The 72,089-nt window shown below is 37.6% G+C and overlaps 5 protein-coding genes and 1 pseudogene across 9 annotated transcripts; 4 read left to right on the forward strand and 2 right to left on the reverse strand.

Annotated features, from left to right (window-relative positions):
• Positions 1–2,610: 2,610 nt before the first annotated feature.
• On the reverse strand, positions 2,611–12,738 carry LOC104241728 (sodium/calcium exchanger NCL1-like). The gene is made up of 9 exons (XM_070171686.1): positions 12,288–12,738; positions 5,640–5,840; positions 5,377–5,558; positions 5,101–5,243; positions 4,487–4,733; positions 4,147–4,298; positions 3,626–3,863; positions 3,197–3,520; positions 2,611–3,028 (listed from the first exon to the last, which is right to left on the reverse strand). The coding sequence occupies exons 1-9, from the start codon at positions 12,682–12,684 to the stop codon at positions 2,798–2,800; spliced, it is 2,115 nt and encodes a 704-aa protein (XP_070027787.1). The 5' UTR covers positions 12,685–12,738; the 3' UTR covers positions 2,611–2,797.
• A 9,832-nt stretch (positions 12,739–22,570) lies between these two features.
• On the forward strand, positions 22,571–28,459 carry LOC104245826 (mediator of RNA polymerase II transcription subunit 13-like; annotated as a pseudogene).
• A 2,630-nt stretch (positions 28,460–31,089) lies between these two features.
• Positions 31,090–33,396, forward strand: LOC104245824 (pentatricopeptide repeat-containing protein At2g35030, mitochondrial). The gene has a single exon (XM_009801513.2). It carries the CDS (start codon positions 31,295–31,297, stop codon positions 33,191–33,193), a length of 1,899 nt encoding a protein of 632 aa, XP_009799815.1. The 5' UTR covers positions 31,090–31,294; the 3' UTR covers positions 33,194–33,396.
• A 94-nt stretch (positions 33,397–33,490) lies between these two features.
• Positions 33,491–35,683, reverse strand: LOC138888961 (uncharacterized). The gene is made up of 2 exons (XM_070171541.1): positions 34,479–35,683; positions 33,491–34,410 (listed from the first exon to the last, which is right to left on the reverse strand). The coding sequence occupies exons 1-2, from the start codon at positions 35,091–35,093 to the stop codon at positions 34,276–34,278; spliced, it is 750 nt and encodes a 249-aa protein (XP_070027642.1). The 5' UTR covers positions 35,094–35,683; the 3' UTR covers positions 33,491–34,275.
• Positions 35,684–39,737: 4,054 nt separating this feature from the next.
• On the forward strand, positions 39,738–42,802 carry LOC104245822 (12-oxophytodienoate reductase-like protein). Its single transcript, XM_009801510.2, has 5 exons — positions 39,738–39,881; positions 40,192–40,332; positions 40,691–40,854; positions 41,797–41,907; positions 42,044–42,802. The coding sequence occupies exons 1-5, from the start codon at positions 39,811–39,813 to the stop codon at positions 42,613–42,615; spliced, it is 1,059 nt and encodes a 352-aa protein (XP_009799812.1). The 5' UTR covers positions 39,738–39,810; the 3' UTR covers positions 42,616–42,802.
• A 665-nt stretch (positions 42,803–43,467) lies between these two features.
• Positions 43,468–45,791, forward strand: LOC104245821 (uncharacterized protein At5g39865-like). Of its 5 annotated transcripts, XM_070171688.1 has the most exons (3): positions 43,468–44,893; positions 45,066–45,177; positions 45,431–45,791. In XM_070171688.1, exon 1 carries the CDS (start codon positions 43,764–43,766, stop codon positions 44,832–44,834), a length of 1,071 nt encoding a protein of 356 aa, XP_070027789.1. In that variant the 5' UTR covers positions 43,468–43,763; the 3' UTR covers positions 44,835–44,893; positions 45,066–45,177; positions 45,431–45,791. The 5 variants fall into 5 exon arrangements, with proteins under 5 accessions (XP_070027789.1, XP_009799809.1, XP_009799808.1 ...); XM_009801507.2 differs by having other exon boundaries at positions 45,066–45,791; XM_009801506.2 differs by having other exon boundaries at positions 43,469–45,177; positions 45,372–45,791.
• Positions 45,792–72,089: the final 26,298 nt, after the last annotated feature.

Consider the following 72,089-nt stretch of genomic DNA (forward strand, 5'->3'; position numbering starts at 1 on the left):
ATGGTGTCCTATGACAAAGAAAGTAATATTCAGTAGAGATGTTACCTTTGATGAATTTGCTATGGTAAATAAGGTAACAGAAGATACCAAACAAAATAAAGGTGCTTCTAAGCAGGTGGAGTTTGAGGGAAAATTTATTTTTCCTACACAAGAAGCAGAGGAGGAAACAAATGAAGATTACCCTCTGGAAGGAGAGCCAGTAGAGGAGATTCCAACTCAGGAACCTCAACAACAACTTGAATCAATAGCAACCAGCAGGCCAAAAAGAACAATAACAAAACCTGTTCGTCTCATAGAGACGGTTGCTTGTGCAACCTCAATTGTAGCTGATGATGTTCCTACTACTTATAAAGACGCTGTCCAAAGTTCAGAAGAAGATAAGTGGAGGATTGCCATGAATGATGAAATACAGTCCCTTCATCAGAATCATACATGGAGATTGGCCAATCTCCCGAAGGGAAAGAAAGCAATTGGGTGCAAATGGGTATTTGCAAAGAAGGAAGGATTTCCTAACCAAGTAGATGTTCGCTACAAAGCAAGATTGGTGGCCAAAGGATATGCTCAAAAGGAGGGAATTGATTACAATGAAGTGTTTTCTCCAGTTGTAAAACATTCCTCCATTAGAATTATGTTGGCTTTAGTAGCACAATTGGATTTGGAACTAGTTCAGATGGATGTAAAAACTGCGTTTTTACATGGAAACTTGGAGGAGGAAATCTACATGACTCAGCCAGAAGGATTCAAAGTTGCTGGAAAAGAAAATATGGTGTGCAAACTTGAAAAATCGTTGTACGGATTGAAACAATCTTCTAGACAATGGTACAAGCGATTTGACGAGTTTATGTTGCGGCAAGGGTACAAGAGAAGCAAATACGATCATTGTGTGTATTTGCACAAGCTTAAAGATGGTTCCTTTGTATATCTTCTCCTATATGTTGATGATATGTTGATAGCTTCCAAGAATTTGGAAGAAATTGATAAGTTGAAGATTCAACTGAAGAAGGAGTTCGAGATGAAGGATTTGGGTGAGGCAAAGAAAATTCTTGGCATGGAGATAATTAGAGATAGACGTTCAAAGAAACTCTGTTTATCTCAAAAGGAATATTTGAAGAGAGTACTTCAACGTTTTGGCATAGATGACAAGACTAAGCCAGTTAGTACTCCACTTGCTTCCCATTTTAAGCTAAGTACTACTATGTCGCCAATGGATGAAGCTGAACGAAAGTATATGTCAAAGGTACCATACGCAAATGCTGTTGGTAGCTTGATGTATGCAATGGTTTGCACAAGGCCTGACATTTCACAAGCTGTTGGAGTTATTAGCAGATATATGCACAATCCAGGGAAGGAGCATTGGCAAGCTGTGAAGTGGATTCTACGGTATATTCATAATACTGTAGATGTCGGGTTAGTTTTTGAGCAGGAAGACAATCAGTCTGTAGTTGGATATTGTGACTCAGATTTTGCGGGTGATCTGGACAAACGAAGATCAACTACTGGTTATGTGTTTACTTTTGCAAAGGCACCAGTTAGTTGGAAGTCTACTTTGCAGTCAACAGTTGCTTTGTCTACAACAGAGGCAGAGTACATGGCTATTACAGAGGCTGTGAAGGAGGCAATTTGGCTTCAAGGATTGCTAAAGGAGCTTGGTGTTGAACAAAAAGGTATCACAATTTTTTGTGATAGTCAAAGTGCTATTCAATTAGCGAAGAACCAAGTTTATCATGCAAGGACGAAGCATATTGATGTTCGGTATCATTTCGTACGAGAAATCATAGAAGAAAGAGGAGTCACAGTGAAGAAAATTCATACTACGGAGAATCCTGCTGATATGCTAACTAAGGTGGTGACTGCGATCAAGTTTCAACATTGTTTGGATTTGATCAACATTGTTGAACACTAAAGATTGAAGATGAAGACACAACCAAAATTTGTTATTGAGAGAAAATTGAAGATGTGGAATTTTGCCAAGGTGGAGATTTGTTAAGTTTGGCAGAAATCTTGTCCCACATCGGTGGCAAAAGAATGGTTGGGGGGATTTTCCCCCTATAAAAGAAGGCTTAATATTTAGGATTTAAACACACCTCTCATTTGCCTTCTCATCTGTTTAAGGCATTTGTATCTTCTCTCTTTAGTATTATTTCACTTGTATTTTTGGAGTGGAATAAAATATTGGTTGTGTCCGAGGAGTAGGCAAAATTAGCCGAACCTCGTAAATTCTGGTGTTCCCTTTATTGTTGCTTTGTTGTCTTATTTATTATTTGGTGGCTGTCATAAATTTTGGTATAGTAGTTGTGACTTATTCACACTCTATACATTTGGCTTCCGCAACAATAACTACTAGCACAGTATGTTCCTGAACTATACATTTGGCACTTCATTTTGCTATGAATGAGTTGATAAAATATCACAAATGCCTAGTCTACATTTAAGAATAATCAAAAGATAATGACGCCCTATTATTTTCTCTAGTTTGTTGCCCTATGGCCTGGTCTCCTTTGCTCACTAATTGCTATGCTTAGTTAGTTAGTGTGGGCAAAACCTGAAAGAACAAGAACTTAAAAATTTATAAGCACAAAAAAGTATAAAAGAATTTGAGACTAGTGGATCTAAATTACAGCATCAAGCAGTTATTATTGAAGAATGGAGAATGTAAAGCAGTACAAGTGAGATTTGATAGGTGGTGGGGATGATGCAAATAGGCCTTCTACAACTCAAGACCACCATACATATGTTGCTATCAACACTTTCATGAGTTGAATAACTTTGAGATTAGAGGATTTAATACAAGATGCAATTAATGGAAGAGATAAAGCAGTACAAGTGAGATAGGATAAAGTAGGAAAGCTATGATACAAGTCCAAAGTGGATAGGTTGTGCGGACGAATGCAAAAAGGCCGGTTACAGCACAAACCACCATAGATGTCAACACTTCAACTGAATACTCCCATGTTAAGTCCTTTGCATACAACACAAATAACACTGTTGACATCCCCATAATGTTGTTCAAGATTACTCGGACATATATCTGCTTGTAAAACAAATGAAATAATATTAGAGTTGTCAACACAAAATTACAAATAAAAAAGAAAGCAAGTACTCTGCCGGAGGTTTCATGAGAAAATAAAGAGAAAAAATTCTACTGAACATAGTAATTGTGTTGGAGAATTTGAGATAGAGGAGAAGAGATGTAGACCTCGGAAAATGTCAAAGAAGAAGTTGTGGAACTCTGCTGGCTTGTTGAAGATAATAAACTTATTGCTGTTATTGCAGTTCTTGCATTGATAGCCAGAGGTACTATGATAAATGATAGGAAGAAAGAAGGCATGCCAATTGCATTTGCCAGTCGTATAATATTATCCATGAGTGGATCAGCACACAATGTTAATATAGCAGTGCCCAAAATCACTTGCAGCACAGACTTGCAGAATGCTCCTTTCAACACCAAAGAGTAGTCGAAACGTTTATGTTTTTCTCTTTTAGCCTCATCCAAGAACTTGTCGACTTCTCCCCATATCATCTGCAAAAATAAATTCCAAAACAAACTCTAGCTGTCAAAATATCTTGTACATATATACATCAGACACAAGACATATAGGACTATTTAGTTAGTAATATATTTTACTTTATCCTGAAGTTCTTCGGTACTCCTCTTGGCATTACGAAGCCAATATTTCACACCATCGAGAAACTCATTTTCGTCGATCTTGTTATCTTTATTTTGATCAAAATCCTTGATGATTTCCTCGATAGAGCCTTGGTGATCTAGATGTGCTTCTCTGATTTTGACATTTTCCGTTAGTTTCTCCAGTTCTGATGGTGTTAAGTAACTGTTTTGATCATCATCTAACTTATGGAAGAGCCTGTAACACGATCAGATGATAAGGATTAATGAGACATTGATTCTTAGGAGCTTGTGAAATTTCTCCTCTGAAGATTTATTGAAAGTTTCTCTCTTGAATTTTATTAAGCGTGGAGGGCTTTAAATAGCCTACTCTGAAAACAGAAAATCTGTAGAATAAAATTCAAAAGCCTAAAATATCTAAACTAAACTTATCTAACTAAAGTTAAATTCAAACAAAGAGTTCTCCTACAACTAGACTACTTATTATTCTAGTAACATATGCAAAATCCAACAAACATTACCTTTTAATAGCTTCTATGTTGGGGCTACCGTCATCTTTTAAAAGGCCTTCGGATTCAATTGCCTGGTTCTGTATTTGTGTGAGAACTCTTGGCATGAGCTCCTGAATCTTAACTACTTCTTTTTGTTGTCCCTCAGTGTACGCCTTAACTACCTGCATATATATGGAGTTGCCAAAATTAATCATTTTACATAGTACTAGCTCAAATTATGATCATATTCCACCTTGTTCCTATCAACATCCTTTTATTTTGACTAACTAAAAGTAATTCTTTTTGTCACAGATAGAGTCACTAGTGTCTATATTAGTGAAAGAGAGCAAAAGAAGAAGATTTGTTTTGCCTCATCAAAATATTTCTTGATGGAGGTGGAATCGCCCTTGGATTCCCGTATCAACTTCTTGCATCCCTCAATGAACTCTTCCTCATTTATCCTTTCATCTCCATTTTTGTCGAATATCCTTGACAGTGTTGACAGGGCAAAGTTACTGTCCACTTTAACCTTTCCTGATTCAAGCTGGTTTACCAGTTCTTCTAGTTCAGTGAGTGTTATGGAGTTGCTCCTATCTTTGTCGGCTTTGGTAAATAATCTGCACGAGTGAAATTATCTTGACTTAAATAGATCAAAATGCTGCTACTTTAAATGAATTGTAGTATTAACTGTACGCCAACAACAACAATAACAACAACAACCCAGTAAAATCCCACGGGTAAGGGTAGTGTGTACGCAGACCTTACTCTTACCCCGCTGGAGTAGAGAGGTTGTTTCCGATAGACCCTCGGCTCAAGATAGTATTAACTGTAAGTCTTGGTAAATATATGAGGAAACAAGACTTTTCATAAGAGTTTAACTTCTACACAGTGATGTGTAAAAAGGAAGATGTTTACACTTCCAGGTGACTTAAAAGTATGGGTGGTAGATTTAACTCATTATTTAAGGGTGTCAAAAAATGTTACCCTTTGAGCACGTTAATGTCAGGACGTCCATCTTTAAAGAGATTTCCTCTTGCCTGCCTTTGGATATGCTCCACAAATACTTTCACCAGGTTTTCGTATCTTATATATTCTAAACACTTTTCTTGAATCAATGGATTCCACATCTATATATATCAGAACATAAACAAACATGTTATTATAACATGAAGTACATAAAAGAGTGACTTATATGACCTTAAGTAATAAATAAATAAAGTGGTATTGGATAATAAACCATAAAATTAGGTTGTTGATCACCTGATATGCGAAATATGACAGCAGCAATGTGACTGATACTATGAGAGCAACAAGAATGGTGATGCGCTTTCCCACTGATGAACTAATGATATCGATGAATAGCATTATTATGAATGGTGCAAGGGAGAGAAACATGACACCGGCTATATAACCAGTTAGATCATTTGTTATGATTCCAGTACCTGTAAAGAAAGATCTCATTCTTATGATGCTTAGTTGTATCTTTTTCCAAACTTCTTAGTATGAAAAGGAAATTAACATACTCTTTAAGTCTTTCATTTTCAAAGTAGAAGAAGATGAGTCTGCACTTTGTGTATTTGAATTTCCTGAGATGTTTTGTCTCCCAAGTATGACACATATGCCCCAGAGCACAGTAAGATTCAAGACACTGGAACCAACATTCGAACCGAGTGCAGAAGATACCGATAGTTGAGCTTGCTCTCTACTGATCACAAGTCCAGATACTGAAAAACCAAATGCTAGCTAGTTAGAATATAATTTCCAAAAAGGAAGAATTGGCTAAATCCCCTACTGAATTTAGAGATGTAGCCATGTTGTTTCAATGCTTAAAGGGATGAGAAGCAGGGGCAGAGCTGCAACCAGGTTGTTAGTTGAACACCCTGTTGCGGAAGCCAAATGTATATAGTGTGAATAAGTCACAACTACTATACCAAAAATTATGACAGCCACCAAATAATAAATAAGACAATAAAGCAACAATAAAGGGAACACTAGAATTTACGAGGTTCGGCTAATTTTGCCTACTCCTTGGACACAACCAATATTTTATTTTACTCCAAAAATACAAGTGAAATAATACTAAAGAGAGAAGATACAAATGCCTTAAACAGATGAGAAGGCAAATGAGAGGTGTGTATAAATCCTAAACATTAAGCCTTCTTTTATAGGGGGAAAATCCCCCAAAACTTAAGAGCCCACCGATGTGGGACAAAAATTTGCCAAATTCAACAAATCTCCACCTTGGCAAAATTCCACATCTTCAATTCTCTCTCAATAACAAATTTTGATTGTGTCTTCATCTTCAATCTTCAGTTTTCAACAATGTTGATCAAATCCAAACAATGTTGAAACTTGACCGCAATCACCACCTTTGTCAGCATATCAGCAGGATTCTCCGTAGTATGAATTTTCTTCACTGTGACTCCACTTTCTTCTATGATTTCTCGTACGAAATGATACCGAACATCAATGTGCTTCGTCCTTGCATGATACACTTGGTTCTTCGCTAATTGAATAGCACTTTGACTATCACAAAAAATTGTGATACCCTTTTGTTCAACACCAAGCTCTTTTAGCAATCCTTGAAGCCAAATTGCCTCTTTCACAGCCTCTGTAATAGCCATGTACTCTGTCTCTGTTGTAGACAAAGCAACTGTTGACTGCAAAGTAGACTTCCAACTAACTGGTGCCTTTGCAAAAGTAAACACATAACCAGTAGTTGATCTTCGTTTGTCTAGATCACCCGCAAAATCTGAGTCACAATATCCAACTACAGACTGATTGTCTTCCTGCTCAAAAACTAACCCGACATCTACAGTATTATGAATATACCGTAAAATCCACTTCACAGCTTGTCAATGCTCCTTCCCTGGATTGTGCATATATCTGCTAATAACTCCAACAACTTGTGAAATGTCAGGCCTTGTGCAAACCATTGCATACATCAAGCTACCAACAGCATTTGCGTATGGTACCTTTGACATATACTTTCGTTCAGCTTCATCCATTGGCGACATAGTAGTACTTAGCTTAAAATGGGAAGCAAGTGGAGTACTAACTGGCTTAGTCTTGTCATCTATGCCAAAACGTTGAAGTACTCTCTTCAAATATTCCTTTTGAGATAAACAGAGTTTCTTTGAACGTCTATCTCTAATTATCTCCATGCCAAGAATTTTCTTTGCCTCACCCAAATCCTTCATCTCGAACTCCTTCTTCAGTTGAATCTTCAACTTATCAATTTCTTCCGAATTCTTGGAAGCTATCAACATATCATCAACATATAGGAGAAGATATACAAAGGAACCATCTTTAAGCTTGTGCAAATACACACAATGATCGTATTTGCTTCTCTTGTACCCTTGCCGCAACATAAACTCGTCAAATCGCTTGTACCATTGTCTAGAAGATTGTTTCAATCCGTACAACGATTTTTCAAGTTTGCACACCATATTTTCTTTTCCAGCAACTTTGAATCCTTCTGGCTGAGTCATGTAGATTTCCTCCTCCAAGTTTCCATGTAAAAACGCAGTTTTTACATCCATCTGAATTGTGCTACCAAAGCCAACATAATTCTAATGAAGGAATGTTTTACAACTGGAGAAAACACTTCATTGTAATCAATTCCCTCCTTTTGAGCATATCCTTTGGCCACCAATCTTGCTTTGTAGCGAACATTTACTTGGTTAGGAAATCCTTCTTTCTTTGCAAATACCCATTTGCACCCAATTGCTTTCTTTCCCTTCGGGAGATTGGCCAATCTCCATGTATGATTCTGATGAAGGGACTGTATTTCATCATTCATGGCAATCCTCCACTTATCTTCTTCTGAACTTTGGACAGCATCTTTATAAGTGGTAGGAACATCATCAGCTACAATTGAGGTTGCACAAGCAACTGTCTCTATGAGACGAACAGGTTTCGTTATTGTTCTTTTTGGCCTGCTGGTTGCTATTGATTCAAGTTGTTGTTGAGGTTCCTGAGTTGGAATCTCCTCTACTGGCTCTCCTTCCAGAGGGTAATCTTCATTTGTTTCCTCCTCTGCTTCTTGTGTAGGAAAAATAAATTTTCCCTCAAACTCCACCTGCTTAGAAGCACCTTTATTTTGTTTGGTATCTTCTGTTACCTTATTTACCATAGCAGATTCATCAAAGGTAACATCCCTGCTGAATATTACTTTCTTTGTCATAGGACACCATAAGCGATATCCTTTGACTCCAGAAGTAATTCCCATAAAAATAGCCTTCTTTGCCCTTGGATCCAATTTTGACTCCGTCACATGATAATATGCAGTTGAGCCAAACACGTGCAAAGAGTTATAATCTACAGCAGGTTTTCCATACCATTTTTCAAATGGTGTCTTGCCATCAATAGCAGCAGATGGTAGACGATTAATGAGGTGGCATGCATATGTAATTGCCTCAGCCCAAAATTCTTTGCCCAAGCCAGCATTGGACAACATACACCGTACCTTCTCCAGCAAGGTCCGGTTCATACGTTCTGCCACTCCATTTTGTTGTGGTGTATGTCTAACAGTGAAGTGTCGGACGATGCCATCATTTTCACAGACCTTATTGAAATGATCATTTTTGTATTCACCTCCATTGTTTGTGCGAATACACTTGATCCTCTTGCCTGTTTGATTCTCCACCATCGTCTTCCATTTGAGAAAAATTCCCAACACTTCATCTTTGCTCTTCATTGTATACACCCATACTCTTCGGGAAAAATCATCAACAAAGGTTACAAAATAGTGCTTCCCACCCAATGAAGGTGTTTTGGAAGGACCCCAAACATCAGAGTGTACATAATCCAAAATGCCTTTAGTATTATGGATCGCTGTACCAAATTTAACCCTTGTCTGTTTCCCTTTAACACAATGCTCACAAAACTCCAAGTTGCAAGCCTTTACTCCTTTTAACAATCCTTGATCTGATAGAGTTTTCAAGGATTTTCCTCCAGCATGTCCCAAGCGCATGTGCCATAGCTTGGTTGCTTCTGCTTCTTTGTCATCACTGGATGTCACTGTCGCTGTCCCAATAACTGTACTGCCACGATAGCGGTACATATTATTATTCTTCCGATTAGCCTTCATTACCACTAGTGCACCGGAGCATACTCTCATCACTCCATTTTCTGCAATGATTTTGAACCCTTTTGATTCTAGGGCTCCCACAGAGATGAGATTCTTCTTCAAATCCGGTACATATCGAACATCTGTCAATGTTCTGATCATTCCATCATGGTTCCTTAATCGTATTGAACCAATGTCATATGAGGTAAGAGGGCTGTTATCCGCTGTGTGGATGACTCCATATTCTCCTTCTTGAAATTCCACAAACCAGTCCCTGTTGGGACACATATGATGGCTACAAGCCGAGTCCATCAACCATATGTCTGATGATGTTAATGACTCTGTTGTAACTAATGAGAAGTCTGAATCATCACAATCAGCTACATTTGAATCCATAATGGCCTTTCCATTATTATATTTGGCCTTATTCTTCAACTTCGGACAGTCTTTCTTCCAGTGCCCTTTTTCTCGACAAAAGGCACATTCATCTTTGCTGGGTCTGGATCTTGACTTGGATCTTCCCTTCTTTGTCCTCGTTTGATTTTGAGGACGACCCCTCACAAATAGTGCTTCTCCTTCTCCGCCCTTCTGTTTTTCTCGCTTTCTTTGTTCATAGCTGTACAAAGCCGAACAAACTTCTCTGAGAGAAACTTCGTCATTTCCATGGAGTAGAGTAGTTTCAAGGTGCTCGTACTCATCAGGAAGTGACGCCAACAACATCAAGGCCAAGTCACCATCATCATAAGTTGTATCCATATTTTGCAAATCTGTGACCAACTTATTGAAACTGGTGATATGTTCATTCATCGTGGTACCAGGAACATAGGTGAAGTGAAACAGTCTCTTCTTCATGTACAATTTATTTTGACTGTTTTTCTTCAAAAATTTATCCTCCAGTGCTTTCCATAATTTACTTGCAGAAGTTTCCTTTGTGTATGGATATTTCTGCTCTCTAGCAAGGTAGGATCGAATGGTACCGCAAGCAACACGGTTGATAATTCTCCAATCTTCTTCTCCAATAACATCTGGTTTCTTTTCTTCAATGGCCAGATCTAGCCCTTGTTGAAAAAGGACATCTAGAACCTCGCCTTGCCACATCCCAAAATGTCCGGACCCGTCAAAAATTTCTACCGCAAATTTCGCATTTGACACAATTCTTGTCATAAGCGAAGATGCCAATGATGACGTATTGTTGACACTTGATGTAGATTCTTCTTGTTTATTGTCTCCCATATTTGACACAAATATTATTTAATAGCTGACGACACAAATCAAGATTATTTCCTTTCTGATGTAGAAGATCAGACTAAGCTGCAACCACAGAGCATACTCAGACAGAACCTTGACTCAGTTACCAAGATAAATCTTTTCTGATGTGGAAGATCAGACTATGCTGCAACCACAGAGCATACTTAGACAGTACCTTGGCTCTGATACCAATTGTTGCGGAAGCCAAATGTATATAGTGTGAATAAGTCACAACTACTATACCAAAAATTATGACAGCCACCAAATAATAAATAAGACAATAAAACAACAATAAAGGGAACACCAGAATTTACGAGGTTCGGCTAATTTTGTCTACTCCTCGGACACAACCAATATTTTATTTCACTCCAAAAATACAAGTGAAATAATACTAAAGAGAGAAGATACAAATGCCTTAAACAGATGAGAAGGCAAATGAGAGGTGTGTATAAATCCTAAACATTAAGTCTTCTTTTATAAGGGGAAAATCCCCCCAAAACTTAAGAGCCCACCGATGTGGGACAAAAATTTGCCAAATTCAACACACCCGTGGTCCGAAAATTATACTATGTATATAAGGTCAAACATTACTTTTGCTACATATATTTTATAATTTTGAACATCATTAGTGATATTGCTTGCTCCGCCACTGATGAGAGAAGGACTAATTAACAATTGCTAGACGATGTGGATCAAACATGCTACTTATAAGGATAACAGTTCAAGTTCTCTGCACTGACAATGTGACTATTTTAGTTAACTTATAACAATAAGTCATCAGAGCCAGTGTTTTAAAAGGCGTTTTCGGGGCGAGGCGCACCAAAAATGCCCCGAGACAATGGTGTGGGGCGAAAGTTTCAAGAGGCGTACGCCCGGGCGTTCGGGCCACGTTTTTGTAGTGAGGCATAAGCCCAGAGACTTTTTAAAATTAAAATAAAAATTGTTAAATAAGTCCTTCATATAATACCCAAACTAGTGTTAGAACCCGCACGATGCGCGGATAATTTGACAGAATATTAATCTTATAAAACTATGATCTAATATATCATATTATTTTAATAAATATTAATTACTACATTAAGACACTTGTCTTAATGTAGTGCTTTTGCTTCTCCTATTCTATATAGATAGATTCTCAAAAATCAACTTGTAATTACTCGAAAACTTGAAAAAGGAACTTAAATATATTAAATTTAAAAGTCAAGACCTTTTTTTATTAATTGAAGCCCTAATTTATGATTTTTCTCAATTCTTTATCTTATCCGCTAGTATACTAATATCTCCCAGAATCAACGAATATTCAAACTTTTTTTTACAAATACAAAGAGAACTACATTCTATTTCATAGTAGCAAGTTCAAAATTCAAATTGCAAGTTAGTCATCCTTTTTGTTCTTTCATGTAAAAATTTTTATTCTTTTCCACTCAAGTTACTTGTGTTTGTAAGTAGCGTATAATAGATTGTTTTGACTAGTTTGTTGTGGGGATGAAGCATATATATAACACATTTATAGTTTTCTTTAATTTTTATGCAATTTTACCTATTTATAAATATTTATTGTAATTATATTATTTTATAAAATATTAAAAATTAAATACCCTCGGGGCTTACGCCCCATGCCTCGGGGCTTACGTCTTGTTGAGGCACATGTAAAAGGACTCGCCTTATGTCCACGCCTTTTAAAACATTGATCAGAGCAAACTTGATATGGTAACATGTGAAATAGGATAATAACCTGCTATAACAAGTTAAATTGTACTGATATAATATTTTATGATCCTATGAAATACTTATGGTACTTGAACATTTCCTTGGAAAGATAAAAAAAAAGTTATAAGGAATAGATAATTACCAAACGCCATAACAATTCTTGGCCAAGTTATAAGGGTTGGAAAGATACTTGCACCAAAAATTCCAGTGTCAAGAATACTAAAGAGCCTGTTGCTTCCTTGGGACAGTACTTTCTCACCAAGAATTAGCAAGTACTGAAATGTGAAAATCATGAATATGTACCCTCCAATATTTTCTGCACATGGAAAGAAACCATATATATGTTTACATTCATCCCCTGAAGTTATAATTGCCTTTGAGCTGCCTAGAATTAGATAATCTGATTGATTCTTGAATTGTTCAACTCCATTTGAGATCAATTGAGTACTTTCTGAACCTTCAAGTTTCAGAATACGCCCTTCAATAATGGGAAAAACAAAGATCAAGATTGTAATAAAGAAGAAAGAAAAGCTAGCCATTGTAGAGAAAATGAAGAAAATTTTGTGCAACTATGAACCTCAATGTTTATTACTTCTTAGCTGCTACTGGTTAATATTTATTGTACTCAACTGGAGAAGTGAAGTTGCAGAATAGCACATCATGCTCACATCAGAAGGTTGCATCATCGTAATATTTTATTTTGTCCACCAAAAACATAGTAGTTAATTAAGAGTTAAGACTCGAAAATTTAGAGTCTATATTGTTTAGGTTATAATTGAAGACTTACAGATTGTTTGGATGGTTGTTACATATCGTTTTATAATGTATCGTATCGTATCGTATCGTATTGTATTATATTGTACTGTATTGTTTGATGAATACTATGTTTGGATAGATTGTGTCGTTTTCTATCGTTTCATGATATCACGCACCAACAATATGAAGAATAAACTTGCAATGTTATAAATAAAAGTTATCATACAGGGTAAAATTACTATATAAAAAGGTAGGGTAAATAATAAAATAAAATTATTTAATAATACTGAAGGGCGAGATTGTGAGAAAAAGACAAGGTAACGATGCGACCACACCAAATCGGTCGTTACATAAAGTGACACATTTCATCGTTACGTAACGACGAATTTAACGACACGATAAATTTTTACTAACAATCAAAACAAATATTGTATTTAAAGTAACAATACGATATAATAATACAATAAGTAACAACCATCCAAACAAGCGGTTAGTGAAAACATAAATAAAAGTACAATTGAATAGGACATCATGCTCACATAAGGAGGTTGCATCATCATAATATTTTATTTTGTCCATAAAAAAATATTTAATTAAGACCCGAAAATTTAGGGTCTATATTATTTTAATGAATAATTGAAGACTTAGTGAGAACATAAATAAAGTAGCACAATTGAATATTCATATAGTAGTATGGTTGTCAAGTGGAGGTGCTAGAATTAATATTAATTTCCTTCCAGTTGGTGGTGCAAAATGTGGTTAATAATGGACAAAGAGTGGTGACGCGCGCATGAGATTAATGGTTTAGCTATAATAGTATAATTTAATTAATGATCTCTCACATGTTTTAATTCGAAGACAATTAGGTTATAGGATTTCTTTGATTCCTAGTACACAACTTGGTCCAACGTTGTTCTTTCTTAATTTCCACCATTTAATTATTGCCTTGGAAACAGCCTCTCTACCCTTCGGGTATGGGTAAGGTCTGCATACATATTACCCTCCCCAGACCCCACTTGTGGGATTATACTGGATCGTTGTTGTTGTTGTAATTATTGTCATGGAAATAAGATTTCAAAATACATTAATTCATCAAAATCAGAAAATTAAATGTGTCCACGAAATCATCTTTCACTCGGTGGTTAGATCAATTGCCTCCAAGAATATTTAAATAGTAACAAAGTTTAGCAGTAACTAGTTGATTTAATTTATTTGGTCTTCTGGTAACCACTCTAAATATTTTATAGAAATAATCAAACACCATAATCTTTAGCTGGCTTCATCAAACCCACTTGTCTGGGTATCACAGAAAAAAAAAAGTAAACGAAAGAACCCTTTTGATTGGTGCTTACGCAAAACTAATATGTGTAAGTATTTAGAGTTTTATCAATTAATTAAAGTTAATTAATGTATATTATAACAATATTAAATGACTTAATCATGATAAATTAATATGATTTAGAGTAAAAATCGGGTGCAGAATAAAAAAATATAAGGTACATTACGGGGTCATTTGATATGAGGTATAAGAAGGTATGATGTTGGTATAAAAATTTAATACCACCTTAATACTTTGTTTGATTAGCTAATCAGGTATAAGTTATTCTAGGATTAAAATTAACACAAGGATAACTTATACCTTGTAGAGGGTGGGGTAATTAGCACTGGAATAACTTATACCTTCTTTTTAAAAATTATGCAATTGTCATTTTCAATACAACATACCAAAAAATGGATGAAAATAATCCTAGCATAACTAATCCCAGCATAACTTATCCCGGCATAAGCTGTATGCAAATTTAATGTGTAAGTTGCATTGTTTATCACATTGCTTGACGTTTACTTCTTATTTGTTTATTCATATTATGGTTACTAATTTATTTTAGTGACAACGATGAAAATGACAAAAACTAGGAGGACGACCAACTTGTGAATTAATGGGACTTTTTTGGCAATTTTGGATTTTTTAATTATTTTTAGTATCTTTCTAGTTTCTAGTGCAATTTTTATACTATATTTTTTGAAATTTGATAGCACTTTCCTCATGTTTAAGGTTAAATATTTGTCGAGCATAAATTGTTGATGAAGACTAAAAGTATTAGATTTTGACAAACTTAAAGGATCAAAACTGTCTAGTACATGCTTAAAGGACTATTGTTAACCTATCTTCAAACATAAGGGGCCATTATTGTCAACTTATAGAAAACTTAAAAAACCAAGACTATTTAGTAGTTAGTACATGCTTAAAGGGCGACTATGAACCGATCTTCAAACATAATGGACCATTTTGTCATTTTCTCGAAACTACATACCTGTATGTATTTGGATTCTCTCTTTTTGACTGCTAGTTCCCCCTCTTTAATTTCCCGATCAAAAACCTCTCCCCGTCCGACAGATTCCGCCATAATCGGCGGCATTGCAGTGCTGTCTTTGTCCCAAGCTTCATTGAAAAATCTCCAACAGTGAAAGGCATGGCATTATGGCTTTCTATCAATTTCAACTTCTGTTGGATTTTACGAAACTGAGTATAGGTAATGGTAAGACGACCCAATTTTGATCTATTAATTCTTTTTCAGAGAGAATTTTCCCTGCCAAGTATTTGTTTGCATAAGATTTGTCATATTCTACGTTGACGTCAAACACAAAAGTCCTTTAAGTTGAAAACCATGATGACTGAAGGTAAGTATATTTAAAATTACCGAAGGTACTATGCTTTACATCAAATGGTGTTGTGATAGGAACTCAACTGAATTCCAGCTAAGAAACGAAGGAGAAGCTCACCTAAAGGGCAAATATGGAGAATTGCCCTTGAACAGTGTGCTCGATTAGAACTCAACAATGGAGTTCTGAGTAATTGAAGAGAGAGAGAGAGAGATGAGAAGAATATAGAATTCTTATTCAAACATTACATGAGAAATTACAGAATTGGGGAAAATTCAATCTATATAGGAGGGCGGGAAAGTTAGTTGTAACTAACTTTAGGAACTCCCCTTCCTTCAGCTGCCTAGCGCGTGCAACTCACGTGAGTTTCTAACAACTTTTTAACAAACTCCTAACTGATTTAGCTAATGGGGTATTTAGCTAATAGGATCGTATCAACTACCCCCCTCTACAGACAATCCTTGTCCTCAAGGATCAAATAAAGGAAACCTCTGCTTCATGACATAGTAGTCTTCCCAGGTGCTATCTTCAGGAGTAGCATTAAACCATTTGACTAAAATCTCAGAAACAGCACGCCCATGTTTTTGAATCATGCGCCTATCCAGTTTAGCTTCAGGTTCCAATAGAACATGACCTTCATCGGAGAGCACCACTGGTAAGGTAACTGTGGCTGAGTGAGATCCAATCTTCCTTTTCAGTTGGGAGATGTGGAAAGTGGGATGAATCTTTGTACCAGCAGGCAGGTCCAAGGTGTAAGCAACTGCTCCCACCTTAGCAATGATTTTGAAAGGACCAAAAAACTTGGGTGAGAGTTTCTGATAACCATGTGACTTGAGAGAGAGCTGTCTATAAGGTTGTAACTTGACATAAACCCAATCTCCTACTGCATATGCCCTATCAGTTTTTCCTTTGTCAGCTTGGGCCCTCATCCTATTCTGGGATTTCTCCAAATGAGACCTCAACAGTCTGAGGGTGGCCTCCCTAGCCTGTAGACTTCTATCAACCAAGTCCAATTGGGAGTCAAAACTCATATAAGGAAGCAAGGGAGGAGGCTTCTGGCCATAAACTGCCTCATAAGGGGTCATGTTGGTGCTGGAATGATAGGATGTGTTGTACCACCATTCAGCTAGTGGCAACCACTGTGGCCATGTTCTTGGTTTCTCAAATGTCATGCATCGAAGGTAGGCTTCTACACATCTGTTAACCACCTCTGTCTGGCCATCTGTTTGAGGATGGTAGGCTGTGGAAGTTAGGAGAGAAACCTGCTGTAACTTGAACAACTCCTTCCAAAATTTACTTGTAAACACAATATCCCTATCTGACACTATAGACTTAGGCATTCCATGAAGTTTTAACACCTGATCCATGAACACCTGAGCCACTTCCAATGCAGTGTAAGGATGCTTGAGGGCTATGAAATGGGCAGCCTTGCTCAGTCGATCCACCACTACAAAAATCACTTCTTTCCCAGCAACCTTAGGAAGGCCTTCAATAAAGTCCATGGAGATGTCTTGCCAAACCTTCTCTGGTATAGGTAAGGGCTGGCGTTATCCTGGATAAGCCACAGTCTCATTTTTGCACTTTTGACACACATCACAGCTCCTTATATAGTTGTAAACATCCTGCTTCATTTTCTTCCAATAGAAATCTTGTTTAAGCCTTTTCAATGTGGCTGTAATGCCAGAATGACCTCCTATAGGACTGTCATGGTAATAGGATAAGAGTTTAGTTCTGAGTGCTTGATCAGTACCAATCACCAATTTATTCTTCCTGCTTAGAATCCCATTGTGAAACCTATAGTAAGGTTTAGTGGTTTTGCCTTCCTGTATGGATTTGATAAGCTGTTGAAGTGTAAGATCCTGAGTCCGTGAAGCTTTGACTGATTCCAAAATATCTGAGCTAACATTGGAAATGCTATATAGTTGAATGCCTTCTTCCCTCCTAGATAAAGCATCAGCAACCACATTCTCTTTTCCCTTCTTGTAGTCAATAGAATAGTCATAACCAAGCAACTTGACTAGCCATTTCTGCTGGCTTGGAGTAGTGATCCTCTGCTCCAACAGGTACTTAAGGCTGTGATGATCAGTTCTGATGGTGAATGGTCTTCCCAGCAAATAGGGTCTCCACTTTTGTACAGCAGATATCAAGGCTAGTAATTCTCTTTCATATACTGATAGTGCCCTGTTCTTGGCTGATAAACCCTTGCTAAAGAAAGCAATAGGTTTATTGTTTTGGGCCAGAACAGCTCCAATCCCCTTACCAGAAGCATCAGTCTCAACTGTGAATGTTTTTGAAAAATCTGGGAGAGCTAGAACAGGTGCTGAAGTGATAGCTCTCTTCAATTCTTCAAAAGTAGTATTGGCTGCAACATTCCATTGAAAGTTACCCTTTTTGAGCAAGTCAGTTAAAGGCCTTGCAATAATACCATACCCCTTGATAAACCTCCTGTAATAACCAGTCAATCCCAAGAATCCCCTTAGACCCTTGATGGAAGAAGGTAGTGGCCAATCCAGCACTCCTTGTACCTTCTGATTGTCCATAGACACACCATGCCCAGAGATAATGTGGCCTAAGTAGTGAATTTGAGTTACTCCAAAAGCACATTTACTCTGTTTGATGAACAAGGTATGGGATCTCAGCACCTTGAAAGCTTCCTCCAGATGTACTAAGTGGTCAGTCCAACTTTGGCTGTATATGAGGATATCATCAAAGAAAACTAGGATAAACTTTCTGAGGAATTTGTGAAAAATCTGATTCATCAAGCTTTGAAAGGTAGAAGGGGCATTGGTTAAACCAAAAGGCATAACTAGGAATTCATAGTGGCCATGGTGAGTCCTAAAGGCAGTCTTAGGTATGTCTGGTTCAAACATCCTAATCTGGTGGTAGCCAGCCCTTAGATCTAGCTTAGAGAAGTACTTAGCACCATGTAATTCATCCAGCAGCTCTTCAATTACAGGTATTGGGAATTTGTCCTTGACTGTGTAGCTGTTTAACTCCCTATAATCCACACATAAATGCCAGGATCCATCCTTCTTCTTAACCATCACAATAGGGGATGAATAAGGACTAGTACTGTTCCTTATGATCCCAGAATCTAACATCTCGTTCACCATTTTTTCAATTTCATTTTTTTGCACATTAGGATATTTATAAGGTCTGATATTGATAGGAGAAGTACCTTCTTTTAGGATGATCTTATGGTCATGCAGTCTAGGAGGAGGAAGTTGTTTTGGTTCCTCAAAGAGATCACTGTACTGCTGCAATATAGCTTGTAACTCTCCATTCCTACTAGGCTCCTGGGGCAAGCTTTCCACTGCCAACAGGCTAATTTCCACATCTTGCTGCTGGTGCTCCATGAACAAACCTACAGATATCATGCATAACTCTGCAGGTTTGGCCAATAACTTGTCTATGCTGCCTTGCTGAATCAACTTGGTAGCTGGGGGTTGTATTCCCCTTAATGACACCTTGTGCCCCATAATGTTGAACTCCATTCTAAGTTTTTTGAAGTTCCACATGATATCCCCCAATGTAATTAACCACTGAATACCCAAAACCATGCTGCACCCTCCAATTGGTAATACCAACATATCTGAATCAAAGGACACACCCTGCATCTTCCACATCAGCTTCTTACATATGTTGTTGCTTTTCACCTTCTTCCCATTAGCTACAGACACATCAAAAGGACCTATAGCTGTCAATACACAACCCAATTTCTTGGCAGTATTAAGGTCCAAAAAATTGTGAGTGCTGCCAGTGTCAATTAGGACCTGCACAACCTTGCCCTTGACACCCTAATAGTCCTAAAATCATGCAGGCCATTCATAGTATGAACTGACACATGAGGCAAAATGGACCCCTCATCATCAGTTTCCCACTCTTGACTAATCATACTCAATAATTCTGCTGAATCCAGCATCACATCTTGCTCTATCTCCACTCCTTCTAAGTCCTCTTCCACTTCCATAGAAAACAGTTGTCTCCTATTTTTACACACATGACCAAAACTGTATTTCTCATCACAGTTATAACAAAGGCCTTTACTTCTTCTTTCCTCCATTTCAGCAGGGGTTAGTCTTTTGGCATTTCTATAGGTAGGTTTAGAAGGTAAGGTTTTGGAGTTGGAAGGTTTATTTGAGGGTTGACTAAATCTGGGAGTTATCTGAATATTGGTTTGCGAAGGTTGGGGATTAACAGACGAAAATCTGGGTGTATTCTTGGTTGAAAATGAAGGATTTGAGAGAATCATGAAGACTTGTTTCTGGACTATCAATGTCTGCTCCTGAATCCTAGCTAAACTAATGGCTTTAGCTAGAGATCTAGGTGCTAACATCTTACCAGGTAAGCCAATTTCTGGTTTCAAACCCCTAATGAAACAGCTAACAACATATTCTTCTGATAATTCCACCCTAGTTAACAGTTCGTCAAACAAATCAACATAGTCTTGGACTGAACTTACCTGTCTTAGATCTTTAAGATGTCCCATGGGATCATCAAATAGCTCAGAACCAAATCGAGCATACAAGCGAGCTACATACTCACCCCACCTTGGCCAATCCCTAGTCACCTTGTGCTTCATATAGGATTGATGCCATTGTAGAGCCCTTCCTTCCAGCTTGCACGAAACTGCTCTCACTTTAGAATCTTCAGGTATCTCTTCATATGCGAAAATCTGTTCGCATTTGTATAACCAATCTTTCAACCCTACACCATCAAAAACAGGAAATTCTGTATGATAATCACGATTGGGAGGTTGATGGCCTCCAGGACGAGGGCCTACCACCTCTGGCCTTTCATTCTCTACAGGGAACTCATGATTTTGGACTCCAGTCGTAGCCAAATTTCCCACCAGCAACTTCCTAATTTCATCCATAGCCTGAGCCACCCTATTGTCGACTGATTTCTGCAATTCCGCCACTGACGATGTAACTGACTCTATCGATCCCTTGAGACTATTGACTTCTTTCCTTAATTCGTGCATTCGAGTGTTGTGATCGCCCATTTTCACAGCTCCAAGGAACGAATGCTCTGATACCAATGATAGGAACTCAACTGAATTCGGGCTAAGAAACGAAGGAGAAGCTCACCTAAAGGGCAAATATGGAGAATTGCCCTTGAACAGTGTGCTCGATTAGAACTCAACAATGGAGTTCTGAGTAATTGAAGAGAGAGAGATTTGAAGAATATAGAATTCTTATTCAAACATTACATGAGAGATTACAGAATTGGGGAAAATTCAATCTATATAGGAGGGCAGGAAAGTTAGTTGTAACTAACTTTAGGAACTTCCCTTCCTTCAGCTGCCTAGCGCGTGCAACTCACGTGAGTTTCTAACAACTTTTTAACAAACTCCTAACTGATTTAGCTAATGGGGTATTTAGCTAATAGGATCGTATCATGTTGTTAAGAGTCTGTCAAGAGGTTTGTTTGTCAATAGACAATGTAGAGAACTTTTAGTGTTAGAGAACCTAAAATTATTGAATATTGAATGATATGAGTCCAAATAGATCAGTGGATAGTCAGTAATGTATGTGGTGTGTGTGTATATGTATTGCTTGCCAAAAAGTCACTTCAATTCACAAGTTTGTTATTGATTAACATTTAACACATGGCACAACTATGCCTCAATCCAGAATAAGTTGGGGTCGGCTATATAAATCCTTACCAACGTTGTATCTTCTATAGTGTTCTTTGACCGATTATTTGCCACCTGCTCTCCTGTGTGCATCTACTGCTGTTCTTATTAGTTAGTAATTGACAAAAGCTGAAAGAATAAGAACTTAAAATTTTATAAATACTATAAAGGTACAAAAGAATTTGAGATTAGTGGATCTGAATTACAGCATCAAGCAGTAATTATTGGAAGAATGGAGAATAAATTGGATAGGTGGCCGGGACGATGCAAATTGTGCTTCTACAACAGAAACCACCATTCATATGTAGATATCAACACTTCATCTGAGTAAATTTGAGAAGAGAGCATTTTAATTACAACATCAATTAGATTATTATTTATTGGAAAATATAAAGCAGTACAAGTGAGATAGGATAAAACAAGAAAGCTAGGAGACATGCCCAAAGTGGATAAGTGGTGCGGATGAATGCAAAATGGCCAGTTACAGCACAGACTACCGTAGCTATCAACAATTAAGCTGAATACTTCCATGCTAAGTCCTTTGCATACAATACAGTTAACACGGTTGACATGCCCATTATGTTTTTCAAGATCACTCCCACATAGATCTGCTTTTGAAGCAATTTAAAGAATAGAGTCGTCAAGACAAAATTATCAATAAAAAAGGTAAGTATTCTGCAGGAGTATTCATGAGAAAATAAAGATAAGAAAGAATCTACAGAACGTAGTATTTCTGTAGGCATATTTGAGATAGAGGAAAAGAGATGTAGATCTGGGAAAATGTCAAAGAAGCAGCTGTGGAACTCTGCTGGCTTGTTGAAGATAATAATGTTATTGCTGTTATTGCATTGATAGCCAGAGGTACTATGACAAATGACAGAAAGAAAGAAGGCACCCGATTGCACTAGCCAGTCGTATAATATTAATGGATCTGCACACAATGTTAATATAGCAATACCCAAAATCATTTGCAGCACAGATTTGCAGAATGCCCATTTTAACACCAAAGATTTGCAGAATGCCCATTTGATCTTGAGACCTGAGACTACCTGGAGCCAAATAAGAATTTGCCTCAAATATGAGAGCTGAGAAGCATATGTATCACATAAAACCAGAGTGTCATCTGCAAATAAAAGATGAGTGACCCGTAGGTCACAATGCTCGCTGAACGAGCCGGTGAAGCCCCTTAAGAGACCCCCTGAAGCCTTAAAATGCGATGGTGTTGGTTGAATTACTAAGTTGCATTTTGTCACCAGTTACTAGATCTAGGACTTCTTTTCATATGGATTACTTTAAGAGTTCAACCTGATGATAACTGAATTAGATGAAACCTTGCTGGAGCTGCATTTGATTCTTGTATTTACCTTATAATGGAGAGGACTCACATGGACATTGTAACATTGTATTTATGACCACCAAATTATTTGGAGTTCCTTTTATGTTTCTGGTCTTAATTTTGCTATGACAGGGTAGGAACTTAAGTCATTTACGTTGCAGATACCAAGACGATTGGCTTATGATGGACCTAGTTCTCTTCAGCTCTGGGAAAAGGCACCTTTTGAGCCTTATGCAATACCCAAACATGTAAGTTTATGATAGATAACACAAGTATTAAGTTCTTAATATCTTTAAGCAGTTCTTTTGCATTTCTCCTTAACTACTATTTTTCCACCATTTTTTCCAAAAATTTTCAGATGTCATATTACGTTGTCTGTCCAGACATCAATGCTCTAACAACAGCTGCAACTGATTTTTTCCAACAGCTTGGAACTGGTTAGTGTACTTAAATGTCTTGCTGATCTGAAGATAACATATTGTGTTCCATCTGTGCTACAGAAAATAATACACTGGTTGCTTTGGTTGTAGGAAGGTTAAGATTCAGGTATCTGAAAAGTGTAAATACACATTGATTTCACAAGGTGGCTGGTTCATATTTAATAATCTGCATTTCATAACTCAACCTGCATGTCTCTTCCATTTTGGAGATGTGGATAAGTGACTAATTTGAAATCATTTTTTTTAATTGCACAAAAAGATGAGATCAAGGTTTGAAATCATTTTTTTGGTGAAAATCTGAATACATAGATGATCCTGAGGAAATTCTAGATGTTTTAGGTTCCTTGTAAGAACAAGGTTTTTTGTTTTTTACTATTTTGGGGCTTTGATGTAATATACACACACACACACAAAACACACACACACACACACACACACACACACACAGAGAGAGAAATATGTTACCATTCTCAAATAAAGAAGATGAAATCAAAGTTGGAAAGATTATATTGAAGTAACTAGAAAAAGGAGATCAAATTATTGCGTTCTTCTCATATAAATCCAGCTTCAAAATTGTCCTTGACCTGGATATTTGTAATGTAAATATGGCCACCTCTATGTTTGACGAATGAAATTTTGTCCTTGACTTGGATATTGACTACGCTTCTCTCTTTCAGTTTATGAGATGTGCAAACTGGGAACTCATTCACCTCAATGTATGGGAAATGAGATGGAGATAGATTCTGGGAAGAATGTATCTTCTGTTTTTGTTCTGATTGATTGCCCTCAGTCAATGAAGATAGACAGCAGTAGTGCATCTATGCTGGGATCAATCAGTGATTATTTCCTATCCCTTTCCAATGGCTGGGATTTAGAAAGCTATTTGAAATCTCTCTCAAAAGTTCTCAGGAATTTAAAGCTTGGTTCATGCATGACCATGAATCCAGAAGAAGGAAGTACTGGTCCATGTACAGTAAGTTGTGACTCTCTTTGTTTGTCTTTTTTATTCCTCATCTACTTTTTTCTCTCTATCTCGCTTTTGTTCTCTCTTTCTCTCTTTTCCTCTCTCTTTTCTCTATTGCACTATAAAGTCGAAGATGCATCATTAAAGTGAACTTCGTTGAGTCCATTATGGATTAGCGGAAATAAAGTATCCTTTTGATAGAGTTTAGATGTTAGGACAGTCCCACCCCTTTCTCTTGATATGGGTATGCAAAGCAAAAGGGCAAGAGTAGATTGAGAGAAAAGAGTGATTACGTGGTCGTTAATTGTCACATGTGCTTCATAAGTATTTTGCCTTCTGGATAAGCTAATGCAAAAGGAAAAACTGGAAAGTACTTGTCAATCTAGAACTTTTCTTACTGCCTCTGGTACCTCCACTACGTAGCTATTTATTTTACTATGATCGGTCGTGACAAGAATGTTTATGTTGCTAAAGCTTGGGGTTTGGTAGCTGTCAAGTTGATAGTGAAGGAATGCCTTGCACAATGACCTGGTCTGTTATAATATTGTTACCCCAAGAGTAGTTCTCACTTACCTAAGGTTAGTGAAATGCCCAGTAGTTGGATGGGCAAATATAGCAAGGGAGACTTGTAAATGTTTCGTCTTATGTAGGTGTCAAAATTTACTAGTAAAATGCATCTGCTAAAGGGGATTAGTCAGCTTCAAAGGTGATAAATCTCTAAGGTAGAGCAGCAGACGAAGTGATTGGATTCTAGGCGTAACAGTAGCTCAAAATTCTCTTAATGTGAGAGAAGGATATACTGTGACCAGTTGAAACATTTGAGAAGCTTAATTATTAAGGGCTAAATTTTTGAAAACTGAGATGAAGTAACCTTGGCTAAGGGCTAAATGCTCTTATATTTCTGGTTGCATTTCTGATTCATAATTACTGATTGTTTTCTTTTTTCTTAGTTTCGGATACCCACTTGTTCCATTATTTTGGTCTTTGACTTCCATCTATCCAAAATGCTTCTTTTCAGAAAAGTTGAAATACTCTACCGACACTTTTGAGGAGTCAATGCAATGTAGCTTTGAATGAGAATCTGACATGCTGTTCTGTTGGGTCCAAATGGGGAAGAAATAGATATTTGAGAATTCATATAGCAGACTTAACTAGTTTGGGATTGAGGGTATTTCTTTGTGTTATTTTCTGTTCTACCATTTCCATAGTTATAAAACCCTGGAGTATCGGACTTAAGCGAATGAAAAGATGATACTAGGAAATATCTCATTTAAGCGATAAATTATATGGACAAAGTATTTCACCAGAAACTGATATCTGATTGTATATTTGAATGTTAAATCAGGTGATATACGTGGTTTGCCCTTTCGCTGAGCCTCTTGCGGTCCTACAGACGGTGATTGAATCTTCTATTGCTGCTGGATCAGTAATTCTTTCTTCAGACAAAGAGAGGCGATCTACACTGCAGAATCAAGTCGGGAAGGCCTTAAGTTACTCAGCAGCAGTGGATGAGTCACTCCCAAATGTTTTAACACTTTCAGGGTTTTGTATTCCTAAGTTGGTACTGCAGATTGTCACTGTTGATGCAATTTTTAGGATTACAAATCCTGCTGTCAGTGGGCTTGTCATCCTAAAGGAAATTGCTTTCACAGTTTATTACAAAGCCCGCAGGATATCTCGAGGGTCCTCCAGAGACATGGTTCAGTCATCATCCATGTCTGGTAGATCTCATCCGGTCCTGATGCAAATGACTTCCCCAGTTCCAGGGATGTGGAAGGACTGTGTTGGTCCTCGAAGCATAGGAACTTCCCTTCAGAGAGAGGCTGAACTTGATGCTAGCCTAAGGTCTGGTAGTTGGGACAACTGGCAAATATCAAGAGGGGGAGGTCTCGGATGTGATCCAAACAGAATGGAGGATTTTTCTTTTCAAGATGAAGTTCGTTATTTGTTTGAGCCCCTTTACATTCTCGCTGAACCAGGTTCATTGGATCGTGGACTTTCATTTCCTATGTCTTGTAATCCAATGGCTGAATCTTCAAAGCTTTTGTTAGATGATTGTACAGGTGAAAATTTTATGCAGAGTTCAGCTTCTTCAGGTGGCGGAGACACTGGAACAAACAATCAGTCTGAAACATCTGAACCAGATGGCTTTGGATCTGCACATCAAAAGTCACTTCCAAGCCTGCATTGTTGTTATGGATGGACTGATGATTGGCGCTGGCTGGTGTGTATATGGACAGATTCCAGGGGAGAGTTGCTTGATAATTATATATATCCATTTGGAGGAATAAGTAGTAGGCAGGATACGAAAGGCCTGCAATCTTTGTTTGTGCAAATTCTGTGACAAGGATGCCAGATACTTCAGGCATGTCCTCCTGAGGCTGCCATTGCCAAGCCTAGGGATTTTGTCATTGCACGTATTGGAAGCTTCTTTGAGCTTGAATGCCAGGGTAAACATTCGCTATCAATATTTTGTGCTTATTGTTTACTTTTATTGCATTACGATCCACAACGGTCTTGAATTTTGATGACATTGACTTGCTGGCTCCACCTTTAATTCCAACAGATTTTCAGCTGATCTCATTGTTATTCTTGGTGTGGGATAAGATTATATGACACTTTGAACGTCTTGAAAGAGTGCAGCTTTTGTTGGTTTTATTTTGAGGGACTAGAATGAAGTTTCTGCTTGGGTTACCATTCATCTGTAATGTTGCTGAAGTTGCTAATCTTATTGATGCAATTTTCTGGACGCAGAATGGCAGAAAGCCCTGTATGCAGTTGGGGGATCTGAGGTGAAGAAATGGTCTCTGCAGCTAAGACGATCTGTGCCTGATGGAATGTCGGCAAGTAGTAATGGGACATCCTTGCAGCAACAGGAAATAGGTCTGATTCAGGAAAAAGCACTTCCTTCCTCCCCTAGTCCATTGTACAGTCCTCACTCAAAGGCTTCCTCTTTCATGAAAGGTGGCTTGGAGCAACCATCCACAAGGAAGCAGTTAATTGGTGGACAGGGTATGGTGGACAACTCGAGGGGTTTACTTCAATGGGTGCAAAGCATTAGTTTTGTCTCTGTTTCAATTGATCATTCCTTACAGCTTATGTTGCAAGCAGATTTAATGAGTCACGGTAGGTGTCGTCTTTTCCCTTCTTTTTGTTTCTTTGATTCCCTTTTTATCTGATTGATTTGACTCTCCTTGCCTTTCTTCTGGAATCTCTTATACTATCTACCAATGAACTGTAAAGGAGATGTTATTTCTGAAAACTTAACCAATCAGAGATAAAATGAACTAGGGGCCACTTGTAAGCATAATGTTCTTTGCAGATAACACTCCAAGGGAATTGCTTCTCTAGTTGGAGGTGTGAAATTATTCTTTGAGAAACTCTAGGGAGGAATAGCCTAATGCTGAGGAATTGTGGTTGAGATACGAGTACCAAGGGAGTAAAGTGGGATTCAGCACGCGCTGGGCTTATGTGTTGCAGTTTTTTTTGTGTGTGTTGGGTTGGGGAGGGGGGGGGTGGGTTGGTGTTTACCATATGGACGAATATTCTTTGAGAAATATTCTCTGGATTTATCATCAGTTCACATTTTTATGCCTAGTTATTTCTGTTTCATACTTGTGTATGGTTGTATATGAACAAGAAAATTTTGCAGGGACGAGTCAAAGTAGTGGCATTCTGAGTCAGCCAGGTTATCTTGAAGGTTATACTCCAGTGAAGTCCCTTGGTTCTACATCCACCTCCTATATTCTAATCCCATCACCCAGTATGCGGTTCCTACCTCCTGTCAGTCTTCAGCTTCGCACTTGCCTAACTGCTGAATCACCACCACTCGCCCATCTTCTCCACAGCAAGGGCTGTGCTATCCCTCTTTCAACAGGTTTTGTGGTTTCAAAAGCAGTACCTACAATGAGGAGAGATGCGAGGAGCATCTCAAAAGAAGAATGGCCCTCAGTTCTATCTGTCAACCTCGTTGATTACTATGGTGGCAGCAACATCATCCAAGAAAAGTTTTTGAAGGGTGTTGGTAAGGTTGGGGGAATGGGAACAGGCTCGGAAACATGAGACGTTGAAATAGAGACTGACTTGATTCTTGAGAACATAGCTGCAGAACTCCATGCTTTATCGTGGATGACTGTAAGTCCGGCATACTTGGAGAGAAGATCTGCTTTGCCTTTTCATTGTGACACGGTATTAAGGCTTCGAAGGCTGCTTCATTTTGCTGATAAGGAAGATTCTCGGCAACCTGAGAAATCACAAGTTTAGGGTATGTAAAAATTGCACTATGCGCACAAAACTTGTTGAAGCCGTCCATCATGTACGCAGCTTATATGTTTATTTCACTTTAGAAATGACTGCAAACGCGAAGTGCATATAGTACTAGCTTACTTGTTAGAAGACAATTCTTTTCGAAGAGTGTAACCTTAGGAGAAGTTAGTAGTTGTAGGATAGTAGATTGTTAATTTTTGTACATAATGTTGTGTATACTTTCACAGCGATTCGAAGAGAGTTGAGTACACAATTCTTTTGCCTTCAAAATTCGTTTCAAGGTCGAGTTCTCATTATCTTTACAACATTCTAAGGCACTTTATGACGGGATACTTTACTTGACTGCAATCTTGTGAGTGTAGTTTATTGATTTTTTTCCTATTTGATAGCGCTTTTCTGAATGAGAAATCGGATCTTAAACCAAGTATTGGTGCTTCATTCAAAATTCAGATGTTGTATTTGAATTTTTATGAAGGAATTGTTATGAGGGAATTACTTACATTATGAAGGAATTGTTATGAGGGAATTACTTACATTAAGGATATTTTTGTTTTTTAGTACTTTATTCTATGTATTGCTAATATGTATTTCTATTTCACATTCTATGTTGTATAAACTAATATATAGATTCGCTCATAAGTTAACGAGGGTATCATTTATACCGTCAACCATATGCTACATAGGATTATGCGCGATATTATCTTATGCAGGAGTTTATGTTGATATTATTTTTCCAATCATTCCGATCAATGGATCTTTAAAAACCGACTAAATCGATCGAATCGTACCGAACTAATTATTAGATTTATTTTAATAAAATCGTTTGCTTTTATATAAACTTGTAATCGTACCGAATAATAGGCTAGGTATCTAATTTTACAAAAATAAATCGAAAAAATATCGTACCGTACAGAATAAATTTATATATAAAAATATATTTTATATACTAAGTTTAAAACTAACAAAACATTAAGTTTTTTTCTTGGGTCTTGGGATTATGGAAATGACGACAAGTGACCAAATAATTAATATCCAAAGAGTGTTTTGGTACGAAGGAAAACATTTCCTTATGAACTCATTTTCCTTATCAAGAGAAAGGAAAACATTTTCCAAAACTTTTTCTCAACCTTCCGCACTCTCACCACCCCACCCTACCCCCTCTCCAAAAATATTTTTTTTTTCTTTCCAAATTTCAGTTTTTCCGTTACCACCCACCCTACTACCCCTCCAACCCCCACCCCTCCTTCGCACCCCGAAATTTTTTTTTGCCTTAATTTTTTTTTTTTTTTGCAATTTCAAATTTCTGTTTTTTCATTTTTCTGCACCACCCACCACCCAATACAACCCCCTCCTCCCCCCCCCCCCTCACCCACACAAAAAAATTATTTTTTAATTTTTTTTGTAATTTAAATTTCTGTTTTTTTATTTTCCCCCCCCCCATCCCCCTCCCCCCCCCCACTCGAAAAAAAATTTAAAATATTTTTCAGTTTTAATTTTTTTATTTATCAGTTTAAAGGCTCAAAAATTTACAAGTTCCAAAATTATGATTTCGGAGGTTTATGTGTTTGGAAGTTTACGGGTTTAGAAATTATAAAGTTTACGGGTTTGAAATTCCGCGGTTTTGAAAGTTTAGCGGTTCGAAAGTGTATGAAATTTATGGGTTCGGAAGGTTGTTGGTTTGAAAGTTTATGACTTCATGTTTATTATATCTAAATTATTTATGAATACTCTTGAGAAATCATTTTCTTTAATTTGCGTACCAAACACCGAAAATGAATAAGATTACTACTTGTTTTCCAAGAAAATATTTTCTTGGAAAACATTTTCTACGGGAAACATTTTCCGTTATACCAAACACACCCAAAGTCTCAACTTCCAAACCTATTCTACTACTCATATCGAAACTAAATTAGTTCTAACATCTTGAGTAGCAAGCCACTAAGTATTCCAACGATCTTCAGTAGCAAGTCATAAGGTAGTAGATATCTTTCCTCTCGTATGATTTCGATTTGTTATACTAATCTTTTAATAAGTTCTATTCTTGAGTCCCAAATAGATTAATATCTTTTCACTCGTATGATTTATATTTCTCTTGTCTTTACTTAATCTGTTTTACGCAACTATAGTGAGGTCGAGGGTCAATGGGAAACAACCTCTCTGCCCTTGCAGGATTGGGGTAAGGCTGCGTACATCTTACCCTTTCCAGACCCCACTTATGAGAAATTACTGGACTTGTTGTTGTTGTACTATAAAATAGTGAGATGAGTCTCTATTCTGGACATCTGTCACGTTCTTTTGATCATCACTTTTAAAATAGTCAAAATGCCTAAAGAATTTTGCCAAAGTTTTATGCAAGTACACATTATCGCGTTCTAACTTCGACTAGTGACTCTTGCATGATATTTTAAAAAAAATGCCGAAAAATTAACCAAACTATACCGATACCAAAGAGAAATCGAGATGATTGAGACGGTTGCGAAAAATATAATTTTGTTTATACAAAATGGAATAACTAAAAATTTGGTATGATACAAATTTTATAAAATAATTGGCCGAACCAAACCATTGACACCGCTAATTCCAGCTAAACGACCTCGAGTGTAGTGCTGGAAATGAAATATATGTTTTGTTTACTTTTAAGAAAATGTTGAGTATATGTTTGAGGTATTTTAGTTATTTTAATTCGTATATTACTAATTCTCATATTTATTTTCTCACATTTTATCCCACAAAATTATAAACATTCTCCATAACTAATGCATATAGCCCTTTTTGTCCAAATGAAGTGACACCTTTATTTTTTTAATCAGTCCCGAAAAGAATATAACCTTCTATATTTAGTAACCATTAACTTTAAAATATGATGATTTATAGCTAGAGAATTGTTATTGTTTGTTTTAGACCAAGAATTTTAAAAGTAATTTTTTCAGGCACAAAAAAAGACAGCCAAACAGTATATTGTACACTAAATACTACACTCCGAATCCTGGATTTCATGCAAGTGTTATAATATGAGCTCACTTATAAGCTAGATTATGTTTTGCATTAGCCAATTGATCTTATAATCTCCAATATCCCAAGGTTGGAGATGCTGAAACAGTTTGTAGCTCCAGTAAAGCTCAAACATTGTTTTAATTTCTGCAAGTCAGCTATTAAGCTTCAAACTGAACTTCATTTTCAACTAAAGAATTATTCTTTACTTCCCAGAGTAGATTACACATGTAACCAAGATGTTGTTAGGTCAAATAGGATTATTTCCAAGCTAAGCAAAGAAGGTCAGATTGAGGAAGCAAGGAAGCTGTTTGATAAAATGCCTGAACCAGATGTGGTATCATGGACAGCGATGATTTCGGGTTATATAATATGTGGGAAGATTGATAAAGCGAGGGAGTTGTTTGATAGGACTGATGCAAAGAGAGATGTTGTTACTTGGACAGCTATGCTGGCTGCGTATGCGAGGACGAATAGGATTCTTGAGGCTGAGTTGCTTTTCAACGAAATGCCCGAGAAGAATGTTGTTTCTTGGAATAGTATGATTGATGGGTATGTGAGAAATGGTGGGATTGATAAGGGGTTGGAATTGTTTAGGAAAATGAAGGAGAGGAATGTGGTTTCCTGGAACATGGTTATAGCAGGATTGGCTCGGAATGGGCGAATGCATGAGGCAAGGTTGCTTTTTGATCAGATGCCTGAGAAGAATGTGGTGTCTTGGACTACAATGATATCAGGGTTGTCAAGAAATGGGAAAGTCGATGAGGCTAGAGTACTTTTTGATTGGATGCCTGAGCGGAATGTGGTTTCTTGGAATGCAATGATTACTGGGTATATGCAGAACTCGAGACTTAATGAAGCGCTTGAATTGTTTGAGATGATGCCAGAAAAGACTGTGTCTTCCTGGAATACAATTATCATGGGCTTCATTCAAAACGGGGAACTAAGCGGAGCTAGAATATTGTTTGATAAAATGAGGCAAAGAGATGTGGTTTCTTGGACAACGATGATTAACGGGCATGTGCTAGAGGGGAAAAGTGAAGAAGCGCTAAGAAATTTCTGTGACATGCAAATGGATGGTGGAGTGAAACCAAATGAAGGGACTTTTGTGAGTGTTTTGGGTGCTTGCAGTGACTTAGCTGGTCTTAGTGAAGGAATGCAAATTCACCAAGTAATTAGCAAAACTATTTATCAGGAGAACGAAATGGTCATATCAGCACTTATAAACATGTATTCAAAATGTGGAGATGTAGCAACTGCAAGGAAAATATTTGATGATGACTTGAGAGGCCAGAGAGATCTTATATCTTGGAACGTCATGATTGCAGCTTATTCTCACCATGGATGTGGAAGAGAGGCAATCAATTTGTTCAATGAAATGCTGCAAATGGAATTCAAACCAAATGATGTGACCTACGTGGGATTGCTTGCTGCCTGCAGCCACACAGGTTTGGTGGAGGAAGGGTTAAAATACTTTGATGAGCTCTCTAGGGACGATTCCATAAAGTTGAGAGAAGACCATTATACATGCCTTGTAGATCTCTGCGGTCGAGCAGGAAGACTTAAAGAGGCCTTGGAAGTTATTGAACGGCTTCCAAGTACAGAATCAGCGTTCATTTGGGGAGTACTTCTTGCGGGGTGTAATGTTCATGGAGATTCAGAAACAGGAAAATTGGCCGCAATGAAAGTATTAGGGATTGACACAAAAAGTTCTGGAACCTATTTGTCGTTATTGAAATTGTCCGCTTCGAATGGAAAGTGGAAAGAAGCTGCAAAGCTGAGGACACAAATGAAGGACAGAGGATTGAAGAAGCAACCAGGTTGTAGCTGGATAGAAGTTGGGAACAGAGTTCATGTATTTTTAGTAGGCGATGAATCTCATTATGAAACCGAGGTTATTCACTCATTACTTAGAAACCTTCATTTGAAAATGAAAAGGACAGGTTGTGCACCAACAGATAATTTTGCAATGGAAGAAGATTATCTTATTATCTAATTGATTCGTCAAATCAATTGATTCGTCATGGTAGAGAAGGAAAACAGTGCACGGACAAGAAAGGAATAGCCGGAATAGAATGAAGGAATGATTCAATCTTCGGTCATTTCAGAACCGACGCCTCCTTTTTTGCCTTTTATCTATACTTCCCATCCCAACAAATTAAGGAACAAGCAACTGCTTTCACGCGAAAAAGTCTTTTTGCTGGGTGTCAAGTTGGTTGCTTTTAGATTTGATTACCTAATGACATTCACATTTCACCACTTTTTTTTTTTTTTTGGCAATCCGCTAGGCAAACGCCTAGGGTTAGTTTTTCATTAATAAAAGAAAAAAAAAAGAAAAAAATACAACAATTCGGAAAAGTACAAATAAGGGGGACAATAGCACCGGTATTGTTAACCATATGCCTTGGCTATATAATCACTCCTTTGCGCCTCACATTGCCTTATGATGGCAGCCTCATGTAGAGGATTCATGGTGTAGCTGCCGGCAAAGTCTCACGAGGGCATATAATCTCATAGTCGTGTGAATATTTTTCCAAAGGCATAGGACCAAGGCAACTCAAACCGGGCTAAACCTTACCTTACTAATCCTATTGAGGCTTTAAATAGCCTCACCTACTAACATGCATGTAAAAAATAAGAACTGGAAAGTACCAAATATTCAATGATCATCACAGAGTTTATAACATACTCTGTGATGATATTACAAATGAGAATACTAATATAATGGTAGAATAAAATGATGAAGGAATTAAAATGTTGTCCCTTCTTGTCCGAACTTGTAATTTCTTCAATTTGTAACTCTTTTTCATCACAATCCCAATTGTTCAAGATGTATTCAAAATTCATGATTTCTTTTTTGAACGATTGGACTTTGTAGATATAGTTGGGGCGACCTTCTTTTGTTTGGCAACTCTCATTGGAGGTCGCCTAACATTTAAAAAATCACTAACCTTGTCGTCCCAACTAAATTTCCTTGTATGAGTCCTCTTACCTTTGTCGCTATGCATTGGTGATAGATCCCCTTTTCTTGCTGCCTCTGCTCTACAGTGTTGTAACATTGCTTCTTCCTCTCCGTCTTCATACAAGTCTCTCTCCAGGTGCACAGGTTGTTGAACATTTTGGTCGATAACAATTGTCTCCAATGCAGATTGACCTTGTGTATTTGTCGCCATTGCCTTGCTTTGATGTTGTTCTATTTTTTGCAATTTGTTCCTGCTCATACTCAACACTCCGATGCTAGAAGCAGTAGGATTTACAGGATTTAATGGATTAGAACTCACCATTGCATCCAAGAGTCTTCTTTCCTCCTCTGAAATATCTGGGATGGTTGTAACAATTTGATTCTGTCCAGAATTTGTTGTTGTGACTTCTCGATCACGTAGATGAGTAGCAGCAGTATGAGTAACATTTGAAGTGTTGGGAATAACTTGTTGCTGCTGCACAGTAGTTGTAGGTGTTCCAGCTACTGCATTTTGAATAGCTGGAGATGACGGACTTCTGGGAATGAAAGCAGGAGCATTGGAGTTCAAATTGCTCATTGGACTGGCTGCTGGCATTCTTTCAGATTTTACCATCGCTAAGGAATCAATCTCCTCACCTGCACTATCATGATTAGCCTCACGCTCAGCTTCTTCTGATGAATAACCAGCAAAACCATCTCCCCAATCCTCTTCATCATCATCATCATCCCGTTGATCTAGCCAAAGTTTGGACTTGATAGCCATCAACCTCAAATTTCCTTGTGTAACTTCATTGTTATTCCCTGTTGATAACATAAGTAGCCCAGTTTCACCTTCAACCCCTCCACAAGATTCCATTGACTGCGAAGGAACCTCAAAAATAGATTTGTTTAAGGTGACCAAAGGTTGTCTGACCATGGGATTGTTCATCATCATTTCTTTTTTAACATTTTTAATGATTTGTTCAACCTGTGGATTGGAGAAGTGCAATGTAGGTGCATTGGAGCTGTGTACCTCTGCATTTTGCGCATCAACAGGAACATTGTCCTTCGAAGTAATGAGTCGTTCACCTGTGTTTTTGAACTTTTGCTGTTGTGTGTTACAGCCTCGAGCTTGTGGCTACCCCAATTTTGGAGTTGTGTTGATCATCATAGCTGCATGGGCATTCTCTACCATTTTATCTAGCTCTGTATTGGAAATGTGCATTGTTGTTGTAGGATCATCAGGTACTTGACTTTGCTCATCTAAGTGATATTTATCTATTGCAGTCCCAAGTCTAGCAGCTAAGTCCTTTGCATTTTTCTGCTGAATTACATTGCATGTAACTCTTGTTTTTCCACCAAATGATTGTGTCTCATCACCCTCATTGACCAATGCATCAAAAGAGTTCGCGACTCCAATGACTGTTGATGGTATAATCTGATTTTGAAGAGCTGGAGTTTGCTTCTTGCTAGGTGATTTACTCACCACTGTCCAATTGTTTTGATTTGATGAAAATTGTTGTTGAGTATTAGGTGCATCAGTCGTGCTTGATGAAAGAAATACCTGCCTTGCATTTGCATTCAGTGTTTGGTGCCCAGTTTTACCATGAAGTTGCTCTGAGTCAGACCTTATAGAATCCCCAGCTATGACAGGAACCTCAACCCCTGCTACTGCTGCATTATTCTAAACAAGATCAGCTGTAGCTTTGTTTGGAGATGGATGTGATCGATGCACCACAGACCAATCTCCAGCTTTTGCATTTTGCACACCCTGAGCATCAGATTTTTGTGCAGCAACTACCTCCAACTGCCCAGCACTTTTAAACTTGGGATCAATTACTGCTGGATCAACAGTATGTTTCAGAACAACAGTAGGTTTCAAAGCTCCACGATCAGTTGTCTCTCCTCCTTTATTAGCTTCATTTTTTTAAATTTCTGCTTGTGTTACTTGTTGATCCTTTTCCTGCCGTTGGCCCTTACAAGATTGCCCAACCTCTTTAACACCAGATCCTCTAACACCAGCAACATTTATACTAGGTGTTTGGACAGCTGCTTCAAGAGCAGCAACTTTAGTATTAGGGACCCTTGTAGAAATTGCAGCAGTAGGTTTTGTTAATTCCGGTAGAAATTGCCCAGGTGCAACACGATTATTCTTGGGATCTTTAACAGCATGTGCATCTACTTGCAACTCCTCAGAAATCCTGTATAAGGCTGCTTCAACTGGAGCTATTACACCACCATTAAATACTACTCCTTCATCAACATTTCCAGCACTAACAACCTGACCAGTCTCCTTCATCAGCATTGTTTCCCTAACCAAATTCACTGCATTGGAAACTCTAGCTAGAGATCGATCAACTGGAATATCGGCATGAAGTGATGCATTAGTTTTTTGCTGCGACTTAGCAATTAAATAATCCCTGGCATCCCCTTGTAATTTTCCCACCTTACTCATCTCCTCAGCCAAAGCCAAAACTTCAGCAGGCATTATACGATCAATATCAACAGTTTCTTCATGACATTGCACGTTCCTTGTTGTATTTTTATTTAATCTGTGACATGTTTTTTCATCATGTCCTTGATGTTTGCAACAGTTACAATACAATGGTAAGTTATCATAAACAAAATCTTGAAAGAATTCAACAATCTTGCCCGTTTGTTTATCCACAAATTGCAAAAACAACTTATCATGTAATTTGTCCATTAAATCAAGAATCACTTTAACTCTTGCAGCACTAGGACGCGACTTAGTCTGGGTAGCTTTGTCTATGGCTATAGGCTTTCCAACAACTGAAGCTATTGACAATAAAGCCTTCATTGCAAAAAGTTCCGTTGGCAGATTAGGCAATGAAATCCAGACCACTGCTTTCGTCGTTTCTTCATTTACCTTAAAATCAAGGGACCATGGAAATATTCGGATTTGATGCTCCTTACCATTGTATTTGAAGTAGTTAACTGACCTCACAAGTGAATTAACGAAGTCTTCATGTTGATCCACCATGATAAGCAATTGTCGAGGTGCGAGTTGACCAATCAAAGATGGTTCTTTGATTCCGAACAGTTTCGGCAGTACATTTCTTAATGCTATTAGTTGGTGTAAACCTTCTTCTTTTGCGAATTCCATCCTTTCCTCCATTGAAAACTTGATTGTTGGGACGCCATGAATAATTTCAATTGGTTTCAACAATTTTTGATTCAAAGTAGCAGCTGCCTTTTGTTGGGACAATTGAGCAGCTGCTGGAGGTGTTGTAGCAATTTTTGATTCAACAATTATGTTGTATGTTATTAGTTTGGTCACTCTTTACAGCTGCTGGAGGTGGTTCGCCCACAGCTAAATGTGTGGGAGATAGATGCACGTTCATAGCTGCTTAACTGCCCATTGTTGTCGGTAAAGAAAAAACGAGAACTGAAGCTTTTGCGCTACAGTACCTACTACGTTTATCTTCAAATCTGTAGTAGATGGCTATGGATTTGAGGATGAAAACGATTGGGGATTGTGCGCAATGAGAAGACGCTTCTTTTGAGACCAATTTGGTGAATTTTCACTACCGGAATATGGAGTTATTGCCGGTCAACTGTTGCGTCGCTACTATTCATCGCAGCTAGAGAGAGAAAGAAGAGAGAAGGAGGAGCGTTCAAAGTTTAGATGATTTATTATGGTATATGTGCATTTTTCACCACTTGTTGCCAATATAATACTACATTTTCCTCTCGAGACGACAAAGAATGATAATGAAGATACCTTTTCTTGCTGAAGATTTTGTCAGTATACTGCAACTGATTTTAGCAACTTTGCTCTTCATATTATAAGTCAATTATATACTGTCGAATCTTTCTATTGTTTAATCAGTCGCCCCTCATGCATGTAAATTAAAGTATAATATATATAAAGTATAACTTGAATGTGGATTTTTCCCCCACATATATAATAAAACAATGAAAGGAAAAGATCTATATATGTGTCTTTGATTTTTAGTGGGCCAAACAAAAAAAAAAGAAGCAGCAATATGTCAGTATTCAGGAGAAATTCAAAAATAGTCAGATTTACAACTGATCATTCAAAAATAGTTCAGTTTCAAAAGTAATCAAAATTTAGCCACTTTTCATGTAAAGATAAAAAAGAGCGAAAATATTGTTCAAAACCCGAAAAATACGCCAGTATATTATACTGGAGTTCAAGTATAAGTATGCTTGAACTCCAACATATTATATTGGAGTTCCAGGATAAGTATGTTGGAACTCCAGCATAATATGATGGAGTTCCAACATAAGTACACTAGAACTCTAGCATAATATACTGGAGTTTCAGCAAGTATAATTGTCCAGTATAATATACTGGAGTTTGGAGCACAAGTGCTCCAGTCTCCAGTATATTAATAATGGAGTCAGCAAAGTATACCGGTCCAGCATAATATGCTGGAGTTCATACACAGGTGCACCGAAATCCAGTATATTATGCTGGACCGGTCTCTGTTGCAGCAAAATAGTGGCTATTTTTCATTGACTTTGTAAACACTGACTATTTTTGAATGACCAGTCCGAAAACTAGCTATACCGTGCTATTTTTACATGAAAAACGGAATACATACTATAATATATCATGTTGTTTATATAAATTGAAAAGACGAATAACTCGAATAAAAATTCAAAATAGTCAAATCGATCAAGTGTGTACCATATTTGGAACGTGTAAATAGCAAATCTCTATGTCGGTGGGGCACCCTCTCTGTTATAATACAGCTCCAGATAAGTACAGTCTAAATTGAAGTTTCAACTTGTGTTAAAATATTTAATCTGATATTATCTGCATGCTACATAATTATTGTACGAGCTTGGACTTTGGGGCTCATGCTTTTGTCCTTCGTTTCGAGAACGCAAATAAGTTCGGTGCACTAAGCTTTCGCTGTGCGCGGGTCCGGATAAGGGTGGACCACAAGAGTCTATTGTATATAGTTTTACCCTACATTTCTGCAAGAGGCTGTTTCCATGGCTTGAACCGGTGACCTCCTGGTCACATGACAACAACTTTATCAGTTACTCCAAGACTCCCTTTTACAAACTTCACTTATTATTACGCAAAAAGAAAAGAAAATTGTTGTGGCTTAGTTGGATAGGACACTTTATTTGACGCAATTCTTGAAATGGTAAAATACACTTAAAAATCAAGCATTTTTTATATTCTCTGAATCAGGTCAACTATTCAGAAGTGTTTCCAAGTTGTCATACAAATACTTTTTCCCCCCAAGTTGCAGAGGTCATAACTTAACTTACTTGACGTCAAAAATTTCATTTAAGGTGTTCAAACTTAAAATAAGTAAAAAAAATCTCCGATAAAGGGTGTTTAATATATCTTATATATCATTAAAATTTAATATTTTACCTATATATATAATATAATTTTCAGACAAAGGGTGGTCAGTTGACCAAACTTAGGGCTATGTACCTTCGCCTAGTCATGACTATATATATATATATATATATATATATATATATATATATATATATATATATATATATATATATATATATATATATATTGTTAGTAGCCCTTCAAAGTTGCATAATTATTAGAGAGAATACACATTTAAATATTGACCAAACTTGTCTATAAATTTGGATATTTTTGCTACTTTAATTTTCTGAAGCAAATAAGAAAGAAGATCATTTGAGAAATGGCAGCAAAGTCCACCTCAGTTCCTCTCCTTACTCCTTACAAAATGGGAAGTTTTGAGCTCTCTCATAGGTACTGTGTATATAGAATATTTCACTTTACATACATTAATTGCTTCTTAGTTTATCTTTTTTTTTTTTCTTTTGCATGATATATAGAACCATTGAGGTTACGGGCGAAACTATGTATGACTAAGGATGGTTAACTGAACACTCTTTGCCGAAAAATTATACTATGTAAAGGATAAAATATTACTTGTTATTGATTAAAATATAAATTTTGAACACCCTTGCATAGCTCACTGGCAAATGGTGTTCAAAACCCCATTTCCTGGCTTTGCCGCTGATTGAGACATATTATTGTATTATGTTATGATATGCAGAGTTGTGATGCCACCAATGACAAGGAACAGATCATACAATAATACTCCACAACCACATGCAATTGAATACTATTCTCAAAGAGCCACTAATGGCGGTTTTCTCATTTCTGAATCAACTAGTGCTTCTGACATCTCCAAAGGGTAAGGAGTTAATTTTCCTCTGCATTTATTTTTCTGCAATATAAGTAAAGCATATTGAAGGGTAACCTTGGAGCAATAGTAATGACCTATAGATTACGGGTTCGAGTCGTGGAAGAAGCCACTAATGGTTGCATTAGAGCAGGCAGTCTACATCACACCCCTAGGGGGTGTCCCTTCCCCGGATCCTGCCTAAATGCGGGATGCTTTGTGCACCGCGCTGCCTTTTTTTTTTTATATTAGTAAAGCATATTATATTGAAATAACATGGATTCAAACGGAACGAAATGCATATTAATGATTCATAAAGCCGACCTGTACTATCTTGAAATTGAGACTTTTGTTATTGTTGTATTTGAAGGTCCCCAAATATGCCTGGAATTTGGACAGAAGATCAAACAGAGGCATGGAAACCCATTGTTGAATCTGTTCATGGCAAAGGTGGTATCTTTTTTTGTCAGCTTTGGCATCCAGGGCGGCTAACTGACTCAAGCCTCAACAATTTCCTTATAGCTTGGAATGCAGGTAATAAATTCGTTAAACTTTGATTATATATACTGCTAGATACTGATAATGTTTTCTGAGACTAATCATTAATTCATTATGGTCTCTTCATATGATCTTAGACAATCCTCGTCTCTTAAGTTAAGTTTAGTTAGGTACAAAATCATTTCTTTAAACATAGTATATATCAGAGCCACACACATTCTTGATATTGAGCTACCTGATCTTGGACTTTTATATTATGTTATCAGTGCTTTAGATGTCCAATCCTAATTGTGCGCTTTACAACCGGAATAAGGAAACTTAGAATTCATCCTACCCGTCGATGAAAAAATGGGATTTGAGAGGAGCTGAAAGCCACTTGACTCTAAGGAGAGGCCACCAGCTTGCCGATCAAAAAGCTTTGTATGGAATGTCCTATTCCTGCTTGAGCTTTCCGATCAACCAATCCCCTATTTCAGGGACATTTGTGTTAGGTAGGCCCAGGGATCACTGATTTGTCGAATGAGCCCATCTCTCTAGCCTATCATGTGTTGGTCGATTCGGCTGGCGGCGGGCGGCTCCCGTGCCTCTCTATGGGGCCCCCTTTTTTTAGATTAGTTTGCTGCTAGGAGTCCCTAGAGTCGAACTAATAATAAATAGAAGTCCCAATAGAAGTTTACTGACCTGGCTCTTCAATTGACGATCTACTGCTTCCTCTTAATAGCAGATGCCCATGCTTTGATTCGAAAGCCCTAACCAATGATGAATCCCCATGTATTCACCATCTGATTTGATATGGGATGTAGTCGCTTTATATAGTGTTAGACAATTAGCTTCAGTTGAGCTTGTTTTTTTGATTGAATTACAACCATGATCCACTCTCTTTAACATATATAATTAGTGGAATATAAAACAATAAATTTTCTTTTACATATATGGTTTTTTTCCTTATAATTACTAATGGTTCTTTACTATGTGTAGTACCTGACGACAGCGAGTACTTCAGACCAACACCAAAGCAACTAAACGCAATTGAACTCCCCTTCATTGTCAATGATTTCAGAATTGCAGCTCGCAATGCCATTAAAGCTGGTGAGTTATCCATTCATTAACAACTTCAGGACATTTGACATTTTAGAGCAAAGATAGACCAAAAGTTAGTTATTGTCCACAATTTTTACTTGATGAATGGTGACTTATTAACATGTTAGTATTCCTCATATTGAAGGATTTGATGGAGTCGAGATCAACTCAGCAAACAGCTACATAATCGATCAATTCTTGAATGATCAATTCAACGACAGAACAGATGAATATGGTGGAAGCATTGAGAACCGTTGTAGACTTGCTCTTGAAATTATAGGAGCAGTTGTGGATGAAATTGGAGCAGATAGAGTTGGTGTAAAACTCTCTCTTTTCTCTGAAGTGTACGGAAAAAAGGACTCGAACCCAGAAGCTCTGGCGACTTATTTGGCTAGTGAACTCACTAAGCTTGGAGTTTTATATCTTCATGTGTTCGAGCCGAGGGAAGAACATCATGATTGCCTCAAATCATTTAGAATGGCTTTTGAGGGGACAGTTATTGCTTCTGGTGGCTACAATAAAACTAAGGGAGATGAAACTATAGCTGAAAGTTATGCAGATTTGGTCTCATTTGGACGTTTGTTTTTGGCGAATCCTGATTTACCGAAGCGTTTTGAAGTGAATGCACCATTGAACAAGCATGATAGGAGCAGTTTCTATAGGAATGATCCAGTTGTAGGTTACACTGATTACCCATCTCTTGAAGTTGTATATTAGGTTATTAACTTTGTGAAAAAAGATGGAGTTTGTGAGAATATAGGTCAATCACTAATGCTTGTGTCAGGGTAGGCGGTTTATACCACATTCCCTGAGTGTGATTCTTTGTGGAATAGTCTGTGTACTTTCTATTTTGGTAAAAGAAGTGATGAGGATTGTACTAGCTACTTGGACGTAGTAAGTATGTGAAACTACAATTATATATATATATATATATATATATATATATATATATATATATATATTATGTATGATAATCGAAGTAATGTATGGTGATCATGTTCTCATGAATTTATACAATAGAGTCCGATCACAACGACCGAATTGATTATGATATATATATGGTGCTTTCCTCCTCCTTGATCACTTTTTTTTTTTCTAATCACGAACTTTAAGTCTTAATTTCTTGAATTCTTTTATTGCTTTGGGCATGGCTTATATATATATATATATATATATATATATATATATATATATATATTAGTGCATCCATTTCATACTGTCAGTCGTGATTACTAAAATAGTTGTTTCAAATTATTTGTTACTATTTTAAAAGTTCAAGATAAAAGTCGATTATTTTTTTCCTTTTTTACCCTTAGTAATATTATCTTTAAAGACTACAAACACATCAATTATGGATAACTTTGTTCAAATACCAATGAAGAAAGATTAAATATTAAGACATCAATTAAGGACGCGTACAAGAGAATCATGACAGATAATTTGAGACGGGTGAGTATACATGTGTCTCATACACCAGCTATCCCCTCACATATCTGTCTGTTCTTGATAATTATCGAGCATTAAATGTACACGAAAGGAAGATACAAGTGGAACACATTTACTCAAAATTTAAAGAAACATTAATGGTATGTTGATGAACCGTGCCAACTTGAACTTTGCTAGATGTTGTAACCAGAGTCATTATCAAAAACTACTAGTAGTATATGGACAAATGAGTTTTACCAAATTACGTCAAAATTTGCAGCCATTTGAGAAGCTTTTGTAATTTGTAAAGCTCAAACTAATAATAAGCAGACTAATCACTGCCTAAAATCCCAACCCACCACCCTTTACAAAATTCTCTTGTTTTCTTGTTCAATCTGCACAAAATTTCATCAATTTTGTGTTATTCTGTGTTTCCATTCATGGGTTGTTCTGCTTCTCGTTCCTATAACTTTGTCACCAAAGATCCACAAAACCCATCAAACTCATTTTCTTCTACACATTCCACGTATTCCTACTCTGATTCTTCTTCAACTCCAGTTTCAAGAACCCTGTCCTTACCTACTCCTCTAGTTCACCACCCACCCCTTTGTAAAGGGGACACAAACCACTTAGTCTCACTTACTTCCTCTACCTATGGGTTGCTTGATCCTCAAGTTCCAGACAATCCCACCACCTGTTTGATGAAATGCCACAATGAGGGTGATCCGCAAGACCTCTTATCTCCTGACTCAGTAATCAACACTTGGGAGCTCATGGAAGGCCTTGATGACTTAGATTTTCGTATGGTTCAGTCCCATGTCGAAGAGTCTCCCTCTCCTAGAAAGTTCAAGTGTAATAGTAATGCTCATGATGTGAAGCCATTGTGGAAGCATTTGTCTGAGGAATCATTGTTGGCTAAAATGGATCCTAATGTAGCTTTAAGTTATCGAAAAGCATTGTCTTCGAAACAATTTGAGCATCAAGAATCCAACATAGTTAGGTCTGTGGATAGGTCTCTGAGCTCATTGTTGCTTAGTAGTGATTTCTACTTAAAGGGTACTGAGGACAGGATTGTTCTGTATTATACTAGTTTGAGGGGAATTAGGAAGACTTATGAAGATTGCTGCTCTGTGCGTATGATCTTTAAAGGGTATCGAGTATGTGTAGATGAAAGGGATATCTCTATGGATTCGTCGTATAGGAAAGAGTTACGAGATGTTTTGGAAGGTAAAGCAGTGAGCTTGCCACGGGTGTTTATTAGAGGGAAGTACATTGGTGGTGTAGATGAGATTAAACGACTTCATGAGACTGGAGAATTGGCTAAGCTTTCGGAAGGGTTTCCGGTTAAGGACGATGGATTCACTTGTGAAAGTTGTGGTGAGGCGAGGTTTGTACTATGTCCTGGTTGCAATGGAAGCCGGAAATTGTATGAACTGGAGGAAGGGAAGTCAAGGAAGTGCCCGCGCTGCAATGAAAATGGATTAATTCGTTGCCCCAGCTGTTGTCCTTGAAGCTTCACTCTTTTGTCTGCTGTTTCTGAATTTTGTTATTACTAATGTATTGTATATGAGTATGTGTAGGTCCAATCATAGACTTGTTTGTTTCAAATTTCTATATTATGTATCTCTGGAGCTATCATGTTCATTCTCTCTTGGAACATGGTGCTTGTTTGCTTGCCCTATTTCAAACAAGTCTACTCTGCAAGTGTTCTACTTTATTGATCCTTTTTTTTTTGTTATCAGAAAAGTAAGCTACAAACTGGAATATTTCTCAGAGTTTGTTTGCTTCGATCAACATGAAGTGAAGTTTGCAGTTTAACCAGATGGATTCGTGATTCAGCCAGTTTTGGTTTCGGTATGTCAGCCTTATTTTTGTTTTATATGCTATATAAAATATGATTCCTGCCGTTGCTGTCAAGAGAGTAAGTTGCTTTGGCTACAACTATGATGCTGTGCAGTAAATTTTATTGTTGCAAGTTTTCTATAAGTGATGCCTTATTGGTTTAATACCTTATGCAACATAAAAGTTTCAATATTTTTCCCTCATAGGAAGTACAAGTTCATTGTATATGATGAGTTGCTTTGAAGCTTTACCATATTCTTAGTAGGTGAATGTTGCAGTAAGATATGCTCTCTCAACCAACGTCTCTGAAAAAACTACTGGTAGAGAGCGCTACCCTTAATGGGCCTTACATGACACGAATTCGGATCAGTCGGGGCTACAAAGCGGCTATCAGACATCGGTGGGAAAAAAACCGACGTCTTCATTCTCTCTGTTGTAGCAGCTTTTCTGCTTAGTTTAGGTTTATTTGTATGTCAGCATGGCAGCTTCTTCATTATAAAAAGTTGAAGTTCGTCAGTGGTCAAGATTTTCAACTGATTTATTGTCGGTGGCTGCTAATCTTCTTGCCTTTGTATGAACTAAGTGGCGAATGCAAAATGCCAAAATCCATGAGAAATATTTAGTCATGGCCCATTCTTTAATAATGATAAGTATGTTTATGATGAAATGCTCCAACTTACCATTTTGGGACAATGACACATTAAGTAGAGATACTGAAAGAAGAAAATGGATATTTGCATGGTAAGCTCTGGTGGACAAAGTTATATGATATTTGTGTTGGTGGGAGGTAATAAATACCCGATAAAATAGTTGAGATGGGCACAAACTGACCTACATATCACCATCATAGAAAAGGATTAGTTGTCTTGAGCCTCTCTTCGGAGGCAAAACACAGTAGGTGATTGGTTACTTCTTATCTACTTAAGTTTTGGAGAATAAAGTTACATAATACTTGTGTTGGTGGAAGGTAATAAATACCTGGTGAAATAATCGAGTCGGGCGCACGCTGACCCAAAAATCACCGTCATTAAAAAAAATCAGTTGTCTTGGAGCTTAAAAAAAAAGTTTCTTACTATTGCAGGCACTGTAGGTAAGTGATTTGGTTTGCCAGAAAAAATACATTGTCTACCGACATTTTAATTTGCTAAAATCAGTTCAATTAAGACATTCAACAATTTACCTGTTGAAGCCATTGAATGGACCATAGCATTTATCACCTGTGCTAGTACTCAATTCTACACATAGACATATTGGTGCATTTGGTGGGTCTGCAAAATTTTAGGGCTCAAAAATAGGAATTCAGGACGATTCCCAGATTTTTCTGTGCTATAATCCACACCATTTGCATGCATCCAGGCGATTGACCTTAAATCTCCTAAAATTTTGTGGGCCCATAAAAAATGACCGAACGAACAATAGTCATTGCTCTGACATGACCGTTCTTCATTTTTTGGCGTTTTAGGGCAAGAAAATAGGAATTCAAGACGATTCCCAAATTTTCGTGTGCTATTATAGTCCACGCTATCTGCATGCGTCCGAGTGACCGACCTCGAATCGCCTAAAAATTTTTGGACCCATCAAAATCGACCTAACGAATAATAGTCGTCGCTCCGACATGAGTGTTCCTAATTTTTGGCGTTTTATGGCTATAAAATAGGAATTTAGGACGATTCCCAGATTTTCGTATATTATAGTCCACGACATCTGCATGCATTGGGATGATCGGTCCCGAATCGCCTAAAATTTTGTGGGCTCATAAAAAATGACCCATTGAACAATAGTCATCGCTCCGGCATAATTGTTCCTCATTTTTTGGCGTAAAGCACGAATTTGAGACGATCCACGTCATCTACATGCATTTGGCGACCGGCCCCGAATCTCCTAAAATTTTGCGGGATAATATAAAATGACCTAACGAACAATAGTCATCGCTCTTGCATGACCGTTCCTCGTATTTTGGCATTTTAGGGCAAAAATATAGAAACTCAGGACGATTTTCAAATTTTCGTGTGCTATAGTCCATGCTATCTGCATGCATCCGAGGAACCGGTCCCGTATCGCCTAAAATTTTACTATCCCATCAGAAATGACCTAATGAACAATAGTTATCGCTCCGGCATGACCGTTCCTCATTTTTTGGCGTTAGAGTCAAAAACAGGAATTCGGGATGTTTCTCAGATTTTCATGTGTCAAATTCATCCGCATCATTCGGACGACCGGCCTCGAATCGCCTAAAATTTTACGGGCCCATAGAAATGACCTAACGATCAATAGTCATCGCTCCGGCATAACTGTTCCTCGCTTGTTGCCGTTTAGGGCAAAAAACAGGAATTCAGGATGATTCTTAATTTTTCGTGTGCTCCACGTCACATGCATCCGGGCGACCGACCCTAGATCTCCTAAAATTTTGCGAGCCAATAAAAAATGACTTAACGAATAATAGTCATAGATCTAGCATGACCGTTCCTCCTTTTTTGGTATTTCAAGTCCATAAAATAAGAATTATGATGATTTCCAAATTTTCAATGCTATAGTCCATACCATTTGCATGCATCCGGGCGACCGGCCCCGAATCTCCTAAAATTTAGCGGGCCCATAAAAATGACCTAACGAACAATAGTCTTCGCTCTGGCATGACTTTTCCTCAAATTTTGGCATTTTAGGATAAAAACAACAGTAATTCAAAACGATTCCCAGATTTTCATGTGTGTCCAGGTCATCTGCATGCATCCTGGCGAATGGCCTTGAATCGCCTAAAATTTTACAGGATCACACAAAAAATGACCTAGTGAACAATAGGCTGCGCTACTATTCTAAGAATTCGGGACGATTCTCAGATTTGTGATATAGTCCACGCCATCTGCATGCATCCGAGTGACCGACCTCGGACTTCCTAAAATTTTGTCGGCATATAAAAAATGACTGAAGGAATATTAGTCATTGCCTCGCCATGACCGTTCCTCATTTTTTGGCGTTTTAAGGCCATAAAACTGAAATTTTGCCCTTTCCCTGATTTTCGTGTGCTATAGCCCCGGATCGACAAAATAAATTCCATCTTATAAAAAACAACGACCTAAGGAACATTTATCATCGCTTCGCCATGACTGTTCCTCGTTTTTGGCATTTCAGGACCATAAAACTGGAATTACGTATGTTATAACCCACGTCATCTGCGTGGACACGGGCGTCCGGATCTGGATCGCCTAAATTTTTTTCTGGCCCACCAAAAACGACCTAAGGAACATTAGTCATGACCGTTCCTTGATTTTTGGATTTTTAGGACCATAAAACTAGAATTCTGCCTCATTCACAAATTTTCGTGTGTTATAACCCACGCCATTTGCGTGGGCCCCGACGTATGGACGCGGAAAGCCTAAAATTTTGTCGGCCCAGAAAAAATGACCTAAGGAACATTAGTCATCGTCTCGCCATGGACATTCCTTATTTTTTGTGTTTTAGAGCCATAAAACTGGAATTTTGCCCAATTCTCAGATTTTCGTGTGCAATAGCCCACGCCATTTGCATGGGCCCAGGAGCCCGAACCTGGATCGCCTAATATTTTGTCGTCCCATCAAAAACCACTTAAAGAACATTACACATCGCCTGGCGATGACCGTTCCTCGTTTTAGGCCATAAAACTGGAATTCCGCCCAATTCCTAGATTTTTATATGGGATAGCCCACGCCATCTGAGTGGGATCGTGTGTCCGGACCCGGATCGCCTAAATTTTTGTCATCCCATAAAAATGATCGAAAGAACATTAGTCATCACCTTTCCATGACCGTTCCTATTTTTATAGCCTTTTAGGGCCATAAAATTTGAATTCCGCCCGATTCCAAGATTTTCGTGTACAACAGCCCACGCCATCTATGTGGGCTCGGGCGTCCGGACTCAGATCGCCTCAAATTTTTCCGGACCATCAATAAAGGCCTAAAGAACATTAGTCATCGCCTCGTCATAACCGTTCTTTATTTGGCATTTTAGGTCCATAAAACTGGAATTCTGCGTGATTCTCAGATTTTCGTGGTCTATAGCCCACGCCATCTGCATACGCTGAGGTGCTCAGACCTAGATCGCCTAAATATTTACCGAGCATAAAAAACGACCTAAGGAACATTAATCAATGTCTCGCCATGATCGTTTCTCATTTTTAGCGCTTTGAGGTCAAAAAACTAGAATTCCGTCCGATCTCCAAACCTTCATGTGTTATTGCCCATGCCATCTGCATGGCCCATCAAAAATGACATACAGAACATTAGTCAACCCCTCGCCATGACCGTTCCTTATTTTTTGGCGTTTTATGGTCATAAAACTGGAATTCCGCTCGATTCTCAAATATTCATGTGCGATAGATCACACCATCTATGTGGGTCGGGCGCCCGGATTGGGATCGCCTAAAATATTGTCGGCCCATAAAAAATGACCTAAGGAACATTAGTCATCGCCACGCCATGATTGTTCCTAGTTTTTGGCTTTTAGGGCCATAAAACTTGAATTCTATCCAGTTCCTAGATTTTCGTGTGCAATAGCCCACGTCTTCTGTGTGGTCTAGAGCGTCTGAACCCAGTTCGCCTAAAATTTTACCGACCCATTGAAAACGACCTAAGGAACATTAGTCATCGTCTCGCCATGACCGTTCCTCATTTTTTTTGTGGTTTAGAGCCATAAAATTGGAATTTGCTCGATTCCTAAATTTTTGTGTGTTATAACCCATGCCATTTGTGTGGGCCACGACACTCAGGACCGGAACACCTAAAATTTTGTCGGCCCATCAAATCTGACCTAAGAAAGATTAGTTATCGCCTCGCCATGACCGTTTCTAATATTTTGGCGTTTTAGGGCCATAAAATTGGAATTCTCCCCGATTCTCTGATTTTCGTGTGCGCATGCCATCTGCGTGGGCCCGGGCACCCGGAACCGGGTTACCTAAATTTTTGTCGGCCCATAAAAAATGGTCTAATTAACATTAGTCATCGTCTCGCCATAACTAGTCCTAGTTTTTTGGCGTTTTAGGGCCACAAACTGGAATTCTGCCCGATTATCACATTTTCGTATGCTATAGCCAATGTCAACTACGTGGGCCCATGTTCCCGAACTAGGATCGCCTCAAATTTGTCTACCTATAAAAAATAATCTAAAGAACATTAAGCATTGCCTCACCATGACTATTCCTCATTTTTTGGCATTTCAGGACCATAAAACGGGAATTCTGCCCGATGTGCTATAGCACACGCCATCTGCGTAGGCCCGAGCGCCCAAACCTGTATCATCTAAAAGTTTTCTGGTCCATAAAAAATTACCTAAGAAACATTAGTCATCGCCTCACCATGATCGTTCTTCATTTTTTGGCGTTTTAGGGCCATAAACTCGAATTCCGCCCGATTACCAAATTCTCGTGTGTCGTGGCCCACGCCATCTATGTGGGTCTGGGCGTATGGATCCTGATCACCTAATATTTTGTAGGCCCTTCAAAAATGACCTAAGGAACATTAGTTATCGCCTCACCATAGTCGTTCCTCATTTTTTGGCGATTTAGGGCCATACAATTGGAATTCCACCGGATCGCCTAAAAATTTGCCCTCCCATAAAAAATGACCTATGGAACATTAGTCATAGTCTCACCATGACTGTTCCCCAGATTGTTTGGCGTTTTAGCGTCATAAAACTAAAATCTAACGATTACCACATTTTCTTGTGCTATGGACCATGTCATCTGTATGGGCCCGGGCGCCCCGACCTGGATCGTCTAAATTATGCCGGCCAACAAAAACGACCTAAGGAACATTGGTCATCGCCTCGCCATGACTATTCCTTGTTTTTTGGTGTTTTAAGGCTATGAAATTGGAATTTCGCCCGATTCCTAGATTTTTGTGTGTTATAGCCCACGTCATCTACATGGGACTAAGAGCTCGGACCCGGATCGCCTAAAATTTTGCTGGCCCATCAAAAAGGACCTAAGGAACTTTAGTTATCTCCTCACCATGACCCTCATTTGTTAGCGTTTTAGGACCATAAAACTGGAATTTCACCCGATTTCAAGATGTTCATGTGCAATAGTCACACCATCTACGTGGGCAAGTGTCCGGACCCGGATTGATTAAAATTTTATCGGACCATCAAGAACAACCTAAGTAACATTAGCCATCACATCGCCATGATCGTTCCTCATTTTTTAGCGCTTTGGGGCCATAAAACTGGAATTCCTCATGATTTTCAGATTTTTGTGTGCTATAGCCCACGCCATCTAAGGAATTTCGTCCAATAAAAAATGACCTAAGGAACATTAGCCATCATCTCGCCACGACCGTTCTCCGCCTTTTGGTTTTTTAGGGCCATAAAACTAGAATTTCGCCCAATTTTAAGATTTTCGTGTGTTGTAGCCCACGCCATCTGCGTGAGCCCTGACGTCCGGACCCGGGACACTTAAAATTTTGTCGGGATAGAAAAAACGACCTAAGGAACATTAGTCATCTCCTCGCCATGATCGTTCCTCGTTTTTTGACGTTTTAAGAAAAAGTGGAATTCCGCCCGATTCCCAGATTTTTGTGTGTTATAGCGAATCCGCATGGGACCGGGCGCCGGGACCAATCAATGAATTAGGCTAAAATATCAAAAAATAGGAGAAAAAACTTACTTAATGTAGAGTTGTTTGTCTTTGTTCCTAGACATCCCGCATTTCATAAAAATAAAAAAGACTAGGATAACCCCTTCTATTCTTTTAATTTACGTTGCATCAGCCCCATAGAATATGATAATTATTTAATCTATAATTGAATTGATATATAATAATAAGTCGAGTGACTTTGCAGTTATAGTAAGTATAGTTAAGTTGTTTTAATCTGTTGAAATTAAATGTTATTATTTACTATTATAATGGGTAAAACTTTATAATATTTTTCTATTAAATATATGAAATTTTTGCCTGCGTATATACTACCTTGTTCACGTTACAATTTACAATGCCGCTAGATTAAGAAGTCGCCCTTACACCAGATGACCTATCGCTTGATTAAAACGTCGCCGTTATATGGGGCGACCTACTGCTTGACTAATATTTTTTTTAGGGTGAAATTCAAAAATAGCCAGATTTACAAGTGGTGATTGAAAAATAGACACAATTTCAAAAGTAATAGAAATTTAGCCACTTTTCATGTAAAGATAAATCTTAACGAAAATACTGTTCAAAATCCAGAAAATATTCCAGCATAATATGCTGGAGTTCTAGCATAATATATTGGTCCAGCATAATATGCTGGAAGTTCATACACTGGTACTCCAATCTCAAGTATACTATGCTAGAACTTTTCTTGTGCTGGAGTTCCAGCATAATATGCTAAAAGTTCATACACAGGTGCACCAATCTCCAGTATATTATGCTGGAACTTTTCGTGTTGTAACAAAATAGTGGCTATTTTTCAATGACTTTGCAAATGTCGGCTATTTTTCAATTACTAGTCCAAAAATCGGCTAGCCCGTGCCAGCGGCGGATTTATGTGGGGGGGGGGGTACATGCACCTATGCTCCCCTCCCTAGGCTATGTATAAACAAACTAATTTTAAATTATCTATATAAATATATTTGTGACCACCCAGGTTCAATCGACTACCTTGGTGCATTGATAAGTTGGTGGCCCTGTGTACCCCAGGTCAAGGGTTCAATCCCTGCCCCTTCACCTTTTTATATTAAGTTTTTTTTTTTTTAAGTTCCTTTTGGCTAAAAACATGGTCCACGTTTTTAGGAGGAATTTGGGTATATTTGATCAAATCCCTAATTCCTAAAAAAAAATACACCATTTGTCTCCATCTTAACTCTGTCTCTCTCTATATATGTGACTAGATTTTTCAAGAAAGCAGCAATTTCTTCTATACGTTCCTTTAAAATTCTCACCCTCAGGTATCTAACTACTCTCTCCTTACTCTGTATTTTAATTCACTCGGTGCAACTTTCTTCTCCTCTTGCTAGTTGTTATTCCCCGCACGCTTTTAGATCTTACTTAGTCACTTATTTATTTGCTTGTGAAGTTGACTTTGCTTATACTTGTTGTGTCACGACCCGAATTTTATACCCTCGGAAGTCGTGATGGCGCATACTAGTGAAAGCTAGGAAAATCGACAATTACAGATTTTATTATCCTTTTTCCTTATCTTTTAAAAATTTCACAAGTTAACATATGATCAATAATAGAATAAAAAGTGCGGACGACGAAATTCAACAATTTAACTAAATACCAGTACAAAATCCAAAATACAACTCCACCCAGAACTGATGTCACAATGTCACGGACTATCTAAGAATACTACAAATAAGGTCTAAACAAAGAAAAATACATGTCTATCTCTGGAAAAAAAATAAGAACAGAAGGCAATAGGATAGAAGGGGACGTCAAGGCATGCGGACGTCTGCAGGATTACCTCGGGTCTCCGCTGGACTGAAGGCAGGAACCTCATTGAGGTCCAAATGCTCCAGCACCGGAATCTGCACGCAGTGCAGAGTGTAGTATCAGCAAAACCGACCCCATGTGCTGGTAAGTGTCGAGTCTAACCTCGGCGAAGTAGTGACGAGGCTAGGACAAGACTACCAAATAAACTTGTGCAGCTAAATCATATACGACAAATAATGATAACAAAAACTAGCAGTTAAAGATGGGAAGGGGGTACATGTTGCGGGGAATATCAAGTACTAACCGAATTTCAGTAGAGAAGCATAAAGTACACCATAACTTCATATCAGCAAGAATAAGGAAAACAGTAACAAGTACACGGCATTAGCCTTTGTGCTTTTACTCTCATCCTCACCATAAGAATCAATATTCACTTTAATTCTTTCTTGTTGTGGCATGCAATCCGATCCCAATCATATAATATTATTGCAGCGTGCAACCCGATCCCAATCATATAATGATGTTGCGGTATGCAACCCGACCCCACCTGTCCACCCATATTACTCCTTGTTGCGGCGTGCAACCCAATCCCATATATTATTATTGCGGCGTTCAACCCGATCCCAATATACAGATCAACACCAATCACAAAGAATCCCGTCAAGGGAACAATAGTATAACAACAATATCCCGGCAAGGGAAACAACATCATAAACGATAACATCCCGGCAAGGGAAATAATATCATAAACAATAACATCCCGGCAAGGGAATCAACAATATATCTCATCTCGTTTCCACCATTCCTTCACAACATAAGTCTCAACTTGAGTCAATGCTCAACAATGGGCAATTACCAAGAATACTTTCATAAGCCTTGTTCATCATCATATTAAGCATGGACAATGCATAACGGAGTCACAACAATCATAGTATAAGACTCACGGGCATGCTTGACACCAACGTATAGATACTCGTCACCACACCTATATGTCGTACTCAACACTTAACACATAGCAAATAAGACCACAACTCTCATTCCCTCAAGATAAGGTTACTCGATTCCACGAACAAATTAAGCCTCAACTACCACTTTACCCCTCGGTTCCACTTCCAACTCAAGTGTATCTAGTCACAATTTACTTAATAACATTAATATATTCTAAATAAACCAATTCTAATGCATGAAAATAGACTTCCCTTCGATTTCCCCAAAAACTCAAAAATCGACCCCGGGCCTACTTGGTCAAAACCCGAAGTTCGAACTACAACTCGATCACCCATTCGCTCACGAACTCAAATATGTAATTTGTTTTGAAATCGGACCTCAAATAGAGGTCCGAATCCCCAAAAGTTGAAAATCCTAACTTCTACCCAAAAACACTCAATTTCCCATGAAAACCCCTTGATTTTGAAATGAAATCATGTAAAAAGAGGTTATAGAGTGAAGAAAATGAGTTAGAAATTACTTACTAATGATTTGGAGAAGAATCTTTCTTTGGAAAATCGCCCAAGAGAGTTTAGGGTTTAAAAATGGATAAAATCCCGTCTGAAATCCCATTTATCAGGTGCAGATGTCGCAATTGCGACCTGAGGTTTGCAATTGCGAACCCTTTGAAAATCTGTTGTCTTCGCAATTGTGAAGAAAATGTCGCATTTGCGGCCCCTGAAAATTCCTGTAACCTTCGCATTTGCGACTGTTGGGATTTACTAAGGGCTTCGCATTTGCGAATAAATGCTCGCAAATGCGAGAAAGCTGGCCAGGGCGCGATCTGTCCTTCGCAATTACTAAGCTGACAGCCTTCGCAATTGCGATCCCTGGTCTCGCAATTGCGAGATCAGAGGCCAGTTCCAGATCTGCAACCTGCAATATTTTCCTAAGTCTAAATTCACTCCGTAACCTATCCAAAACTCACCCGAGCCCTCGGGGCTCCAAACCAATCGTGCACGCAAGTCTAGAAATATCATACGGACTTGCTCGTGCGATCAAATCATCAAAATAACATCAACAACTACGAATTCAACCTCAAATTCATAAAACTACTCAAGAACATTGAAAATTTTATTTTCTCAACTAAAGGTCCGATTTATACCAAACGAACTCCGATTCTTACCAAACTTCACAGATTCGACTAAATTATTAATTTAAACCTGTACCGGGATCCGGAATAAAAATACGGGCTCGATACCATCAAGAAAATACATTATTATACTTCTAAAAGCCTTTATATTTTCTAGCAAATAATTTTCTTTAAAAAAAAATTTCTCGGGCTTGGGACCTCGGAATTCGATTTCGGGCATACGCCTAAGTCCCATGTTTTACTACGGACCCTACGGGACCGTCGGATCACGGGTCCGGATCCGTTTACCAAGAATGTTGACCAAAGTCAACTTTGATCAATTTTAAAGGCCAATTTCAGTATTTTTCTTAAATTTCAGATAAAAGCTTTCTGGAAACGCACCCAGAATGTGCACGCAAATCGAGGTGAGTCAAAAAGAGGTTTTCAAGGCCTCGGGACGCAGATTTGACTTCTAAAACAAAAGATGACCTTTAGGGTCATCACATGTTGCTACCGCAAGCAAGGAAAGAACATTCTCATCAATGAAGTACATAAAAAATGATCTGCGTAATAGAATGAATGATGATTTTCTAAATTATTGTTTAGTTTTCTATATAGAGCGTATGATATTTAAAACTGTAAGTAATGATGTTATTATCGACCGTTTCAAAGTATGAAAACTCGTCTAGGACAACTCTAAAGTGAATGATGGTTTTTGTGAATATAATATTAACGAAAATGGGCCAAATATATCCCTCTAATATTATTTACTGTTCCAATGTATCCTTCGTTATACTAGTCGACCAAGTATACCTTTATCGTTAGGCAAAGTCCTTTCATTTTTGCCCTTACTTTAATGGATCAGACACACGGAGGCTTTAAAATAGAAGCCCCAACTCATTCGGTAAAAAGCCCAATCCCATAAAAATAACCCAGTCCTATCTCCCCCTTCCCCGATTTGTACTCAAAGCTTGAAGTAAGCTTTAATGGAGTTTTAACTTTCTTCTACAAATTTTCTTCCTAAAAATCATTTGATACTCATGTTTCAAGATCCAAACATCAATTTCCCAGCAGTTTTAAGGATTATTTTGGTAGTCATTTAATGATCAAAACCACCAGATTTGAAGCTTTGAAGAATGCTTCCAATGGAGTCTTTAGCTCTCTTTACCGTTCCAAGTTATCTCCAGAGTAGCTAATCATTATTTCATAGCCCAAGATATTAAGTTAAGATATTTTGAAGATCAAAGATTAACTCCAAATCAAACCCGGACCAAAAAAAACTCCTAATTATTTTTAAAAATTTCAAGCTTTAAAACCAAAGAACACAGGTAATGGTGTTCTTCAAAAGATCTACTCGAGATCATAGTGAATTTTCATCTCCACAAACACAAAATCAACTGAATTTAATTCCCAATAAACAATAACATATATTTTTAACCTCAAATTTGAATAATATTTTTCCAGCCACAACTTCGATCTCCAAGCTAACCTAGCACTAGGTTCTTGTAATGTTCAATTCGTTTTCCACCCAGCAACCGCCAAATGATTCAAGTACAAAAAAGCTTATTAGAATTTTCAGAGATGCTTGTCTCGTCTCTCATCTTTACATCGCCTTCAAAGTTGGCCTTCACTGTGGGATGTAATGTGATTTTGGATGTTTTATGGGAAGGGGAGGTCAAATCGGGTCATGTGATATAATATATGTTTGGCTTTTAATCGAACGGGTTGGGGCTTTTATTTTAAAGCCTCCACATGTCCGATCGAAGGGCAAATATAAAACGTTGCCTGACGGTAAGGGTATATTTGATCGGATAGTAACGGAGGATACATTTCAACAATAAATAATGGTAGAGGGATATATTTGACCATTTTCCATAATATTAATATAGTTTGCTCGTCAACTTGTTATCACCGCAAATTTTATATGATCGAACCAAACATTTATCTTAAAGATAACGGTGCACCATGTTCTTAAAATCCTGTATATGCCTGTGCAATTTTCACTTTTTTTAGGTTAGCATAAATGGGCCCATAAATCCATTTTTAAGGAAGGAATTTTTACCTCCTATAGCAAAGACTAACCCCCCCTATTTATTTAAAATAAATACCATTTAAATAAATTACCTTATATAGATACCTTTTATGGGTTATAGCAAATTTTCTAATTTTGGTTATATCCTACACTTAAGCCACTTAATACGCTATGTTTTATTTTTTCTCATCCTCCGATTTTTCTCTCTCATACTTACCGCTTTTCATACAACTTCTAAACACACGTTCAAAATCACGCTCAAAATCAGAGAAATCTCCTCACCCACACTGCTGCTTCCTCCTCCTCCCATTCTCGACGTAAACCCTAATCTCCTCTAGATTCTACTCATTTGTTTCTATATTTAGTGTGGTAAGTATTTAATTTTTTTGATTTTCGTTGTTTTTGCTTTTTCACAATATCTCTACTCACCAAATTTTCTCTAATCAACAGTATTCAAGCGTATTCTCACAATGTCTGAGAATACACCCAGCAAGTTGATTACTAGAGGTACACCCACTAAAATTCTCAATTTCGATGGGCCCTCTTTCTCCTTGCAAATCACTCAAGGGGAATTGGATGCAGGTATAGCCAAAAATTTGGCATTGGAGAAGAGAACAAAATCTCGACATGACAATTTCAAACAAACCCAAGTCGAGAAATCATTGAAGGAAACAAGACTTCCCATTGTGGAAAAGAGGAAAAAAACATATTTCTCCAGCTTCATCTGTCAAGGGGAAGGAGGTTAAAGCAAGCAAAAACTCGGATACACTTGAAGAAAAGGTATTTTATGATGTATCCATCTGTATTATTGATGTATTCATCTGTATTTATATATATACAACGGTTGAGTTCTCTGTTCAAAAAGGATATTCAATGTATTTTTGTACTTATAGAAATTAATAATACAGATTTGTCAGTTGTATTCTGATGTATTCTTATAGTTGTATTTATAAGGATTTTCATGTCAGTTGTATTTATATGTATTTATAGTTGTCAGTTGTATTCATATGTATTTATAGTTGTTAGTTATATTCATATGTATTTATAGTTCTCAGTTATATTCATATGTATTCATATCAGTTGTATTCATATGTATTCATGTTAGTTGGCTTATGAAAAATGTGTTGTATTCATTTGTATTCAATTCAGTTGTATTATGACATATGTGTTGTATTCAGTTTACTATGAAATATGTGTTGTATAAAGTTGATTTTAGTTCTATTCATGTTAGTTGTATTTATGAAATATGTGTTGTATTTAGTTGTATTTATATGTATTTTACATTTGTTAAATGCAGGGAATTAAGTTGTTTGTGAAAAATCAGCCTATATTTGTACCGCATATCAGTGTATATACTAACACTGACATATTCTCTGAGCTAAAAGAAAATCTTTCTCCAGAGCAGTACAACCAACTGGGTAATACTTGTTTTGGAAATTTACTTCAAATGAAGCATTGTGAAGTCCATCATCAACTCTTCAGATGCTTCATGGCTCTCCAGTTAGAAGGAACTCCTGACAATGTATTTGCTATACACGTCAATGGTACTTCATTATGTTTCTCAATAAGGGAGTTTGTGCTTGTGACTGGCCTCAAATGTATTGGTAACGATGCTGATTTTGAGTTCAGTGAAAATGTTCCTAACCGGCTTATTGAGACTTACTTTGAAGGTGTCAATCTTGTCAAGAAGAAACATTTGATGAAATGCTTTGCTGACAAGAACTGGGGTCACGACAACGATGGTGATGCATTGAAGATAGCTTTGTTGTATTTCATACACATCTTCATTTTTTTCATTCGAGAAGAACATCACAACCATACCCAGGCTACATTTTGACTTGGTTGAGAGTGGGCGCTATTCGAAATATCCATGGGGTTTAAAAGCATTTGAAACGCTAAAAATTCTATTAGCAAGAAGATGGATGCTCAGAAGAAGTATTACAGGATAGTTGGGATGCTCCTAGCTATGCAAGTGTGGTTTTATGAGTGTTGTTCAAATGCAGATCCCAAAATTACACTCCGAGTTGATAACGCGGTCCCCGGAATACTCAATTGGAGAACCACTGAAAATCAACCAAACTTTGCTTATCTGATGAACAGCATGTTCAATGACAAGGGAAACATGGTAATATACAATTTGTATCGTGGCTACTTTACAATTTACTAATCATTAATGTTGCATACAGTTGTTGCATACATTTTCATACAGCTGAATACAGTTGCTGCTATTCTCATTAGTACTGTTGCATATTTGGTTAATTGAAACTTCAATACAGTTGTTGTTGCCTTCATTAATACAGTTGAATACAGTTGCATATGATTTACTAATCATTACTGCTGCCTTCATTTGAATACAAATTACATTTTGATTCCAGTATTAAAATACATCCATTGTAGTAAGACTTTGATTGTATTTCGTTTTTCAGATTGTTTACAAGAACATCCATCCAACCGATATAGAGCTTGCCATTATTCAGATTCCTCCAGTAGGCGTTGCTGTTGAGAACAATCCTACTCCTACTCATTCAGACAAGTCGGCAGAGGATTCGGATGACTTTTCTCCTACACCTGATCTCCAGTGTAAGAAAAAACATGTTGTAAGTGTTGGTCCATCTTCATCAACGCCCTATAAAAAGCGCAAGGAACAGAATATGCATCCCTCAAATACAGCTCCAGTTGGTGTATCTGAAATTGCACAAAATGTTTTGCATCACAATCAGCTGGCAGATTCCAAAAATGATAAAGTATCTTCTTTTAGGAAAGACCTAAATTCATTCAAAGAATACATGAGTTTTTTATCACATTAAACAGTATAGTTTAGTGCTTAAAATTCGTATGTGTACAAATGCACCTTTCTAATTATTTCTGTCTTGCTAAGGTTGTGGGCGAGTTCAATTCTCTGAGATCATTGATCAATGATAACTTTAAGATGCTTGCTGACCATCTTCAACACAATCAGCAAAAAGAATGCTTACACTAGAGAAAGGAAACCACAGGGACACGTGATGGTGGTATTGAAATGCCATATGAAGCCAACTTGCAAGATATTCCAAAAGGTCATAGACAGACTGATACAGTAGTCGGAGATAATATTGAGGTTTAACATTTTTTAACCTCTTTAGTATATGTTTTGATCTCATGTTTGCTCTTGTTCTGATTAATCATATATAAAACAATTTTATAACATTGTGAAATACAAGTATATATAGAATAATTTAGTATTTTAAATTATATTAATCCTATGTGCATCTGTATTTCTGTTGTAATTCTTAAGGAGATTCATTGAACATACTCCTAACATGTATTCAGATGTATCCATTGAACATACTTCTAAGTTATCTAAGTAAGACATGTATTCAGATGTATCTAAGTAAGACATGTATTCAGATGTATTCTGCTGTATTTTCAAATTTATCAGTAGTGTGTAACTAACATATGTATTACAGTAATATGTATTTAATTGACTCGTTAGTTTTGAATAACATGTATTTAACTGAATCTCTATGATGTACTTAATTGCCTCTTTATTCATGAATTTCTGCTGTAATACAGCAAATTCAGATGTTTTTTCTGTATTTAGCTGTATTCAGTTGTATTCAGTTGTCTTTGAACATACTTCTAACAATGATGCATACGACTAACAGAATGCAGTGGTTAATGCTCCTTGTGTGGAGACAAGAATGGAGGGGAATACTACATCAGAGGTGCCGTACAACTTACCACCTATAGGCCGAGAGGGTGTATCTACAGATTACTATGTATCTCAATTTGAGTTGGACGACAAGTTTTTCCTAGTCAAATTTCAGAAACTAGAATTGTGATACATAACAGTGCAAAAAAAGTTGCATCAACCCAGTACCATCTCATAGAAATCGGCGACCAAGTAAATGTATTCTTCGCCTTACGAGTCTAACTTCGACTCCGCAAGTTAGTATTTTATAAACTAATTATCTATTTTCCCATGGTTTTTATAATTAAAACTCTTTATACATAAATTCAATGAGCAACAGGTACCTCAGTAAAGTTGACCCCCATTTTTGAAAAAAGACACCCATTTGAGGATGATTCAATAATGGTGTCGCACCCTACATTAATCATTCAGGAATACGACAAATGGGTTCGTGATGGTCTTTTTTCTAGACATGAGCATAAGTGAGTTTTTTTTCGGTATGTCTATTACGTATTTATATTTTTTAAAATAGATATAATTCCTTTTTTATATCATACTTGTAGAAGTAATTTGGAAGACCATTATAAGAAGAACAAGTCAACACTTTATATACATTGGATTTTGGAGTTGATCAAGTCAATTCAAAAAATTGATTTTACCTTCTATCTTTTGACGGTAAACTATGGGATGACAATGTAAGTTTTACCCCTACAAACTTCACTATAATTCATTTCTTTAGTATTGATTTGTCTAATTATATAATTCACAAATTGAGCTCTAACCCAAATTTGTCTTACATTACTTTGATGTACTCAATTGTATGCATATGTTACTAATAAATCTGTTGTATTTAATTGTATTCAGATGTATTTTAACATTTTTTATTAGCTGAAAATGCAATATATTTTTAACTGAATCTGTATGATGTATTTAATGGCATCATTATTCCTGAAGTACTGCTGTATTTTAATGTATTCTGCTGTATTTTCAAAGTTATCAATAGTTTGTAACTAACATATGTATTACAGTAATATGAATTTCTGTTATAATAAAGCAAATTCAGATGTATTTTTCTATATTCAGATGTATTCAGTTGTATTCTTTAATATGTATCTTTCTGTATTCAGCTATATTCAGTTGTATTATTCTTTAATATGTGTGATGTATTGGACTAACACTATATAATTAAATTTGTGTATAGCATATTGACGTCATATTCTACTATCTGAGAAAGAAGGGAACATACAACAAAAAAAAGCAACTTCAAGTATACAACTGTTGATTGTATATTCAAGATAAGAATTGCTGAAATCTTCAACATGTATGCTGATAGAGATAGTAATGCTAATGTAACCAAAGAAGAGGATGTGGTATGTGAGTACATAAGGGGCTACCGATTGCTAGCTAATATACCTTGGCATACAGTTGACAATGTCTTGATACCAGTGTCACACCTCCTTTTTCCGACCCCGCGAAGGGCGTAGAAGTTTTTTCCAATTAAAGGACAATCGAAACGGGATTTATTTATTTATTTCAGAGTCGCCACTTGGGAGATTTAGGGTGTCCCAAGTCACCAATTTTAATCCCGAATCGAGGAAAAGAATGACTCCATATTACAGTCTGCGTACCAGAAATCCGGATAAGGAATTCTGTTAACCCGGGAGAAGGTGTTAGGCATTCCCGAGTTCCGTGGTTCTAGCACGGTCGCTCAACTGTTATATTCGGCTTGATTATCTGATTTTATACAAATATGAACTTATGTGCAAATTTTATCTTTTTACCGCTTTCATAATTGTTATTATTATTTTTACAAGAATGTGAACATCGTTTAAAAACATGTCTTTGGATTGCGTCACATAAAATGCACCCGCGATCCGGAACGTATTTTTATTCAATGTTTTAGGATTTGGATTTGGGTCGCATAAATGCGCACCCATGTTTAAGAATGTATTATTATTAAATCGTGCCTAAAGCGATTAACATATTATTATTTATGGGTAAGACTGTGGAATTCACTAAACAGTCCATCCCGAATTCTAAATACACAATTAAATATTTATTGAGGGCCCCGCAATTAGTGCATTTTATTGGGCGAGGCTCATCTCATTTATTTTTAAAAGGACAGTCCTAAAATGCCTACATTTTTTATTGAAATTTGTCTCTATAAAATAAAGGAGAAATATCTTAACTTATTTACATGTTATTACCTAGTTACATTATACTAGGCATGTTCTCAGTTTGTCAAATTAAAAAAACATAGCAATTCTAATTTTAATCCTAGACCATTTACATGCTGAAATTAACCAATATTATTTAACTAAATAAATTTCTACCAACTTCCTACTAGATGGCCTATTCGTTTGATTTTTGATTCAACGGAATTACTACACCATTTATTTATTTTTAGGCAATAGATGTAGATAGTTCATTTGTTAAGCTATCGTCGAATGTTCCACTATATGTATTAAATATCTACATGATTCTGATTTTTTGCAAACTACATAATTTATACATACAAATAAAATTCAGAATATAATTAAATATAATTCAGAATTTCAACTCTTCATTTTTTCGTATTCATGCTTCATATTTCGGATTACAATAACCAGCGTGTCAGTTGTGTACCTGATATTGGAAGCAAAAGAAAATGAAGATGAGAATCAGCAGCAGCAGTAAAATCAGTACAACACAGCAACAATAGCCCAACAACAGTAACAACCCAGTAACAGACCGGTGGAGTAGTAATCCAAAAAAAACAAAAGCTTCAGCTTTTATGAAACAACAATCAATTCTGATTTCAAACAACAAAAGAAAGCAGAATATTTTTTTTAGTTTTTTTTTATTTGAAAGCTTAAATATTTTTCGGAATTTTCTATCTCTTAAATGTTCAACCCTTTTCTCTCTTATTTTCAGATTTGTTTCTCTCTCCCGTTTTTTTTTCTCTCTCTGTATTTCTCCTGTCCTCCCTTTTTATTCTGATTTCAAGACTTCTTATAACCGATCCCATAAATCTTTTAATCAATTAAAATCAACCCATTTTCTCTACCAAACCCATTATCTTCCCACTCATCCCCATTATATTAAATAAACATATCACACCACCCCATTTCATTTTGTCCCCCATGCTTCATTTAAAATAATGCAAGATTCCCCTTTAAATTAAATCTTGTCCCCCCTTTATATTAAATAATCATATCACAACCCACCCCATTTCATTTTGTCCCCCATGCTTCAAATAAACAATTACAAAATGTACAATTCCTAAACTACCCCTTCCGACCTTACTGAAATTACCAAACTACCCTTGAACGTATTACAAATTTACCAAACTACCCATCAGCTATAACACATCAATTAATCAAACTTAACCAAAATATAGACAATATGATCAATTTCTAACAATGTTCAAACAACAATATGAACACGGATGAACATCATAACAACAATATCACATGAACATGATTTTAACAACATTTCAACAACAAATCACATGAACACAAATTGAACAACCAAGAACAACTAAAATTTGATTGAACAATATTTTAGCAACAAACAATCCTATTTTCGGATTCAACAACAACAACAAACAAAGTATGAAGATTTCTAAATTCAATCATATTGAACTTAAAATCAACTCTAACAACATTACAACAAACAATTCTTATATTAAACTTTAAACAAGATTATGAGAACAATTCAAGCAATAATCATAAATGGTAAACAAGAAATCAAACTATACAAAATTCGGATTCAAGATCATCCAAACAAAGTATGAACATGAATGAATCTATTTTAAGACAACAAACATGACGGATTAAACGATTAAAACAATATATTCCTTTAATACAACTAAATTCTTTAAACAAATAACAAGATCGACGAAGAAACAATTATGAACTTAAACTTGAACTTAACAATATTAACAATTTCTAACAATACATAAACACATGAAACAAATTGAAGAAATAGTTGATTAAATTTCAATTTGAATCTAACAAACATCAAACTAACAAATACTTACTTAAACAATAATACAAACATGAAATAAACATGAAAACAACTAATTAAACTTCTATTTTGAAATCTGAAAATTAATTTTAACAAAGCACATGAACATGAACAAACTAGAAAAATAATTTCAACGATGAACAACGAACAAAACAAGAATTGAATTCTTTAACGATTTTGGATCCGGAAAATATCAAACAAAAATATGGACAAAAATAAAACTCAAAAACAACTAACCGGAGATGAATCAACGACGAACTTTGATTGTAAACAAATCTGTCCGAGAACGAATCTCGCACCAAGATAACTTGACGTCGAAGACGACTACGAACGGACGACCAAAGAAGGTGGTCGTTTGGCATCGTTTAAAACGAAGAATGGCAGCCCGCCACAAGCAGAAGGCAGCAGCAGCAACACTGCTGGAGCAGCAGCACGAAACAGTGGCAGCAGCGGTGTCGGAGAAGATGCAACGGCAGCCATGGGAGCTCGAGTTCGAGCTCGATGAAGCTCGTCCATGGCTGGACGCGGCGGGCAGCAGTTGTGGTGGTTTGTTTGGACGACACAGCAGCAACATGAAGGATGAAAAACGCAGCAGCAGCAGTGTTGGAGAAGAAGAAAACGCAACAGCAGGAGGAGAAGCAACTACGGGCAACAATGGTGGCGTAGAAGTTGCTCGACGAACTTGAAAAACGCAGCCATGGCAGCGAGGGGATGTCGTGGGGGTGAGAGTGGTTGTGTTGTGTGTGTGTTGACGTGAGGGGGGCAGGGGTGTGAGGGGGGAAGGTCTGCCATGGGAGGAAGGGATGTGAGCTTGAGGAAGAAGAAGAAGATAGGAGAGGGGGGGCGGATGGTTTAGATTTTTAGGGTTTTCTTCTCTTATTTTTTTTTGTTTTGTTTTTGTTTTGTAAAAATGAAAGACAAATGGGGTTTGAGTCTTTTGGGTTATGGACTGGGTCGACCCAGTTCGAAATGGACTGGGTCGTAGGGAAGATTGGGCCAATTTTTGGGCCTGTGGCTTGAAATTGAAGAAGAGGCCTAATTCCGACTTTCTTTATATTTTTGCTTTCTTTTCTTCTTTTATTTCTCTAAAACTAAATTATAAAAATACTTAAACTATTATTAAGAATTAAATTAAGTTATAAAAGCGCAAATTAACTCCCAATAACAATTAACGCACAATTAAGTATTAATTAAGCATAAAATTGTATATTTGGACATTAAATGCTAAAAATGCAAACGATGCTTATTTTTGTAATTTTTTAATTTTTGTAAAACAAATTTAATTACTAACAACTATAGAATTAAATCCTACATGCAAAATGCGACATATTTTTGTATTTTTTATTAATTTATCAAATAAACACGCACAGACAAATACAAATAATTATTCAAAATATCACAAAATTGCACACCAAAGAAAAATCATTTTATTTTTGGATTTTTTGGGAGTAATTCTCATATAGGGCAAAAATCACGTGCTTACAGCTGCCCCTCTTTGCCCGGATACACGAAGGGTTTTCGTGCAAAGATAAAGCGAGCGATTTTTGCCCATCCGAGTACTCCGTGTGAAGCATTTTTTGAAAAAGATTTGACCGAACCTTTGCTTCAAAGGTTTCCTACATATCCTGGGCTAAACAGGAATCAGGTCAATGTAGTTCGGGAAGTTTTTGGTAGCTGGGACTACCGTGGGACTGCGATGTTACTGCTGTTGCATGCTGTTATCACTGCTTACCGATCTCCTTGTTACACCGTGCTTAAAAGAAAACAAGAAGCTAGGCTAGACTAAAATTTGTTCTTGTTGCCTTGCTTTCTTGTCGGCTTGTGTTTCCTCCGGTGCTTTTCTTCCGATGCTTTTCTTCCTTTTGACACATGGACTTGAGTTTATGCTGGGACCTCTTGTTGCAACCTTCTGCTTCCCGGTGCTGGGGATTTTATTGTTTACTGCTGGGGATTCCTGTTGTAACCTTCCGCCTTCTGGTGGGGTTACTGATTCCAAACTCTGTAATACAAGACTAAAAAGTTGCTTCAATGCAAAATTATGAAATGTATGCCCGCATTATACTGGTGGGCGACCTAGAGCTGAAAGTATTCCCGCATTTTACTGGTGGGCGACCTAGAACATGAATGTATTCCCGCATTTTACTGGTGGACGACCTAGAACTGAAATGTATTCCCACATTTTACTGGTGGGCGACCTAGAACTGAAATGTATTCCCGCATTTTACTGGTGGGCGACCTAGAACAGAAAGTATTCCCGCATTTTACTGGTGGGCGACCTAGAACTGAAATGTATTCCCGCATTATACTGGTGGGCGACCTAGAACTTAAAAGTATTCCCGCATTCTACTGGTGGGCGACCTAGAACTGAAATGTATTCCCGCATTTTACTGGTGGGCGACCTAGAACAGAAAGTATTCCCGCATTTTACTGGTGGGCGACCTAGAACTGAAATGTATTCCCGCATTTTACTGGTGGGCGACCTAGAACTGAAATGTATTCCCGCATTTTACTGGTGGGCGACCTAGAACAGAAAGTATTCCCGCATTATACTGGTGGGCGACCTAGAACTTAAAAGTATTCCCGCATTCTACTGGTGGGCGACCTAGAACTGAAATGTATTCCCGCATTTTACTGGTGGGCGACCTAGAACAGAAAGTATTCCCGCATTTTACTGGTGGGCGACCTAGAACTGAAATGTATTCCCGCATTTTACTGGTGGGCGACCTAGAACAGAAAGTATTCCCGCATTTTACTGGTGGGCGACCTAGAACTGAAATGTATTCCCGCATTTTACTGGTGGGCGACCTAGAACTGAAATGTATTCCCGCATTCTACTGGTGGGCGACCTAGAACTGAAATGTATTCCCGCATTTTACTGGTGGGCGACCTAGAACTGAAATGTATTCCCGCATTCTACTGGTGGGCGACCTAGAACTGAAATGTATTCCCGCATTTTACTGGTGGGCGACCTAGAACTGAAAGTAAAATGACAGAAATGTATGCCTCTATTATATGGGCGGGCTCCCAACTTCAATGCTAACTTAGGAGGAAATGCGTCTCCTATGGGTAAACTAAACTTAGGAGGAAATGCGTCTCCTATGGGTAAAAGTAAATTTAGGAGGAAATACGTCTCCTATGGGTAAACTAAACTTAGGAGGAAATGCGTCTCCTATGGGTAAACTAAACTTAGGAGGAAATGCGTCTCCTATGGGTAAAACTAAACTTAGGAGGAAATGCGTCTCCTATGGGTAAAACTAAACTTAGGAGGAAATGCGTCTCCTGTGGGTAAAACTAAACTTAGGAGGAAATGCGTCTCCTGTGGGTAAAAGTAAATTTAGGAGGAAATGCGTCTCCTATTGGTAAACTAAACTTAGGAGGAAATGCGTCTCCTATGGGTAAACTAAACTTAGGAGGAAATGCGTCTCCTATGGGTAAAAGTAAATTTAGGAGGAAATGCGTCTCCTATGGGTAAACTAAACTTAGGAGGAAATGCGTCTCCTATGGGTAAACTAAACTTAGGAGGAAATGCGTCTCCTATGGGTAAAACTAAACTTAGGAGGAAATGTGTCTCCTATGGGTGAAACTAACTTAGGAAGTGCGTCTCCTATTGGCAGAACTAGACTTAGGAAGTGCGTCTCCTATTGGCAAAGGCGTGGAATGTATTCCCTTGTTATACAGGTGGGCGCCTAAAATATGCAATGGACAGACAAGAAAAGTATTCCTTTCGTTATTCAGGTGGGCGCCTGGCTTCAACAACAACTTTGAAAATAAAATCCTATTCGAGGGCGGATGAACCCAAAATATCCTATTCGAGGGCGGATGAACCCAAAATATCCTGTTCGAGGGCGGATGAACCCAAAATATCCTGTTCGAGGGCGGATGAACCCAAAATATCCTGTTCGAGGGCGGATGAACCCAAAATATCCTGTTCGAGGGCGGATGAACCCAAAATATCCTGTTCGAGGGCGGATGAACCCAAAATATCCTGTTCGAGGGCGGATGAACCCAAAATATCCTATTCGAGGGCGGATGAACCCAAAATATCCTATTCGAGGGCGGATGAACCCAAAATATCCTATTCGAGGGCGGATGAACCCAAAATATCCTATTCGAGGGCGGATGAACCCAAAATATCCTATTTGAGGGCGGATGAACCCAAAATATCCTATTCGAGGGCGGATGAACCCACAATATCCTATTCGAGGGCGGATGAACCCACAATATCCTATTCGAGGGCGGATGAACCCAAAATATCCTATTCGAGGGCGGATGAACCCAAAATATCCTATTCGAGGGCGGATGAACCCAAAATATCCTATTCGAGGGCGGATGAACCCAAAATATCCTATTCGAGGGCGGATGAACCCAAAATATCCTATTCGAGGGCAGATGAACCCAAAATATCCTATTCAAGGGCGGATGAACCCAAAATATCCTATTTGAGGGCGGATGAACCCAAAATATCCTTAAGACTTGAAAATGTCTTACCTCGAATACTTGCTGGGGATAACACTGTTGGGGAATTATTTACTTACCTGTTGGGGGGTAAAATGTTATCAGCTGGGGATAACGCTGTCGAGGATAACACTGTTGGGGGATTCTGATTCTTTCAGAACTAGTGCTTCACTGAGCTCAAGTTTCATCCCTTTGCTGGGGAACAACTTCCTCCATAGAACTTATTATGTTGGGGGCAACACTGGTTCTAAGACCACTTCCCTTGAGACTGGCGTTATCTTTATTCTTTCCCGCATGGGTACCTGACTTCCAGAAAATTTTCTAAGCGGAAGGAAAATTTTCTGCCCCAGTTTGATAATATCCCTTGCGGCATGCATTTCTGGCATCAATGCCATTTCCTTTACCTGTTTCAAATCAAACAAAATTTGTTAGTTTAAAACATGGTGGTTGGTTGTGATACCCCTACTGGGATGGCTTTTCCCTTTCTCCTTCCTTGCTCTGCGTTCCACAGCTTGTTGGGGATGATATTATGTGCTGGGGATAATCCCTTCCTGCTGGGGATATCCGTCTTCTTTTGTGACATAACTCGGAAGCTGGCATTTCCCCGACCTTTTAGTCCTAGTATGAATTTCCCAAATCATGCTCATTGCTCTCCTTGATTTGCCCACTGGCTTTGGCCTTGAGGTTTATAACTTTGGTTTTGGCAAGGATATCCCTTTTGACACTCGTCAATCCTTTTGTCAATTCCCTTTTGCTGGGGATATTTTCTTGACACTGGCCTCGCGCTTGTTCCTCGCTGACTACACCATTTGGATGCACTAGTCAGATCTCATTTTGTATAATTGGGAAGCTGATGACATATTTTGAAGTCATTTCATACTTGTTCTGACCGGACAGACTCTATTGGGGAAAATTTTTTATGAAAGGAGAAAGATAAAAGATACAAAACAAAAGACAAAGGAAATGATGACTCTTTTACAAAAGAAACTATAAATAAAAACCTATCAAACGCAGATACCGACTCTAATGGCCATGACATGCGTATGTGGCCTATCCTCTACCGTCAATCATCTTTCAAGATCTTCAATTGGCGATTCCCCATTGGATTCTTAATCTTATTCGACTTGTAGTGCCCAAAGGGTTTTCACTATCAAGTCTCTCTCATTTTTTGTTCTTCTCTCAGCTTTCATCGCCTTATGGTGCCTGTGAAGGTTTTCACCGATATGACTCTCTCATTTGTATCACTTTCCAGCTGGGGATTTGGAGTGTTGCCGGTATGACTCTCTCTGCTGGAGATTAGAGTCCTTTCTGCTGTGGAACAGAATGTTATGTTCGCCGGTAAGACTCTCATTTGTCTGACTTGGCATCTTTTGAAGACTGGTCAGAAGGTCTTTCTTTGGACCGTAATGTGGGTTTTGGATAGGGCTAGAAAAAAAAGGGTATTAAAGGCTCAAAAATGCATTAATTCTGGGTTATTAGTTACAACTTTCGGAACTAGATTTATTTACCACAAACGCAACTTTTGCCCCAGTTTCTTGCTTGGGGATATTTTACTTGATTGATTTATATTTTTTCAAAACTATGACCGAGCCGTGAAGCGCCTACGTATCCTCTTTGAGGAATCAGGTCAAACGTAGTTCCCAATTCCTCTTTTTTCATTTGACTTTATTTTTTTTTTTTTTTGTTTTCATGCCATGCTCGCGTTTTCTAGTCGTTTTTACTGATTCCGAACGAGGGGTATGAAAGAAAAATAAGTAAGGCTCAAAAAGGGGTAACGAAGGATAAAGTGTTTAGGTAGCAGAACAAAATGCCTTCGTCATTCCAGTCTTCAAAACATGCCAAATGCAAACAACACAACAAACAATAGATTTATAGTCTCTTCCGACGGTGCTGGGCTTGACAATTATGTTAAACATATGTTTGTTCATTTGTCACTTCTAAAGCACCGTTGGGCGACACTCTCATTCTCTTTTATTATGAACGACCCTCATGCCAATTTAGGCGAATCTTTATTTAACGGTTTTCTTTGTGTTTGCCCCAGTTCCACATGACTCGGGCTCCAAATAATCTCAAACCGTTCTTATTTCCTTTAAATGCTTTGATCACCTTCTCAGGGTTTTATGATTAACTTTTAAGACTAGGCCCAAACTGGGTGCGCATGTCATGTCCCTAGAATCGGCATTGAACAAAAATGATAAAAGGACTAAACAAAAAGATGACTGGAAATAATAAAAGACCGAATTTTGTATTAGACTACCGGTGAAATGGTTTAAATAACAAAACAAACAAAACAATCCAGAACAAAATCCTAAAACAAACT

The sequence above is a fragment of the Nicotiana sylvestris genome, chromosome 4, assembly GCF_000393655.2.
Source record: "Nicotiana sylvestris chromosome 4, ASM39365v2, whole genome shotgun sequence".
Lineage (NCBI taxonomy): Eukaryota > Viridiplantae > Streptophyta > Magnoliopsida > Solanales > Solanaceae > Nicotiana > Nicotiana sylvestris.

Bases quoted from the DNA above. Each gene is read 5' to 3' on its own strand.
- LOC104241728 (XM_070171686.1), bottom strand. From the start codon at position 12,684: ATGGCTAGCTTTTCTTTCTTCTTTATTACAATCTTGATCTTTGTTTTT. The intron at 4,734-5,100 runs GTAACATTTTTT...TCACTCGTGCAG, and splicing joins GACATTAACGTGCTCAAAGG to ATTATTTACCAAAGCCGACA. The intron at 3,864-4,146 runs GTAATGTTTGTT...ATCGTGTTACAG, and splicing joins AACATAGAAGCTATTAAAAG to GCTCTTCCATAAGTTAGATG.
- LOC104245824 (XM_009801513.2), top strand. From the start codon at position 31,295: ATGCTGAAACAGTTTGTAGCTCCAGTAAAGCTCAAACATTGTTTTAAT.
- LOC138888961 (XM_070171541.1), bottom strand. From the start codon at position 35,093: ATGATGATGAACAATCCCATGGTCAGACAACCTTTGGTCACCTTAAAC. The intron at 34,411-34,478 runs GTGAGTTCTAAT...GAGTATGAGCAG, and splicing joins GAAGACTCTTGGATGCAATG to GAACAAATTGCAAAAAATAG.
- LOC104245822 (XM_009801510.2), top strand. From the start codon at position 39,811: ATGGCAGCAAAGTCCACCTCAGTTCCTCTCCTTACTCCTTACAAAATG. The intron at 39,882-40,191 runs GTACTGTGTATA...TATGATATGCAG, and splicing joins AGTTTTGAGCTCTCTCATAG to AGTTGTGATGCCACCAATGA. The intron at 41,908-42,043 runs GTGAGTTATCCA...CTCATATTGAAG, and splicing joins TCGCAATGCCATTAAAGCTG to GATTTGATGGAGTCGAGATC.
- LOC104245821 (XM_009801507.2), top strand. From the start codon at position 43,764: ATGGGTTGTTCTGCTTCTCGTTCCTATAACTTTGTCACCAAAGATCCA.